The sequence below is a fragment of the Centroberyx affinis genome, unplaced genomic scaffold, assembly GCF_046629955.1.
Source record: "Centroberyx affinis isolate AG114_WGS23_722 - 3 ecotype Tasmania unplaced genomic scaffold, CSIRO-AGI_Caff_v1 ptg001544l_1, whole genome shotgun sequence".
Taxonomy (NCBI): domain Eukaryota; kingdom Metazoa; phylum Chordata; class Actinopteri; order Beryciformes; family Berycidae; genus Centroberyx; species Centroberyx affinis.
This window is the reverse complement of record NW_027280000.1, coordinates 193554-265355: the sequence shown is the minus strand read 5'-3', so window position 1 is coordinate 265355 and position 71802 is coordinate 193554. Positions and strand designations below refer to the sequence as shown.

Below are 71802 nucleotides of genomic sequence, written 5' to 3'. Positions count from 1 at the left end.
TCATTATGTTGTCAGTGTTTGGCAACCTGATTTTTATGGACGTTGCCAGAACAAAACCCTCTTTTCAACATTGCCAGTTGTCTCAGTTTGTTATGTTCAATGGGACACTCACAGTAAATAGAACACTGCGGTGACTCACTAGTGGCCTGCTGTTTCCAAACAGGGAAGTTCAGGTTCTGAGACAGTCTGCAAGAGACTGGCTATACCTTTCTCAGGAAACTGGCAGTGGGACAACTTGTGAAAGGATGTTTTCTTTACTACACCCAGTGTTTGTCAGGTCTGAGGAGGGAAGGTGGGCTATGTTGGGGCCGAAGGAGGGCTTGGATGAATCGTAATTTCTATTTCAGTCTCTTTGAGGGAGGGAGTCCCTCCCCTGGGGGTCTTTGGTCTGTCTGTTACCTTTGACCAAGTGACATCAGAGAGAAGAGGGGCATCAGAGCAGGCCAGGAGGAGAAGAAAGGAAGTTTCATCCTTGTGATGTCATAATGTCATCGCTGATTCTTTGTACCTTGATCTTTGCCTAAAATCTGTGAAAACACATATTAACCAGACTGTTAAAAATTTTCCTCATGCTAATTCCCTCTTAAAATGTACCATTTGTTTTTGACACATTTATCAACCCCTGTTCTTAACATCCTTGTCATAATTTGTCATGTTTGTGACATGATATTTATCCAAAATGACTGTGTCACCACATTCACCAACACACCACCCGTAATTTACTTTGTAGTACAGAAACAAACAACAGTGTCTCTCAGAAGGACTGCAATGCCTTGAACCTAATGATGATCTGGGAACTCCATCAAGAAGCGTGAAGTGAGCCCATAAACACAATGGAGGGCCAGAGTCAAAGAGTCAGGCACGATGAAAGCATTTCCCGTCCATTGACCTCATGTCATTCCAAGCCTGCCGTGTTATGGAGTGAGATCAAAACAAACCCTTTGTAATCTGATCCGCATTCAGCATCAAACAACCACTACCAACAAAACAACAAACGATGAGGTAAAAGGGCACAAAAATAGTTGAGGAAAGGGCTAACACAATGCCATTGTAACTGTAGAGAGAGACATGGGAGACTGGCATTTTGTCTCTTCTCAGTTGGACACACCTTTCTATTGGCAATGCTGAATTAATTGTATAAGATCTCTATACATAGGTTGGCTTGGGTATGACCATGGCAGTATCCAAATAGACCACAAATCTGCATGATAAATAAAATAAAATCATAACGCATGAAATGACAGGCAAGAGACAGCGATACAAGGAAATTACCAAATTTCCTCATCAGTACAGAAATCATCATCAACATCTTACGCCTGAGAAACAAACACCTAAGAGAACCAACAATTAACACAGTCTATCACGTTTCAAGAAAGCTAGAGAGTATGACTTTTGGATTAGCGGAAATTCCTTGCAGAACATAACCTTTTTTAAAGCAGCGTAGGTGTTGCAAACTATGTAAGAGTGTTGTGAGCAGAATACCTCAGGCTCTAAAGGGTTTCTTTCTAGATTTTCCTTCAAGGAAAACATATGTTATTATAATTCTGTCAGAAATATTTGTTGATTTAACTTGTTTTCAAAGTAAAAATTTTCACTGACATAAACACTAGATTTTTGGAAGTTGAATCTACCTTACCTGTAACCAATCACAATGGGTGAACCCAGCAAGCAGCACTCCCTAAGAGTGGAAAGATGTGTTGTTCATTCAGAAAACCACAAACAAAATATGAATCACCATGACGCATATGGTCTACTTTAGAAAAAGAGACTTCAAAAATCCTCAATGACTTCCCTTAATAAGAAAACCTTTATTAAAGAACAATGGGAAAGGGAGGTGTTTTAGAGACATATAGGAAGAGATTATCAGAATAATATGAGCTTTGGAAATGCATAATATTGAATAGAAGTGCACTACTGCTATCATATAACAACAGGTAGTATTATCTGCTGTGCATTGTTACTTCTGTCGTGGAGGATAAGAGGCACTTTAACCATTACTAGTCATATCTGTGACCTCACTGATGACACATGATACAACACAGTGCCTGTATCTCCGAAACAATAAACATGGAATACCTTAACAGATGATCTTTCTGTGCACAACAAACCTGGCTGGCGCCACGTCACTTGGCCCATTATAGCTGTTTTAACATGTGTCATTAGGTGGATGCTTTTGTCCTACGCACATTACAGTTGCACGAATACATACAGTACATTTTTAGCATGCGAGTAAGAACTGAACTCTGGCAGTGTCAAAGCCATACTCTAGGGAAGTAGTTGCAGAGGGGGGAGGGTTACAGGCAAATTTACACCAGGGAGTTGCCCAGTACTGAGTATAATACTAACATATAGTGTGTGGGTCACATGTCAGCTTGGGACATGACTTTTATGAATGGCAGTATCTTAGTCAGTCTTCAGAGAAAATAGATGCATTCAGTGCTACCATGAAAATAAAAGTGTATCAAACTGTAACTAGTATTATATACCAAGAGGTTTGTACTGCCCTAACAAATGCATACCACCCTGTTTATGGGCTTATTGGCTTGCTATGTTGGATTTGTTTTGAATGCTACCTTAGTACTGCAAGCATTTCCACACACAAGTAGCTGCCAAGAAAAACAGACATGTAAGCAAACCATTTATAGTATGTACAGTAGGTTGGAAATGTTCCCATCAATATGATGTTTGTAATTGCACAGCATTGGTGTCTATGTTATAAATGCTCTTTGGAAATTTGTATCATTCCTACTGTAGGAAATGAAGAATTTTATGTTTTATTACTGTTTTTGAATACAAAGCTGAATACATGCTGCTGAGCAACCACTCTTGGTTGAATTGAAAATATATGTAGTTATCTGTAGTTATGAATACCTTTCTCATTATGATTTTCCTGGCAGAGGTTGAAAATAGTCAATGCACCCTTGTCGCATATATTAAATATACTAAATCTTGGGAGAACTTCTGGCAATGTCTCACATAATATATGTATGTCAGTAAGTAAAATTAAAGCTGTCTAGCGTCCTGCACACAGATATGCTTTCAGCGGTGACAGTAAAATAGTTCCTTCATAATAGCAGCTTTACTTGTAATGAAAGCTGTCAGTTGGGGTGAGGCCCGTATCTAAACAATCTGAGAAGAAGCAGTGAGGCACACATATACAAACAGCCCTGAAATTCCTCGGTATTATTCTTCTGGGATTTTGAAGCTTACTTAATAAGGTAGCTGATGAGTAAGACACAAAGTAAAGACACAAACAGTGTCCACAGTAAACACTAATGACTAATGTCTCTGTGGAAGGGAATTCTATGCTTAGGGATTGGTGTTGACATGGGTGACTCCCGTCTGGCACGCAATGTGGGCTGAGGGACATAAACAAACCTGTGTCTGGCTCCGCCCAAGGCTGGCATGCCCAATTTTTCTGTGATACAGGATCGCAATGTCCCACCATGTCCAGATAAAGACTGGTGTCCCCTCATAGCCCATACTACAGCCGAGATGCACCCCAGATCCTTCGCATAGAGGGATTGTACAGATAATCCTCCTGACAGAGATTACAGAGATTACATCTTCTAATTACCTTTTTTAAAAGATATGATAAAACAGTACTGAGAGTGACAGATAAAGAGCAATAAGAAAACTTAGGTTCCAAGGAAAAATTATCCTTCCAGAACATATTATAGGTAAAAAAAGGCTTTCATGTAGTCTGCTGCCTCTGCTTGGAACTCATAATTAAAACTTAAAGAGATGGTCGCTTCTGTTAAATTTAAAACGATTAAGAGGGATTTTGAGGTGTACTCCACAGGGAACAGTCTATGCTTTGTTTAGCCAATATCATTTTCAGTTTTGGCTCCTAGTTCTTCTGATCTGCTTTTGGACTACTCCCTTTTGTACAGTCATGTAGTGACATTTGACTTTGTACTTACCTTTTATGTCATTTTGATTGTTTTTTATCTTATGTACATTGTTGCATGTCTTTGGCTGCAATTTGTTGGTCTGATGACACATTTTAGGGTTTGTTGTCAGTAATTTGTAACCTAAGAAGCTGAAATCCTTGTGTTGTGAGAGCTCACACTTTGTTTATTGTGTCAATGAGGTCAAGACCCTGAATGAGCACCTGTAGACTGAATCTGAATAGAAAATCAACAGGCTGTCTAGCCCAGTGGATTACGTAGCTTGTTCTAAGTTTTCACAGGACACCCAAGATAAGGTGACAGGTCAATGATACAAAGTATATAATTGTTTTTTTCCTCCCTTTCTTTCTCTAACTCTCCTTTTTGATAATGTCAGGCGGCCTGCACTACACTGTTTTAATGGCTTGATTTATGGGCCGTGCCATGGTTAAACTTTACCAGATTCAAACTGTTGAAGTGTGTATTCTGTTGATACAGTCGGTAGACAATACGGAGTAATCTAGGACTCATTTTACTCTTTGGAACAATGAAGGGTGATTGAATATCCCCTTTACGGCCCATATGATGTAACCTTAACCAGGGATATGGCATGTTTAAACGCTCAGTATTATGTAAAAGATGTCTCCTATTCCCAAAGAGAACGGAGATGACCCCTTGTCAATAAAGACAATGTGTTTTTCAAGTTTAGGAAGATGGTGCGCTGTGTGGTGACCGCAAAAATACTACAGTATATCTATATTTTTCACACATTTCAAGAATGCATTTGAATTTTAGGACTGCCAATCTAACAAATCACTAATACCTACCTGTTTGGAGAACAGCTGCAGTATTGCCATCGATTTTGCATTAATAGAATTATAGAAAGTTTGACCTGTGATCAGGAAGAAGCATTCTACTATTAATGTGTGACTGTTGACCTTGTATAGATAAGCAAATGCGATGTACTAAAGCTTATCAGACACAATGAGATCAGCTCTCTCTCTCAGTACAGTGGCTAATATTATATTTACATTTATGCTTTATGCTGTTTTAGTTTGGCTACTGAAATGTTTTGATATTTATAACACTTGCTTTAGTGCTGTGTTGTTACCTACTGATAAAGAAATAAATAAAATAATGAGTTCCGGATGTAGATTGTGTTCCTTGTAATTTTTTTTTATAGTTTTATCACCAGCAATTTATCTCTTGCAAAATAATGTTCTACAGAGTTCTTTGGGATTTAGACACAATAATCTGACGTAAAACTATCAGGATTTTTGAATCAACAGATACAAGTCACAAGGTGCAATATAGCAATAAATCTTTCTGCTGTGTGTGTGTGTGTGTGTGGGTGTGTGAGGGGCTTCTTGTTAACTGTTTTCACAGCTGAGAGCAGCAGAGAGGCCTTTCCACACCTCTTGACAGCTGTGTTCTGCCCAGTCAGGCCACAGAGGCACAGCAGTGTTCTCCACCTCCTGCAACAGAGCCCTCTAGAGTTGAAATTACAAATAAAGAGTTTCACTCTCAAATGAGACAGTCATCAATTGAAAAAGTGACCCCTACTCTTAGAAAACCGTTGCTGATATCAAAGTAGGACTCGGTATGGAATATGAGTTATCAGGCAACTGAAATCCTTTGCCTAAAAATCATCTTGTCTTTTTTAAATATTAAGTCACAGATTTTGGTAGTTTGTTGTCCAAATGCAATGAAATCCTTCAAATCCACTCACTATTTTTTGCCCTCAATACTTTTCTCTCTTCATTCTGTGTGCAATTTACCAAACACAGTAGCTTTATTCCCTGTTTTGTTTTTTCTTTTCAGTTATAGCCCTTAGCACAAGCACCTTAAGCAGTACTAATTGGGTAATAACTTCCATATTAGAATGGTATCTTGATGGGCAGAGCTCTGAATTATAGCTATTACAATCATATCAAGGCAATCAGTGCATGAGTGGCACTCCCACTTTCTACACAGTGCATTTGTTAGCGTGACTAAATGCTTCCTGGTTGAAGCTAAAGCTGTTCTATTGTCCCAAAATGATAGCAGCAGTTACATGATAAATGATTAACAATCAGTAATTAATCATTGTATTGAGCAAGTTCTTGTTTATTTTATCATAGCACTCTGAAAGAAAAAGAGAGAGAGAGATAGAGAGAGAGCAAGATTTTGAAGGTTGCAGAGAGACCTTGAAGTTGAATTTGGTAATTTAAATCAAATGTAAAATACTAAATTAAATGCAAAAATATAATCCAAATTCCCGCCGCAAGCTGTTTCACCCTACTTACTCTACCTTTATTAAGCGAGACAGTAACAGTAAGAAACCCCACATGGGTGAACCTCATATGACCTTGTTTTGACAGTTTTGCTGGATATCAAAAGAGAAGAGGCAAGGTGTGCATTAAACTCAACCGCAGAGATACGTCTTCCCGAGTCACTTTGTTGACTATTCAGAGTAGGTGTTGATGGAGAAGTGGCTGCCATTGCCAACGGGGATAGAAAGACATGAAATCAGATTACAATCAACAATCAAATATACATGTAGAGGACGTCAACTAGAGGTAACTGTAGACAGGGTTGAAAGTGGAAAATCAAATACATAATTCAACCTGACCAATTCAAATCAACACCTGCGTGCCTGTGTGTGCGTGAGCATCTCTCTCTCTTTTCTCTCTCTCTCTCTTTCTCTCTCTCTCTCTCTCTCTCTCTCTCTCTCTCTCTCTCTCTCTGTCACTCTCTCTCTCTCTCTGGAATGTGTACTACCTTGGGCTCCGCAATGAGTTCAGTGTTCTAACAACAAACTAATATACTATAGGATCTAACTACTACCACAAGTAAATGCCTAGAATGTAGGTATGGCTACTTACACATGCATTTGTTAAAATGTGGAATGTTTTTTTTTTTTGGTCAACCTTAATGATCAATTATTGAACTAATCACCTACTAGACTGTAGCCCTAGAGACTTATAAAGCATTCATACAAGGTTTATGAACACAGTTATACAAGGTTAATACCTAATAGACAATATCTATATCACATTGTTATGACTCACCATCAAGCAATGATATAGCAGTTTATAATACCAGATTATTCACTGTATTTAGATCTCTACTTAATTTTAAAATAGTACGTCAGCTGCACTGTGAAAGTTGTGTTATGGTCAGTGAATCACTTACAGCACTAGTTGCATAGCTTTATATTTTCAGGCAAGCTTCATCATGACATAATGTTTAAGTGCTTTAGTCAGTTAGACTCCTCAACCCTATGGTTTGGCAATATTTTTCTGTCTATTTGTCTGAGGTTTGGAAGACTTATTGAGTTAAATTGTGTTTTTTATTATTTCATCTTGGTGTACACAACTTGAGTGGTGCAGCCATTATGAACATCGAGTGTGAATGTCTTAAACAACTTGAGTATGAAGTTTGATGAACATTCAGTCAAAAAAAAATTTTTATTTAAGTCACTTCAAGTTGGTTTATAAGGTGTCACCAGGTTCACAGACTATAAAGCATTAGGGACGTTAATGAGAGTAAGACCATGTGTGAGAGCATGTCAGGGATAAAGAGAAATATGGAGACAGGCAGAGAGAGAGAGGGAGAGAAGGAGAGAAAAAGAAAGAAAGACAGAGAATATGAGAGAGAGAGAGAGAGAGACAGATGGGTGAGTGTGGTGGTGAGTAAGCTCATGCACTCTAGGGTGAATTTGTGGCTTCCTGGGGAAAGACTGAGTCATCTCATTGCATTAGAGAGATACTTCAGGAGAAAAACACCTAAATTAGGGCTTAAGGTGAAACCAAAACATTTGCACATCACCTCATACCTTATGGGGAGGGATAGCCACTGAAAAGCATTCAGTAAATGAAGAGGTGTTGATGAAAACTACTGTAACGAGGACAAAAAGACTGTGGGCATTGGATGATAGATGCTATAAACACAGTCCAGGTTATTGTGACTTGTGAAAGAACTATATTTCCAGTAGCTTGCTACATTACACCCCTTGAAGTGTCTAGTCAAATTTTTCCTGATGCCTTTAGACAGAGAAATATTCATGTGTGCTCCACCCCAGAGGCTTATTCTGAACCTTTGCTTAGACTCAGATCTGAGCAAGCTGAGCTGTAAGTAGGAGGCAAGCTTCTTGCGGAAAATCCCGTGGAGAGCATTTGAATAATGATAGAGTTGGAGGAAGCATTTTATACACATGGAAAAATAGACAAACAATGCAAATGAGTTTGCAAGGTCATGTCTGATTGTCCAGTCCATGTAAATGAGTGGTTATTGTCAAAGGAGGGAGCGGCTATATGGCACTAGTGGGAAGTAGGTGAGCATATCTGTGACAGGGCAAGGCAGACGGACAGTGGGAGGATCAAAGTTCTTGTGCTGTCCAAACTGAAATGCCATTGTAGTACCAATCACAGGGATAAAGGCCACACACACACACACACACACACACACACACACACACACACACAGGTGTAGTGGAACAGAAGTGGGTGGGTAACGTGTGGAAAGACAGCTCATTCAAATCAACTGCTGGAATTAACATATTGTAATTCAGGTTGTCTTTTGACACTGCTAGATTGTATTGGCAGGATGAACATCATCGCAGTGTTATTCATTTATTTATGTCGCACATGGCTCTCATATTTCTGCTACTTCCGGCCCACCTAGATTATTGTTTGATGCATGTGGTATTAGATATGCAATTCAAAGTTGTATTATTTCCTTTTGCTCATGGGATCCAAGATTGAAACTGCACCTTCCGCTTTCAGACATCTTTTTCAACTTAAATCTAACCCACCAATACAAAATGAGCTGTCAAAGTCTACTTTGCTTATAGAAGAAGCTACCTTAAGTTATGCAAGTAGTCATCTGAATGTCAATACATGGAAATGTCCTCACCTTTTCAGTTGTATTAGTAAAATATTGTCACCTCTCATTTAAATAGTGGTGCAGAAGTATGTTCAAACACGCCCCCTACTGGGCATAAGAAACAGAGTGGTTCAGTGCATCTCGGCTGAACGGTGTAAAGGTAACAGGCTTATTTGTCCAGTTTAAGTGCTTAGATACAGTTAGAGAGAGTAATATGATTGTGCTGTACAAATAAAGAGCAGGGTATATGTACTGGTGATGTGGTGCTTACTATGAACTACAACATCATCAGTGTGTGTGTGTGTGTGTGTGTGTGTATTAACCAGTGACCAATATTGTATTTATGCAGTGCTTTGAGGGGTAGATGAAGTAAAAACAGAGAAAGCCAACAATGAAAGTCAAAATTGTTGTTCTTCAAAAATGTTGAAACTAATTCTTAAGGATATGCCATGGCTAATACTGATACTGATGCAATATGCATATGATATTGCCCTACTGAGGGAAGTTAAGATCCAAATAAATGCTGGATAATTTGATAATAGATTTGACATTGAATAGGCGCCTTCTAGAGAACTGGTCACAACACAAGTACACTGCACATTTTGATCATCTGAAAGATTCTGCTGCGAGAACTGCTGTCCAGTCCACTTAGTGAACGTAATACTTACCCAGCTATGAGACAAAGTCACGACTTAGACTGGATTGACTTAAGCAATACAAATAGCCTTGCACACAAGAGCACTATTCATGTTGAATGACAGACAGATTTGTAGCTAATCGTCTTGATTATCACACTGCAAATAATTATACTGTAGGCAAATACACTGTAATGTTGATATAATAATAACCATATGTTAACAGTGGTTTATGGTTAGTTCCCACTGATGTTCAGCAGGTCCACTTAAACCAGGACCAGGCTCTTTCCCGTACTATACCAGTCCCCACCTTGTTGTTCTAACCGGGGTTGTTAAAACCACCATGTTGCTGTTAAAAATACGCTCCCAGAGGGCTTGTGGTGGTCTTAACGCTGAAGCAGGACAGAGGCTGTAAGTCTCAGTTAATGGAAGGTCAATATTAGTGCAAAGTTCGCAGTGTGTCTTTTTCATTTTTACACCTCGAAGAACGCAGTTGCAGAGGTGCACTTTAGTATTAATGCTACCTTGTTATGTTTTGCTACATTCTGAATCCAGTCTGGCAGTCTGTGTACTGAACTGTCTGACACATGTAGGGAGTGAGACGTATGGCTTGATGGGCTCTGCTCCATCTAACTGGTTGCTACATCAGTTGGTGCATATCCAGGCTTGGCTGTCAAGAGGCTCAAATTATCAAAAGCTGTGATCATAAGATGTTTTTCTGTGTATTCATCAGTGACCATTCACAGGCATCTGATGTGGGTATCCTCCTCACCTCCATGGCTAATTATTATCCTCCTTATCCTGTTTATTTTAACCTTTTCTGACTCAGGGGTTCAGTAATATCAGTCATAGCATTATAGCACAATCATAGCACCAGTCATACTCATACCAAATGCATCAATCAATTGCATCCTATTTTCTTTTTTCTTTCCTATAAAATGGTCAATCGTGGTTTTTCACATTTGTAAAGAAGCAAAGAAAGTGCTATACAAATATACTGATCATCTTTTTTTTCATATTTATTTTTTCGGGAGCGATGTCAGTCAAACATTAACACAATCTAGATACAAATTTGGCATCAACAGCAGTGTTGGGGTAAGCATAGTAACAAAAAGTATCTCACATTTAGTGATGTACATGCAAACAATAGGACAGTTGACTTTGAGAGCAGGGCACACAGGCAAGTTAAGGTCTTGTAGATTGTTTAGAAAATGTTCCACATCTGAAAATCATAGGGCAATCCCAAAACATATGTAGGTAAATTCCAACTGAATCAAAATTGCACTTGTTGCATATGGGAGTCTGATACTTTAGGCTGGAAACAGCAACATGGAGTAAAGTAAAACCTCTGTAGAACCGTACAATGAATTAACTGATGTGAAAAATTCTTAGAGGAGATATAAACATTATTCCATATCATTTGCCAGTGGGGCTGTGTATCACAGACCTTCAATTCTCTATCCAATATAAATGTTACTGGTAGATTCGCTGTACATGCTGAGATATGTTTAGAATATATAGCAGACACCCAGCCAGAGGATTTGGAAGGAGTTAATAGAGTAAGAAGAACTGGACAGATTTTAATTGGTGAATCCCAGGGAACAGCATACGTTTTCAGAGCTGCCCGGAGTCCTCGATATAGAAAATATAATCAAAAATGTCACTCAGGGTATATACTGTATATATTTCTGCTAGACCACTGAGGGAAGACAAAGGATTTAGAACCTGTTAATATGAAATTATATATTATATATATATTACTATATATTATAGTTATACCAAATTGGGGAATGCAAGCAAAGAGTGATTGAAATGTCAAAATGTTTGTTGACCTCTTTCCAGACTTGTAATGCATTAATTATTATAGGCCCAATGTTATGAGTAAAGATTTTGTTTTACATCCTGAAAACAGCAAAACTTATAGCCAAAACAAAACTTTGATAAAAAAAATGCATTCTATTTATTGATTATTCAATGGAAAAGGACAATATTGCAGCAAATAGTCCATAATCTGTTACTATCATGAGATGTTGGTCAAGCCCTCATTTGAGTGACAACCCCTAGCTTTAGAAACCTTCTCAAAATGAGCTGCCAATGTCTGTGTGTTTACATTGTGGTCATGCAGCTCAGACTCGAGGCAAAAGAGGGCTCCCGAGCCCTGTGTTTATACTGTCTGTTTCCTGTGTGGCTGTTTGGGAGCCTGCGAGGGAAGAGACACTGCAGTCAGAGACCAATCAAACATAAACACTGAACAATGGACAACGGAGTGAGGAGGATTTGCTCCAAAGCCACACTGCTGGCGTATCAATGTCAGTGCCATCCAGACTGGACACGACACCATCATGTAAAGTTTCTAGAAATACTCTGCATACATACATAGAGAACAATTCATTACCTCCGTACCCTTTCCTCAGGCTTTGCTTATATAAAGTGTGATTTATAGTCATTAAGGAATATGGTAACATCCTCAGCAGCCATATCTGAAGTGAAAGTGACTTTCATGACAGAGCTCTTTGACTCTCTGGGGTAATTACGCTAAGTTGTGTGTTTATGTTAACTAATAGGCCCCATGATGCTTGACTCCCGACCACAGCTGAGGCAGGCACCGAGAGGCACATTAGCTCGAGCGGGTGAGTGCCAGGCAAGTCTATCAGACTTTGATCCAGCAGCTATCAGGCAAACCTTGCTACACCATTAAAGCACTATCTCTCCCTGGAGAGGGCTTGTCTTTCCTATCAAAACAAGGACCCTGCCTCTGCCTCACACAACTGGACCCCAGCTCCTGGGTGGTCTCCGAGCTCAGCTGCGTAATAGTGGTGCCGTGCTGTTCCCAGAACTAGTGCAATACAGTGAGAATGCCTCATTTCAACCAGATCGGAATAGCCTGATAACCTAGATGGAACTGATAAGGCAAGCTAGTGTAATGAAGTAGATGAAATGTCTGCAAGGCAGAAACATGTGGACAGGCTGCCAATTAAATCCTCTGTATTACCAAAGTAATCAAGTCGTTTTAGAATCACATGCATGTGTTAAGTCTTTTCAAGCCCACGACAGGATTTTTTGACTCGAAGAGAATGATTGTTAAATCCATTTTGTAACTGTTTGTTGTACTTGAGAATGTCATACACAAAAGGAAGCTTGTGTGAATCCATTTGAGTTCCATGTTTTAGAATTGAGAGGTGTGGAGGGGAGGGGCATAGAGTGGGGTTGGCAGGGAGGGTGTAACGAGGATTGAGGGGGGCAAAGGGCCTAGACTGGGGTGCTGCAGGCTGTGCTACCCACTGTGTCGCCTGCCACTGTCCCATGTCCCTGACCCAGACCCTTTTCAGGGATGGGGGATAGAAAAGGGGGTGTGGTCTGTTCTTCTCTACCCCATTTCCTGCCTTCCACACCAGCTCTAATTGGAAATTTGGGTGGCCCTGTTTATTTACATGGTTGAAATGCGCCGAGGTTGTATTTATATTTTCATGGCGCGTTCTCAGCAGTACTGCATTACATAGTCTTCCCCTGAGATCGCTGTGGGAGAGGGGTGTAGACTAGGTCTATGGTTGAGTGTGTGTGTGTGTGTGTGTGTGTGTGTGTGTGTGTGTGTGTGTGTGCGCAAGGGGGAAGGGCTTGTATGTTGTATGAGGTATAATTTATTTATTTAATTATTTATGTTTTGCTTTGTTTTTTCGTTTCGTTTTTTTGCGAATCCATACTTAATGATATTAAGGTAAAACTTTTTAATTCTCTCTGTTTCCTTGGTTGTTTCCATTGGCTTAGTTTGCAGACTAAATTGTGAGGAATAGGATACTGGCAAAAACAAAACTCAAATGGCAGATGATAATTCACTTACACTGAAAAAATAAGCTTCATGCTAAATTGAGCTGTCTTCATTTTGAATATCGGATTTCCCAAAAGAATTAGAATTACTTGATTACACAATAGTTCCAAGTCCTTAGTCAGGCACAATGTACCTACTTTCCGCATTGACACAGAATTTATGCTTGTCTAATTTATATTAAGCAAAGACATGAACGAAAGAGAAAATGTGGTCAGCTATCAAATTATGCTCAATGCAGAATGTGGCCAGTATGTCCATGAATATGCTCATAGGTAAGATTAATGAACTGTGTTAATTTATATTACAGTCCTGTTATGAAAAGCTATAGTACAACTACACTACATAAGGCCATAGTTTCAGAAGACACATACTGGCTTAAGGCCTCAGCCTAAAGGTCCCTTAGGTCCCATAAGTATACATGGATAAAAATTATCCTTAGATGAGCCATGTCAGACTGGTGGCAGTGTGTGTTTATCTTTCAGACCGGGGCTGCTGAGTGGCGGAAGGCAGGGCTTTCTAGTCAAGCCGTGGCTACAGAGAGCCTGGACCTGACTCTGGATAAAGTAAACACATGAGCAGACACACACACATACACACACACACACACACACACACAGGGCTCTCCCGTCCTCCTCCCTGCCCGTCAGCTGGAGACCACACACCCAGACCACACAGAGTCTGAGAAAAGCCCGAGTCACTCTCACGCAACACGGCCTACGAGCTGTCACTCTAACCACCTTCCAGTCCGTCCGTCTCTCTGTCAGCACGGTTCTGCATGTCTCTTAACCAAAAAAATAACCCATCTCTGTTTACAAAGATAAATAAATGAAAACCCCAAGTCCTACTTCTGATAGGACACAATTTGCTGTGATTCCAGAAAGCATGATTTGACAATATTAACGTCCCCAAATTACTTTGAGGAAACAAGTTACTGAAAAGTCTGTGAGTGTGTGCGCACAGGCATACAGTACGCGCGCGCGCGCGTGTGTGTGTGTGTGTGTGCGTGCATGTATGTGTGTTTGTCTTAGAGGCGGGGGTGTTAGTTGAGTCAGGTCCTTGGGCTATTAGTGGTGATCAAAGGCTGTGCAAATGCACCGATCGCTGCACTCCAGCAGTCCCAATGTGCGTACATCATGGTTATTTTGTGTGAGGGAGATTCATATTTTCACTCTCTCCAGCTCCACACAGACAGTGACCAACTAATGATACATCACTCCCTGCTGGTGGTTTATTATACTGCACCCATCAATGCACAGTGGCTTTTTCCTAGTTGGCTGAGAACTCTTGCCAGCTTTGGTAATATAGAAATCTTGTTCTGTGTCTGTTCTGTGTCTCTTTGGATAAAATCTGGAGTTAGGTGAAATTGCAGCTTGTCCTACTTGTCTTGTCACCCAACCCCAATGACGTTTTAGCGAAACATCCTCTAGCTCCAAAACCCCCATAAGTTCCTTCCAGCCAAACTAAACAGGCAGTCCAGCCCTTGCACCACTGCCAGGTAGCCTACCATATTGTCCCGCTTATCAAACCCATCTGTTTACACTCATGTCCCAAGTCATCTGCGTGTTTTCCATTAGTTTGCTGTTCCCTTATCATCCGACAACTGTTATTGCTTTCCTGCCATCGCAATGTATTGGTTCAAGTACATTGTTATCTGAAGACTCTCAAATAAACACAGATGTCTACAAAACAATTCAAGTAGATTAATTGTGTCGATAAAGTTTTTATTTACCGATGATGGGGAGCAATTCTCATGCCTCTTGTAGGTCATTATCTGAGAATTATTATATTATTAGTGGGTAATGGAGAATAAGTGTAAGTGTATATGAGGAGTTACACCTACAGTCAGTTTTATTGTCAAGTGTGCTGCAATTACAAAAAAAACAAAATTTGACAATGTTATCTGCAAACAATTTTTGGTTGCTCCCATCAGCCATTGCTTCATGACAGCATAGCATCAGCGATGGGCTGGCGGGTGATGATTGGTAGATTTGCAGTATCAGCTTGAGGTGTCAAAGATCGTGAAAAGGAAAATGAGGTCAACACCCTGCTAACCCTCAGGTCAACAAGCGGGATCAGCCAGACTGGACTGGGGTTAAACAGGACTGTCAGCAAATCCTGGGCAGGGGTCTCACCTCTCCCTGACCCTAAACACACTGGGGTCACTGACTCTGAGTCAAGTGTAGAATTACCACAGATATGAGGTTTTCAAAAATAAAGGCATTCAGGCATTCATTAGAATTTGCAAACTGAGTAGTGAACACTTATATTCTGTATTTGATTATGATTTTAACTTTTTTCTTCTACTGTTTCTATATTGCTTTTTTTTTATATTACTCTTTTTATTGGTTTATATTGTCTTTTAACAAAGTACACAAGCAACCACTAAGTTAAATTCCTTGTACATGCAAATATACTTGGCCAATAAAACTATACTGATTCTGATTCTGAATTCAAAGGACAAGCAAGTTATTTTGGATGCCTCTGTATTTTTCGAATAATCTGTACAGACAGTTTGACAGCCTTCACCCCAGCAAGGGGACCAGAGTTGTTTTCCTGCCCCCCCCCCCCCCCCCCCACACACACACACACACACACACACACCCTTTTCTCTCCAGCACCATATGGCAGCTATAGCTGGTTAAAAAGTATCCCATGCCTGCAGTTTGCCAAGTGTTTCAATGCTGCTGCGACCACACATGGTATGTATGAAACTGATACTTTGACCACCTAGGAAGGCATTATTATTATTATTATTTTTATTATTGTTGTTGTTGTTGTTACTGTTATTATCAATATTGTAATTATTAATTGTATTAATATTATTGTTGTTGTTATTATACACATATTTCTACATGTAAGATCTGAAAGAGCTGACATTTTTGGAAAAATTGCTACAACATTCAAACCTTAAATTTCTTCATAGGTTTGACTGAAGGACCAGCAGATGTCAGCAAAACATTGTTCAGGTTTCTTCTAGGCACTGGCTCTATTTATTGGCTCACAGCCTTGATGTGTAATGAAAAAAATAAATTCTATCGGTGCTTCTTATGACACTTCCGATTATGTTGCTCAGATTCTTCATGATTATTATCAGAAAATCTCAATTTAAAGGGGAAACACAGTGACAAGACAAAGTTTGTCAAGTTGAATCAACATCAATAGCGCTGTATTCGTTACCCAAATAGATAAGAAAAAAAAAGAAAAAATCATGAATGTGTGAAGGGCAGTAAGGGGCAAAATACCAGCAACAGGAAAGATGATTCATGCAAGATGATTCTGTTGTGATTTATTAAGACAATTTTTTATTATTTTTTGTGGAATTGTGGAATTGGAGTGAGACTTTATTGTACTGTATTGTAATGTGTCTCAGTATAATAATATGTAATAGTGTTAATGAGGGATCAGATTGTGTTGTTTCTATTAGCTCATATCAACAGACTGATTCAAGATGGAAACCTCAGAAACACTTTCCCTTGACACTCTTGATACACTGATAGTTTCATTTCTCTGTAAAGCCTATTTTGGTGATGTTTGAGGCAGTAGTTGACTAAACTGTCCGCTCCAAGGCTTTGCCTGGAGGGGTGAGGATGATGTGACTCGAGGTAACGGCTCACATGGGCGGAAAAACTGAAGCCTGACTACAAATAATGTGGCTTCCTGCAGAGGGGGAAACACCATGGCAAATGGTGTGAATGGCTTTTTGTTCTTTTTCTTTCCAAATCTGACTCTCTTTTTCTCTCATTGTTTTCTAATCACAAAGAGTTGTAACTTATAGATCAAACAGCGCAGCAGACTAGAGGACAGATGATATTAACTCCAGATTGTAGATCATTCAGATGCTGTATTTGTATGGCCTTTTGATATGACATTTGTATGTATTTCAATCAAGCATCCTGTTGTCCATGTCATATTATTGAGGGACTTTATACAAAAACTACGGAACAGAGCTTTATACTTTGTGATTGATTGCTTGATTGATTGGTACAGAGCTCTTTTCTTCAATATGCCCACTTACAAGTTACTTTGTATGTCCCTCTGTAGCATGCTATGAATGGGGCAGTTTTACTGTAATTGTGAAATGTGATTTGAAGTGGTTGTGAGTCACTGACGTAACCGGGTTATTATCAGATGTGGTAGGTGGGGGAGTCACATGTTTTATCCTGATTCCATAAATGTCAAGTCCCTATAACAGTAATAGTGTGACAGTGTGACAGTCACATGCACACACAAACACACACACACACACACACACACTTAGTGTAATATACATATATATGTATAATAACCCTGGGACTTTTCACTGTCATGATTTGAATTTGTGGTCAAATGTCTGACTGGGTAGTCATGCAAACATTTTTTTTTATTATTTTTTTGCCAGCTGAGACTGAGACTGAGGAGACTGATTAGATGTTTTGAGGGGAACAGGATTCATGCTTCACAAAAAAAAAAACATTCCTGAGTTTGATTTTGGTCAGACTATTGAAGCCATTGTGAAAGTAATGTGGTTTAGGTGTGAGGGAAGTAAATGCAGAGATCGAAACTCTGGACCACAGAAGAAAAACAAAACAGAGCCTTCATCCCTCCTCCCACAAAACTGTGTCAGACTTTAGGACTTCAACAGCATAATAATAATAATAATAATAATAATAATAGCATTTTATTATTGTATACAATTTCCTGTGGTGTTTACATAACAATAGAAAATTTCCTCCAGCCTGATATTTTGTTGGGGTCTTGCAACAGGTTTGGTGCGGACTTTACATCCAGTGCGTGAGCCTCTCTCTCAGGCTTGGGAACCAGAGAGCTCCTCCCTGGTTGGCCCTACACAGAGACCACATAGGTAGTTTTCCTTCCCATTTGTGAGGCCACTGGTTTCAGCTCAAGCGGAACAGGTTTGGTTTCCCTGCATGTTACGGGATGAGTATGATTTTTCCATTCCACTTACTGTCCAGTCACCCTGTGCAGACAGTAAACGGGGCCCATTGTTGCTGGTGTTATTTGGGAAAAAAAGGCCTCAAGCCCCAAAGCTGCCCTGGGGTTCTGCATTAGGCGATCCTTTCTGTATGTATGTTTAGTGTGTGTATGTGTGTGTGTTTGTGAGAGAGAGGGAGAGAGAGAGAGAGAGAGAGTGAAAGAGAAAAGAAAGTGACATTTTGCAGGTTACTGAAAGACCCTCAAAGGTGTTGATATGACTTGGTCATGTAAACTTGTTTCACTCCACTTACTCCATATTCATTTCAGCTTGAAGCTTAAGCAAGAAATGTCTTAGAATAGGCCACAGGCTATTCTAAGACGTTTTGATAGTTTTGCTCCACATGATTTGCGTTGTAGGCAATCCTGTACTCTCGCCTTTCTGTAAATGTGTTGAGAGTGTTTTTGTGTGTGTGTGTGTGTGTGTGTGTGAGAGAGAGAGGAGAGAGAGAGAGAGAGAGAGAACAAGATTTCCCTAAACAGGGACATTAGATTAAACCTACAGCATTGCCTGTTCATTCAGTCAAGGATTGGGGATATCTTACAATTCAAGCATTTTATTTTCAAAACATTAACTTCTTTGAAATTCCTGTAGGGATAATTATTAAAGATACAGAATTTATTTATAATACGAGGGCTTGAGGCCAGAAGGGTGTAAGTAGGTTTTGGCAAACTTTACAGAAGTGGCAAACAAAAAAGTGGACTAAATTTGATCAACTATTGTAAATATCTTTTGATACTGATAATGTCATCACTTAAATATCCAAATAGATACTTACACCAATAAATAGATGTCCTCAAGAGCTTTTACCTGATATATACTGTAGATTTAATTTTCTCCTAAAATGCCAGTTGCATCCTCCTGGCTCTAAGCCCTCAATGTTTTCTTGAAGAGTCTGGCTTATACTAGGTGGGAAATAAACTTTCTGTCCCCATCATAACTCAAAAAAACAGGTTTGTTTTATAATGCTAACAACCATTGCATACATATATAACCAAAACGTCTACAGACTCAAAATACTAGCAAAACTCAAAACAAAATATTAAGCTCTCACAAACTGTAATTCTTCATATCAAAAGCTCAGTCAATAAAGTTCAGCTTGTAAATATAATCTTCAATCTAATAAATCACCATGAAAACAAACCACACTGCAGTTATAGCTTTGGCCTTTAAGTCTTTATGCGCATTGCAAGCAAAATAGTTAATTTATTTAGCCAATACAAGCTAATGTTTCATTTTGTTTTTCATATATTTGACATAATTTAAAGGAATTTCGTTCTAATTATGTTGAAGTCAAAGCAGACCAGAGTTAATAGGAATAGATTTTCGTAGATACGGCCTGCAATACATCCAGCAGCCAAGGGGGAAACAATTTATGATAACAGCTTCCTCCACTGCACCACCAGACCAGCGATAACATCGATTTCTCTCACATTCCAGCTGTGAATTACATGCAGCTACGTTTTTTTACGGGCACTGAAACCCAGAATCGAAGTATATAGTGGACTAGGTGTTGATATAGTCGACTGTTCTCTGGATAGCCAAAGCTTACATTATCATTTTGCACATTTAGGGGATAGAACACAAAGATTTTGAACCACTAATGGAATTGCTTCACGTTTATAAACACATGGAGTTTAATCTTAAGTGGAAGAGTTCATGTTTGTCTTTAGTGTCACATTTTCAGTGTATATGCTGTTTTCATTGCTAAGTGTGTGTGCAACTGTTATGTGAAAAAATGATATAGGACGCTATTCATCTATATTCCTTCATCTTATCTTATCCCTTTGACGTATCAGTGTTTCTCTTAGGGGCCATTCTTCCTGTGCACCTGTGCTAGTACTTCCTGTCTCTGTCGCCCTCCGCTCCCCTCATCTCCCCCCCCCCCCCCCCCCCCCCACTACCCCCAAACCGCATCCTTCACACTGTCACAATACTACATGCAGATAGAAACATATATCACTATATGCCACAGTCACAGCAGACACAAAGACTCAGACACATAGGTGTGTGAGTGAGTGAAAAAAGCAGGGTATTCCCCTTCTTCACCCCTCAGCACTACAGCAGGTTCTACCATCTAGCCCACACTGCCATCACGGGGCCTTGTGGATTCTCACCTGTGGGCTTTGAGTGATTTCCCATCAGCACCCACAGATGTCACAGGAAAAAGAAAAACACATATATGCACACAAGAGATAAAAAAGATGGCCAAACCTCTGAAGCAGTAAAGCAGATCAATTTCATCATCTATAACAACCTTAGAGCGGATATTTCATACACATACTCATTTTTATATTTCTGAAACAATAATCACATACAAATAAAAGGCATCTAATGTCACTATATCTATAGAATCGCACAGACACATCTCTACTGATTAGAAACTGGATATGAGGCCCAGATCTTTTCACATTCTTTATTTGGAAAACATAATTTGGAGAACATTGTATACAAAAAATATATGCAATACTATACATACAAAATACAGTGGGACTGTTATTGGATTCTTATTTAAAAGAGAAATGGAAGAAAAGTAGAGAAAATAATGTTTTGAAGTCCAGCAAATGACTGCCATAGATTCTGTTTTGCGGTGACGACCTGATAAAAAGCAAATATATGCAATACTATACATACAAAATACAGTGGGACTGTTATTGGCTTCTTATTTAAAAGAGAAATGGAAGAAAAGTAGAGAAAAGAATGTTCTGAAGTCCAGCAAATGACTGACAGATTCTGTTTTGTGGTGACGACCTGATAAAAAGCTCAATAGTCTACATTCACATCCATGTCGTCCTGTGTGTGTGTGTGTGTGTGTGTGTGTGTGTATGTGTGTCACTCCTGAATGTGCTGTAGAGGTCTCTGGGCAGGATAGTTGACTGTTGGAGAGGTTTCCTGTTCCTGAATGTGATCATAACCCCGCAGGTAGTGGCCACTGTTCTGCTGGTAATAGTACACCAGCTTTCTGGCAAACATCGGCTCCACCTGAAAGGAACGGACCTCTATGTATGAATGTTGAATCACAAGGTCTCTCATTTCTAGAAAAGGCTGTTAAGGTGATAAATTATACTGATAACTATATTTTTACCACCAGCAAAGGTAATAGTGCATACACCTTTCAAGGAATACACTCAATTACTAAGTAAATTGTGGAAGTTTAGGTATACCTGTGCTGTGATCATCTTCCTTTGGCGCTGTGGGTCGGGATACTCATCTCCGAAACACAGCACCACCTGGTGTGTAGGTATGCGTCGGCCATGATGGACAAAATCCTGAAGCTCTGGAGAGAGAAAGAGAGCAAGGAAAGAAAGGGGATACTGTGAGACAATCATGTTACCCACAACAAACCCACTACCCACTACTGCAAACCCACAGTTCAGTATATTACATTAAAAAAACAAAACATTAAAACCCCCTAACTTAGCTCATACTTTTGATATTCTTCCTAATCGTGCTTAGAGGAGCATCTGTGATCAGGGAAATTTTTCTGGAAATTACTGGTGAAGATGATGGAAATTACAGTGTAATAAAATGGCACAGACAAACAGCAGTGTGGACTAGCTTGTCAGACTTCAGTGTGTGGTGGACCACAGGAGGTGGGTGGGGACTCCACACACTCTGGCCCCCTGCTGAGAATGTGACAGCTTTCTTATCCATCGTTTATATGTGAGGTTACCTCAACACTGAGAGGGACTTGCCCAGCTAAAGCACCTGCACCCTCTCCTTCATTATCATCATCTACATCAACATCACCATCATCACCACGGTCAACATCATAACCATGTCATGAACAGCAAACGTGGCGTATTCATGATTACTTTCTAATTACTGTAATCATTGAAGATAGACATTATGAGAGACAGTAAAAGTATCCTGATTCAAAGAAAAGGGTATCTGCACCACAAGATGCAAAATCATGGGGTTGCATGGTTGGACTGAAGAGGCAGTATGTTTTTTTTGGGGGGGGTTTCTCCTATGAGTGTTGGATTTTTTTTTTTTACCTTGAGGCAAAATACTTGTAATTTGAGTTACAATTTGACTGGAAAGTTGTGAAAAGCACATTTTCTGTACCTTTTCAGAATCTAAGCACATTAATAATTTTATATACACTACCAGTCAAACGTTTGGACACGCCTGATTGAATGTACTGTTTTTCATGATCTTAAAGCCATTCTGATCTAAAGGCTTATGATTAAATGCTTGAAATTTGTTTCTTAGACAAATATAAATAGTGAAGTTGATGCCTATGTATGAAGGTCTTTGCCTTTTCATCAAGGCAAAGGGTGGCTACTTTAAAAAATCTGAAATGTAAGATAGTTTTGATTTGTTTTTTGGTCACTGCATAATTCCATTTGTGTTATTTCACTGTCTTTACTATTAGAAAAATTTGTGTGTCCAAACGTTTGACTGGTAGTGTACTTACTGTAAAAATAGTGGTTTTGTTTAATCACTGTTGTCATAATGTTGCACTCATATCGCTCTGAACACTATGGCAGCATATCAGTGCTCACCTATGAGGAACTGCTGGGTGTCAAACAGTTTGATTGTCTGCTCCTTCTCCAGCTTGTTGGGTTTATCCATGTATGGCGCCAGAGGTCCTTCCCAGTACACTCGTCCCTGGCACAGACGCTTAGCGTACAGGCCGTCATGTGCCATCCACAGCAGCACCCCCCTCTCCAGTACATTGGGAAGCATCTCGGCACCCTGCCTCTGAGACTCGGGGTAAGGGAACGGGAAGAGGATGATTTCCGCCCCGCTGTACAGCCTGTCCTCCGGGCAGGGGGAGGAAGAGGAGGAGGAGGAAGGCGAAGAGGAGGGAGAGGAGGTGATCCGACAGCCTTCTGGACTGGTGGTGGTAACCTCCCTCACCAAAGACTCTCTGTAGAATAGGGACACGTGCAGGCTGAAGTCTGGAAGAAAGAGAAGAGCCTTTAGCAGAAATATCATAGAGGGCGATTTCATCAAGATTATAAGTTGAGGTCTTGGACAGAAAAGCATATCAATAAAAAGATTTATATTTGTAGCAATCTAAGCATGCAGATTTCTCCTTCAATTATTCAGTTCTCTTATCTTTTCAAGCACCTTTTAAAACTCCCCTGATCATGTGATGGATCTACAAAAAACCACCTCACTATTTACTATCATGGCCTGCTGCCCTGAGTTTGAGAATAGGGAAGTAAGTTGTGCAAAGTGTTTGTAGTTTCTTTTCTGTAAATGCAATTGCGTTTGTAAATTTGAAACCAAGAGTGTAAGTGAACATTAGTGTATGTCTGTGTTTGTGAGATGATTCTTTACCAGATATGGCACTGTTGTGGTCCACTGTAAACACTGCTGGTTGGGACTCTGAGGAGTAGGTACAGAAGGGCCTGGTCACCTGAAAACCTGCGTAGAATAAATCAAAGGACTATTGATCATAATGACATCATTATTACTATTTAGCTAAGATTGACAAATGTGCAAAGGCATCATGACACTTCCCTTATGGATTACTGGATACAAAAATATGCAGGGATATGGGGGGAATTTTTTTTTTTATAAAAGTCTAATATGGAACCACTGCAAGTCTGTCTGAGGAATGTGTTAAGAATGTCCATAAATATTCAACATAACATACATATTCAAATGATCTGAAAATGTATTGGTTTGTTTTGTTTTGTTTTGTTTTGTTTTTGTTTGGTTGTCCATTATTAGTTTAATTAACTGGACAATGAGCAACTAATCATAGCTGATTAGGCACAGGACTAGCTCAGCAGCATTTATTGCAAGCCAATAAAAATGAACATAGCAATTAGTAAATATGAAAAGTGGCACTGTTCTGCTGTTATCTGGTCCCTAGCATCTTTAATACAATAACTCACAATGGCTTAAATCATATTAATAATTGCAGTCTTGGGGTCTTTTTACACCTCAGGGGAGCCTGACTGATAAATGTTAAGTGAAGTTCTAATTGATGCTTATCACCAAAAGACCTCTGCAGGACCTGTGTGTGTGTGTGTGTGTGTGTGTGTGTATGTGTGTGTGTGTGTGTGTGTGTGTGTGTGTGCGCGCGCATGTGCGTGTGTGTGTGTGATTTACATTTTTACATTGAGATGTGTTGTAACAAAAGAATTCTGAGAAAGCCTTTGAACACATGGGCGTCAGGTGTGGCAAAATTGAGCTCAGATTTTATGTTTATGTTTATTTATGTTTTTATCATTACTAGTGCAGTGCCCGTTCAAAATGCCTGTTCAGAACGGGCCGATTGCTTGGCCTCCGGTATTGCTGCTTGCTTTGAGCCCCGCTGCTGCACAGAGCGCTGTTCGCTTGTTTATTCAAAGTTTATTAATTAATATTTAATCTGACACTGCACGTCCTTGGGTCCCCAGCAATACACCCGCCAAGTGTGAAGTAGATCGGACGAACAAGATATGCAAAGGACACACATACAGACAGAGATTCCTTGCTATTATTATTATTATTAGTTTTTGTTACAAACAAAAACTGTGACAAATCTAAAACAAATTGACATCAGTGGAGCAGTCTGCAATGTTTCCTCTATAAGCTGTGTGTGTCTGTGCAAGGCTAGTTCGATGATCTACATCTAAAAATTCATCCCATTGACTAAATTACAATAATAATAATATCTTGTCAGTCAACAGATATTGCCCTACATGTCCAGATAGTCGATGCAGTTTTGGTGTCACAGTGATATCAGATGCAGGAACTTTGCTGTTCCTTAGGATGTAGTGAATTGACGCCCCTGTTTGAACAATCATGATATCTGGTCCAACTCACCATATGCAGGGTATTCATATGCACACTGAAGTCAAGCTCAGCTTGCTTTGTTCTTTGTCAAGATCAAATGAATGCTTTTCATTCTACAGGGCAGGAATAATGTGTAACTGCTGGATTATAATATTACTATAGTTTCAAGTTATTTGTTTGTAAATTACACAGTAACAGATGGCATGTAAAATTACTAAATAATTTGAATGGAATTAACGTAATATGATAAGCATAAGGCATTTAATAATCCTACATATCCTTAGTTGATCTTTTAATTACTTAATTAAATATTGCAGGTCATGTGTTCATACCAGCACCTAATCCTTTCACAAAAATGCTGTATAAACATCCAATTAATATAATATAACATTTATATTTTAATATTCCTGCAATGATTAACTTCTTATATTTCATTTGAATCTACTTCCACTTCGATGCTTCCCCATTGCCTTGTCAGTTTTTGTTTATTCTCGACTGAAGCCGCAGGCTTTTTCTGGGTTTAATACACACAGAGCACACACCTAACATTTTTGCTAGAACTCTAATGTTTTTGTTTCATAAAAACTTTTGTGATTTATTGCTATTTAATACACTGAGCGGCGCCTTCATGGAGGAGGTCAATGGTTCCACTGTGAAACTATATGGGAACGACTACTGAGATTTCAACAAGCTTGACAAAGGCATAAGCTACCTACAAATCAGAGACAACTAGTACCTTTAACTTAAAGCCTCAGTCTATATCAGCTCCCCATGGTGAAACAGATTAGCCCCACATGGCTTTCTTTATGCTTTGTGTCATTACATGGATGACATTTTCTCTCAAATTGAGTGACTTCACATTGGATACAATGATGGACAGTATGTAATATCTAAATAATTTTTTAATTCATTCTGTGGTTGGAAAAGAATTGGTTACTTTGATCATTTTTGTAAAATTATGGAAAAATTCAGAAAAACAGACTTATATATTTAGTTATTTTTGTAGTTAATAAAATAAACGTTTTAAACATCTTTGTGGACATGCCTAGAAGTTATTTGGCCAAATTAATTCGGGACTTGGGCGTTAAATGTTATTTCTGCTCTGTATTATAAAGAGCTAATGTTCAAAGTATAGTATCACTGCTGTCAGGTGAAATCTTATATCTCCAAAATGCCAACTTTTCACAAACTAAGAAAAACAGCCTTGTTTTAGCTTGACCACCATGCATTTTTGAGTTTAATTGGTTATGAAAAGGGTTTCATAAATCCAAGGGTTGTAGCACTTGCTCAACCCATGGAGGATAGAGGACCATGTGATCCTGCAATTGAAGTTAAAACCTGACAATCACCAAAATTGGAGTTATGAAGTTTTCACCCGACAGCGACCATATGCATATAGTCTTATAAACCTGAGCAGCTCTTAATATGGTGTCCATAATATGTGTAAGGCTGCCCTACCGTTTTCAGTGTGTGCCCCAGGCCAGGGCCGGCTGAGCGGGGAGGGGTAGTGGCACTGGCTGTACTGCAGCTCAGCATGCGGTCCATGGTGATGTGGAGGAGGAAGCGGTGGCTGTTCTGGTGCTGTGTAATCCCTCCAGTCCCTCCTCTCCTGAGAAACCATATAGCTGGGCGCCTGGGAAAGAGGCAAAGGGATGATCATTTAGGGAAATGGATCATTAGACAATAATAATCTGCAATAAATTGTTGTAACAGCAATGCTGCAGTATTTTTGAAGTTATACAGTCTTTTTATAAAATGTTAAATTTATCAGCCATAAAGCCAATCTTCTGACCTGGTTGTGTAGAGATGTATATTGAGGAATGTAGGCAAGAGGATTTACATGTGATGATGTCTCCTCCATATTACTCATCTTGATTCCTGTAATGTACAATACAGAGTCAAATGTGCTATTAATGATAATACCAGATAAAAGACAGGACCAGAAATGCGTTTTTCAGTTTATTTCAATTTTCAGATTACTAACAACAATGACTATGCTTTGATGTGAAGACAGTTTAAACACAATAAAACTCCTCCCATCCCCAAAAAGTGAATGAATGGAGCTAACAGCTAACACATAATCCAGGATTATGTCATAGTTCTATTGTACAGATTAGTAGAAACTGAAGGTATGTGAGGAACAATATTCTGTGAACCTTCTGTTTCACTAGCATCTTAAAAAGTCATTTGGACAGACTGTTCAAACTGTGTTACTGTGTCAAAGTTATGTGCACTTGTAAGTGCTATTTTCATCCGAGTGACAGGGTGAATTGCAATGTGCTAATGACGCTTGAGGGAAATGCCAATCTAAATCCTGCTGCAGTTTTCTAGAATGATCTGAGAGCCCAAATTGAAAGTGCTGTTTTGGTGTGAGAAAAATTGTTACACGATGGTAGAGCCTTGGTTATGCAAGGCTGGAGGTCGTCTGGCTGTGTTATGTGCACCCTGCACTTGGTAACCGAAGCCCTCTAAAAAAAGCACTCCGGCCTTTTTGGTACATGCATTGGCTTCCTTTGTGCTTCCTGCCTCATCAGAATCAAGTGCAGTGTTGCCTATGCATGTGTAGGTATAATTGCCGATAGTTTATAAACCATGTGAGTGCAAGATTTGTTTGTGAAATGCAGCAGCAGGTGCACATAAAGCATTGCTATGATGTACCTTTAGATTTTACTAAAATCCTACAACAATCAAACCATAAATTTTAAAATATTTTTCCACCTAACAACCCACGTTGTTTCCATCTTCTAATAGATACAGGAGTAGCTGATGTGAAAGCAATCCTCTCAAAGTTGTTTTGTTGTCAGCTTGTCAACTCCAGTTTTTGACAAACTTTGCAGGGACAATTTTGAAATGCACTTACCTTTTTTTGCTCCCTCTGGAATGATTCTGTAGACTTTGTAGGGCTCTGAGATGTCCAGCTGGCTTTTCTCCACTAACTCATCAAAGTCATTGCTTTTATTCAGAGCACATCGTAGTCTGGTTTTCCATGTAGGGGGATCTGGCTTGTCCACACCTTCCTTGTATTTCCCCTTGAAGAGTGCCCATGCCTGAAACAGCATTGAATAGATCAATTTACACTTCCTCGTTATTCACTTCAATGTACCAAGCATTTATAAAGACTATGATTTTGAAGAATAAACTAAGGTGTGAGCATTTCTGTCACTTTTTTTGGTAGTTAGCTTTCGTCAACAAGTCTTGTCAACTCATGGCAACACATTATAAATGAAAACAAAGGATATTACACCTCTGTAATATAAATTAAAGAGGTAAAGAACAACTTAATTTGCTTGTCAACTTCATTCCCTTTTTTGGTAATTAATCTGCAATATTCAAAATTATATATAGAGGACCAGCAGTTCATGCAACATGAGTCAAGTGCTTCAGGTGGCAGTGGCAGATGGGAGGTTCTGACCTTGAAGAGCGCAGCATCCTCGTCTCTGTTGTAGTCCTGTTTGCCCGCATGTTTCCACGGAATCCTAAAAATGGATTTCTCGTCATTTTCCCAAACCAGTCCGGGGTACCCGCTGCTGTCAATCTGATCGATCAGCCACTGTCTAAGTTTGCCGTTGCCGCAACTGACTGACAAGTTGCTGTCCTCCTCCAAGTTCATCTCTGCCAAAAAAACACGCATGCCACAGAAGGGCGGGCAAGACAAAGTGATGAGGTTGTGGAGTTGTAACATGCTGAGATGAATGTTGAGATGAAACGTTATTTCCTGATGACCATGATTGTCATTACTGGGCATAACTGATAAATTAAAAGTTACAATCAAAGAAGCTTTTTGGCATGATGGTGAAAATACTGTCATGCATGTTAAGTGGAGCAGTCTCTTACCTTTGATCATGTGAGGTCCTCCGATGAAATCTGTCTTGAAACTTTCGAGGTCCTATTCTTAAATGTTGTCACATCTTGATTTGTTACGATAGGAGGAGCTTCTGAGGAACCCAGCCTATTGAAGTTCAACAGGAGATGCGCACCACGCGCTCATTTCTGTGAAACTCGGCGGCCCACGCAGCCTGCGGTGGGGAATCCCTCTAGTGACACCCGGCACTGTACAGACACCCGGTTTGGAATGGAACAATTACCTGTTCTCCGCGTCAGGACGAAATGTTTCCCCACACCTATTTTCATTTTTCTCAATAACAAATTCTACACCTATATTTTGCCATGACCTGGCAATGTTTACTTCTATAGTCTTGTTTCTGAGTCTTTCTGCTTGAAACTGATGGCATGTGAGGAACCGCTGTCAGAGGGGGAGATATGATTTAATTCAAACTACAGTATATTTTACTTTGGTTGTATGACTGCCCTCCAGTGGCTATCAATGCACACACCCAGCTTTCTACAGTGTTCAGTAGCCTATCTCATAGTCAGGTGATTTTAATGGAAATGTTGTATATCAAGACAATAAATCAGAAAGGTAAATTATTAGGCTAAAGAGCATAGGACTGATGAAAGGATATGATCTTGCTGTTTTTGATGCCGTCATGCAAGACCTCTCTTGCACATCAGACAAACAGGAAGAGAACCAGGAAACAGAGAGGTAAACAGAGCAGAGAATGTCTTTCATCACCCTGAATGTGACAGCCCACCTACAACTGACAACTTCATAAAACACTTGACTTTAATCCTTTTTATTATTTCACAAATTGCAGTCATTATGATATACAGTAGAAAAAACAACAACACTGTACATGACATTCATAAATTAGAGAAAACAGCACCAGAAATCAATCAATCACTATAAAGACTCATGTACATATCACTTGTCTCTTCCAGTGTTCCCGTCCGTGATCATTACACTCGTTCCAGCAGAGACGAACATCACGACAGCAATCTGCTCCGAAGCAGAGCAGACGGAGACTTCCCAATACGACCGGAACGGCACCGTCCGGTAGCGCAAACCTCCAGGCCGAGCTGTGCGGGATCTCAAGTACCTCCAGGTGGGGACAAGGCCTGTTTCTCCACCACCTCATCGCTGGCTTTAGCGGCCCTAGCAAGCAAGATGCGGATATCAGCCTCGTCATTGAAGGGGTTGTCTTTGTACTCCTTCCGCAGCCACTCTCTGAACTACGGGAAAAGGAAAAGTAGTTTGTCTTTTGATGCCAGTGTGAAGAATTTGAAAAAATGATTGAGGTTGCATCCACTCCCTTCTTGCGGTATCTAAGTCTAATGCAGTGGCATCTTTGCTCACTCCCTCCACCACATCTACCCTGTACTCAGTTCTCAGTACTGACCTGATCAGCCTGAGTAGCCTCGAACTCCTGGAGTTGCCGCTGGAAGCCCAAGTTGGGGCCGGCGCAGGGCCGGGCCACCTTCACCGCAGCCAGCACCTCCTGCCAGCCCAGTCCTGTCACTGTCATGATGTAAGCGACCACCAGGGTGACGCTGCGGGACACACCTGCCAGACTACAGAGAGATAGGGATGGACAGAGAGCGTGGTACAGAAATGGGATTGTAGAAAGAAATGATGTATTAAGATGAAAACTGGGAATTAAAGCAAACATGAGATGTCATCTTTACTTCCTTGATTTGATGCATTTCCTATTGAAACAGATGATGTTGGGGCGGGACATAACGCAGTGCGGTATCATTCAAAAGTGTAAACCAATGGAATATGGGTTTTTATTGGTTATAGGATTTCCAGTAATGGGAGTTCATTTCATGGGGACTTTAAAAGGTTAGACAACATGATCAGCATCATTTTGTCCCAAGCTTTGTCTAGATCGTTCCTCCAAATAATTTGACTTGTGGGTAGAGGAGGCTTTCCATTTAAATAGGGAATACATGATAGAGGTCAATACGATCTAACCTGCCAGGACTGGAGAAGTTGCAGAAATAATCCAAAGATTCCTAGTAATATACGTCAGTTATCAAGGTGACACTATGGAACATGCCTGCCAGACTACAGAAAGATAGGGATGGACAGAGAGTGTGATACAGAAGTTGGGTGGTAAAAATTAAACTTTATAATGATTAAACTTTATAAACCCACATCTTTGAAATAGTCTAGAGATTTATAGATTTATAGAGCTTATAAATACCCACATGTTCCCTTCCATTTCTGAGAAGACCCTCTGCCTCATCAGATACAGCCGACCCCAGTGAGTATACGGTCAGCTACCCACTACACAAACACAATATGTTCAGACGAGGCTTGTTATGTTTTGGGAAGTTCAAGAATAGTCTTCTGCTTATCTATTAATCTCCTCTGTGCAGCAGAGTTACACATGGCTTCACTTGTGTGTCCTTGGCTGAGCAGATTTTTTTTTGTCAGCTCTACATCAACTGTATATTTTTCTTCAACATTTCTATGGATGTATTGTAAGAGTGATGGAGGAAATCTATCTAGTTCAGTTACTTAAGCAGCATCTCTTCTCAGGTTTCAATAGCCTGTGGGAGTGGACCTTGATTCTAGCAATGAGGTAGAGATCCAGCATGCAGTCTGTCTCTTACCAGTGAACAAGGCAGCCTTCTCCTTTCAGGCGGGACTCGTGCATGAACATTATGCTTTGTTTAAAGTGCTGAGTCCTGTGGAGCATAAAAATGCTTGTTATAATAGGTCATGGCCAGATTGTACCATTGTGAGAAGGCAGTGAGAACTACTGTGAAACAAATACACTGTAACTGTGTGCAGATATTCTGTCGTCACTGACAAAGACTCAAAGTTCTCATATGGCTCTCAAGTGGAGCATTAGGTTAGGTGTGTGTGTGTGTGTGTGTGTGTGTGCGTGTGCACGTGCATACGGATGTGTGTATGTAATACTTGACTTGTCAAACGCATCCATTGCTTATCCTGGCAGGACCAGGATGAGGGTGTGTTCATCTCAAGTTTGAGAGAGCAGGTTTCATATTTCACATGCAGGTTTCTCACACCACTCTGAACTGAAGAGGCATGAGGCGACCAGGGTGATAAGGGTGACAGGGGCATCTCAGTGTACGTGTGTGTGTGTGTGTGTGTGTGTATGCGTTTGGGGGGGGGGGGGTAGACTGTAAAAATAGAGGCACAGCACCAACCATCATGCTAAAACTGCAGAGCTGAGCTGCGAGACTTCCTTCCTGCTCAAAGTCGAGACCGCCTGCAATGTGAATTTGGCCACAAAATACTTTTGTGTGGGTGGGTGTGTGTGTGTGTGTGTGTGTGTGTGTGCGTGTGTGTGTGTGTGTGTGTGTGTGTGTGTGTGTGTGTGTGTGTGTGTGAAAACCAGGAGATCCCAGAGTGGCACATATAAAATGCATTGCCTCTGTTAGTAGGGATGCTAAAGGGAGAGATACAGTTAGGGAAATGATTTTTCTCCCCTCATCTCCCTTGTTACATAAAAAAAAAAACATTAATTTGCATTGTGCACATGCATGTGTTTGTGCATATAAGTTTCATATCCAAAAACAAACATGCACCAAGAGCTGAATCCTACAGTCTACTGTTATCTATCCAGTGATTAGGTTCACAGTAAAATAGTGAGCTTGTGAAAGCATATGATTTTCACGTTAGCTTGAAGAAAATGAACCTCAGACGCCCACACAGCACAGCCTCAAATGAATCTGGTACTCTCTCTGTTCAGCCTTTCATTGTTCTGCTCTGTGTTGCTGTGCTGCAGATCTGGGTACTTACAGGTTTTGTGTGGGCAGGTCAGCTGCTGAAATGCACAGATAGGTCATCTCCTATGGGACAAAGTATAGTAGTTACCTGTTGGCAATCGCATGCATTGATGCATATCACACACCATTAAACCACTGTTATGGGCAGGCAGGTAATACCATTGCATATCAACATACTTAAGGTTTTACAATGTTTTCAAAAGGCATGCATGTGTTGCCAATGGTGAAGATAGACCATGCTATGTGGAGCAGCAATGAAAATTATGAGCTGATTTGTGGTCAGATTTGTTTGTGTCACATTTTAAACATTTTCAGGAATTTGGGAACAAATGCTGCTCTTGGATTTGGATCAGCTATTAGAGAAACTTCACACCAGAATCAATACAAATAACATTTGCAGTCCACAGTGACCATAGCAAGAGCAACCGCCTACTCCCAAACCCACACAAGAACACAATCCAGCACACTGACCATACCAACTGTTGATTGGCATTTTTTAGGGTACACTAGAAACACGTGAATAAGAAACACCTCTCTCTGCTTGTTGTATCCTCATTCAGGAGTGACAACTGTTTGTGTTAGCAAACACTAAGGCAGCTCTCCCTGAATTACCAGACAGACTGGTCCAAGGACTTTATCAGAGCTGGTGATGTCATGTGTACTGCACTACTACACTTACAGCGCCTGAGACAATCAGATGCTACTGTACTCTGTTAGACCATTTCTTCTTTGTATATAGATTCATGAAAAAACTGAAGTTGTACACTGCATGAGGGCAAAGACGTTAGGTATAACAAGAGGACACAAAGAGCTTCTTACCTGGAGAATAGGAGCTGCGCTGTCGTGAATGGACAGGATGTGTGTGATGTTGTTTCTTGCCAACTGCTCTCGATCTCTTGCATCTGACATTCAAATACCATTACACAATGACCATGAATACTTGCATCCATAAGGATCCAGAAGAACCAAATCAAATTGACAAAGAAAGAAACATAGACCCACCTTTGAAATTTCCCAAGTACAAGTCAGGCAGGACCTATAGGAAGGTGCACAGAGACACTACTGAGAGAAAATAATGCAACACACATGGACCCAGAGACATGGACAAAGCATCCTTGCTGAAATAGCGAAGTGGTATATTTAGCAGGGCACCACATACAACAGCTGAGAGAGCTCAGACAACTGACTCAAGTTGTCACGCTGAAAATATAGAGCGATAATAAGAAATCACAATGGTTCCATTCTGATAGCAGGGCTCATGTGCCTGTGACTGTGTGTGTGTGTGTGTGTGTGTGTGTGTGAGTGTATGTGTGTGTCCACTTAAAGCATCTTTTTTTAAAACTAGGTTTTAACAGTAGGTGGCAGCCATAGTTTAAAGATGCTTTATGCCTGACTGCTAAATAGCAAGAATGATTTGGTAATTGATGACAATAAAGTTGTAGGTTAACTATTCACGATTAGACTAAAGTGAATCACTTTTATTATTTATCATTTTGGCCTATACTGAAACGTGTACAACTAGTACAGATACGCTACTGTACTTTTTATTTTGATGAACAATACAAAGATGATAAGCGTGAGTAACTATCCTTTGCTCAACACATACAGCTACAGTTAGTTTACACCCAAAACACCGAGGACCACCCGTGTGTGAACTTCACTTTTGAAGACACTAAAGCGCATGCATAAACGGATGAAAATCATACCTTATTGATACCATTACCCATGCTGAACGCTGTCGCCTTAGAAGGCTAATGGAAAGATGGACTACAGTGAAGTCCCACGTTGTTAAAAATAATTATCCAGCGGCTTGACGGCTTTCCAAACCTGCTGTAGAGGCTCGTAAGCAGCTCCGCATCCGACCGCAGCAGTGCTGAGCTGCCAAAGCTCCCGGTGTTGCATGTTGGGAATTGTAGTTCGCTCATGTGAGGACACGCGCTTTCACAGAGATCTCAAAAAGCAGCGCGCGCACACAGGTGTCCTTCCACCTCTCTTTTATGGTCAAGCCAGAGAAAACTGATTATAGTAGCCTAATGTTATAATAAACTTGGTATTATGGGCTACAGGCGTATTATAAGACAGCACAATTATGTAAGTAGGCTACTTATAAGAATAGTATAGGATTAGGCTACTATGGTGATACCATAGGAGATAAATAAATATCAAGCCTGACGTCACTATAAACTTACTGGTGAGTGATACAATGAGTCCCTATATTAAAGCCTAGTTCTATTGTAGTGATTTTTCGTTAGGAATAGGTTACAGGTCAATAGACGGTGTTGTTTTTTCAATAGGGGGAAATGTTTTATTTCGGTGCAAACTACATGGAAATTAAAGGGTTATACCACATGATGGGAATTGTCTAGATCCTTCCTCTAAAGACGTTTGTTTGTGGGTAGAGAGTGGTCTCCATTTAAATTTGGCAACACTTAGGGCCTAGTTGTTGTTTTTGAGCTATTATGAGCTCAATGAACTGCAACCTGTCAGAGCTGGAGAGTTTACAGAAATAACCCAAAGATTCCTATAGCAATAACCGTGAATTAGGCTATAGCTTGTCAAAAACAAGCAAACAGGCAAAACAATATGACAGGTAATGATGATATTGCTTTGTTGTGGCTTTAGAGTGTGTGGGAGGAATTGTCTTGTAGTGTGGGCGTTCACCCAAAATGTAGGCCTATATGTCATAGTAACACCCACACTGTCGGAGGCTACAATTCAGGTGGTTTCCCGTCCTAGTTTCACAGAAACGCTTGTTTTTATCAATGGATATAGGCTACCGTTAGGCCTATTTGTTTATTTATGTATTTATTTTAGCTGTGCTGCTCTGCCAGTGAAACTGAAAGGCCTACACACTACCACTTACTACTAATAGGCTACTTCCAACATAGGCATAGTGACGCGCGGGTCAATCCGAAACCCGCGGGTTAGGGTCGACTGAGAACGGGTCGGGCGGGTGCAGGTCAAATGGGCTACACACACACACAGTATACACACACTGGCTACGCATTCTACAACCGAACTCACTCCCTGAAAATTTAGGTAGGCTTGACTACCGAATTTGAGTCCGAGTAGTGTGCAAGGAAACTATAGTTTCCTTGGTAGTGTGTACCAGAACCGGACTGGACAACAGGTTGTTACGTTACGTACGGCGCGACACTCATAACATTATCACTGTTATTTTGAAAGAGACGGAGGTAGGCTAAGTGTTGAGATATTCTCAAATTTTCTATCCAGTTTCCTCAACATTGCGGTTGTTCCTACCAGTTCTGCTGTCTCGGCCCGGCCCAAAGTTACTGGTGTCAAGTAAACTGAAAATACAGGCAATGGCAGCCGCCATATTGGTCTGAAGTAAACGTTACTATGGTTACAGACATTCTTTACAACCATCGCGAGATCGGAGGAGTGGAGTGACTCCTGTTACCACACAGTCCTCGAATTTTATTTTTGAATAAAATTGAAAAAAACGGTTTGAAAAAAAACCTGACCCGTGCATCATTATAGGCATACTACTAAGAGTCTCCTTCTCAGGTCTAATCTTATGAATTATTTTAGCTTCAGTAACAACATAGCCTACTGACATGCAGATGGAATTTCTAACAAATAATAATAATAATAATATAATCTACCACCATCAAGTGGAAAATCCCATGTTTGATATCGGCTTCAGTGAGGAATGGGCTTGGCTATAGTTTCCCTCCTGCTCAGCCCTGTACAGCACCCAGCTAATTAATAAAATCATCATGCTGTGTGAGAAGGTTAGCTAAGCAGTTATTATTTTATCATTAGGCTATTTTACCAGTAGGTGGAGACAATGCTACACCTATAATATTTCTGAGCTTCCCAGTGGTCGTATTTCTGAGGAACTTCGTGTCCATTTAATACCAAAGACAATAGTTGAGATAAACACTAAAGATAGAAAGGAACTAGAATCTATAAAACTGTATTGAATAAGATAAATAAAATTGATGGATATTTGTAGGCCTAGTCTACGGCGGACATATTTATCTGTCCATAGGCTATTTATGTCTGTTCCCGATATTTGTTTCGTTGTAGGCTCTAATTCTATTTCTTAAAACAATCACACAAGCAAAAAAAAATGCCTTTTGAACCACATCACCCATAAGCAACTGTGTTAGATCTATCACGTCTTCATCTGCTCTGATCTGCAATCGACTTGTAGGACTTTTTGTAGTTTTTACGTCTGGTTTCACTTTTCGACGACGACGGCGAGGAAAATCCCGGAACTAGTATCAAAGTGCCTCTGCTGTGGAGATGATTGTTTATCGCACTTTTTGGTAACATTTTTACTCCAATTGTGTTAATATTTACAGCGTAGCCTACTTATACAATGTTATGTTTCGTTTCGTATTGTGTGTCTACGTTTAAGACCCGAGTTTACTTTGTTGCTGAAAGTTATGGGACAACAACTTGAGAGTCTGTCAAACTTCGCATGTCTTTTTTTCATTTTTGTCACTGAATCACTGTCACAGATTGTCATCCACGTTGTCACCTCAACTTGTTAGGTTTAGATTTGCTGTATTTGGAAGCATACTGGCTTAGGCTACTGTGTTATGGCTTTATTTAAAGTGTTGTCTTCTGTCTCGTTTAGATCTCCACGGGCTTCAGAGCAGGATGGCCACCGCGCCACAGTCATTTCATATGAGGTCGGACGACCTTATCAAAAGGGAGCCGATGGACTACGGAGGATTTGGTGAAGTGTACCTGTGCTACCATAAAACCCTGGGCCAGGTGGTGTTGAAGACTGTGTACACGGGCCCTCTTCGCAATGAGTGAGTCCTGTCTGCCTGTCTGTCTGTCTGTTCAGTGGAGGAACCGGGGTATTCCCCTTTTCCTATATGGGTGACTTGCATCACGGAGGGCCCGGTGTGGCAGGACGCAAATGAATTTCAAATGAATTTAGATAAATATAAAATTGACTTGAACACCCTGATGAATCATTGTGTCACGTCTTAGGTTATGGGATTGGTCTTACATGCAAACATTTTAGAACTAGAGTGATATCAATGTTCCAAATAACCATGAATGGAAACATGATTTATTTAGTACTACAGATGACAACCTTCAAAAGTACTCTGCCTTATTAATAATCAACTTTTTCCTCGTTATGGGTAAATACCACACTCATACCAGCAAGTTTTCTAATTGTAGCAGGTGGTAACCTAGCTACTTTGGTCTTAAAATAACCCTGAACTGTTGTATACATGCTATAAAAAAGTAATCACCCCCAAAGCTTTAAACACCCATCTAGCCTTTGCCACTTTTAGTATCTCTTGATATTTTTCCAGAGCCTATTCTATATTGGATTCTCACTATTGTTAAATTGTTGTTGTTTCTGCTTTGTTTTGTATGATTTTAGTCATGAATATTTAATGCATTCATATACCTATCTATATATGACTATAAAAACTGTAAAAAAACAAAAACAAAACTCAACTCAAACACAACTCAATGAGACCCAGTTTGGATGCTTTTTAATGCTTAGCCAGCAAGCTCTGGATTTGACTGAATATGGACAGTGGAACATTACTGTAGAATGTACAATTTGAAAAGTCACTATATTTGAAGGTTTTGGCAAAATAATGTTGACTGTGTCTGGTAATATTTTGTTATGTTGGCATTTTAATGACAATGTGTGAATTAAACAAAAGGCTGGGCTGCTCACTTTGAAAAAGCCCATGCTGCTTACTCAGTAACCAACACTTCCTTTTTACAGACACAGTAGAGATAAAATGCGGATGTAGGTTGTACAGAATAATTTTCCACTGATGTCTCTTTGAACACTGATTGAACTCCTCTCTTGCCACACTGCCACATTAGCAGCCTTTCCCCCTTCTAAGAAAGCCTGCATTTTCATCTAATCTGATCTTTTCAGTGCTGGCTAAACATGCAAATGGGGTCCCATGGAGTTGAAAGTCAGAGTTCCTCATCTCCCATTAAGTGTCCTCTCCCTTAATGCCACTATAGGGCCTGACATCATGCAAGTTTTTAATATATACGCTACCTCATCTGACCTTTCCCAGGGGCAATAAGAAGACACTGCTGGAGGAGGGGAGCCTAATGACGAGACTGAACCATGAGCGGGTGGTGAAGTTGCTGGGTGTCATCATGGAGGAAGGAGACTGCTCTCTAGTCATGGAACTCATCCCCAGAGGCAACCTGTTGGTCATGCTAGAGCAGGTCAGCAGGCTTAATATTTGGCTGCTCTCGCACTGAAAAGGGTTACTTTAATATCCTCTGTCATTTCCGTAACATCTGCTGCAGTAGTTCCACTGAAAGCTGGTTGCCATTATTTTTCATCCATATTTTACATCATTTTCTGGATAAATAATAACTCGAATAGGTGTTCTTTCTATATAAACCAAAGGACTGAAGTGCCAAATTGTCCCCGTTTTCAGGTTGATGTGCCACTATCCATCAAGGGTAGAATCATTGTAGAGATTTTGGAGGGGATGGTGTACCTTACAGAGAACCATGTCATACACAAGGACTTGAAGCCAGAAAACATTTTAGTGGATAAGGATTTTCACATCAAGGTATGTTGCACCTTTAAATCCTTGACTCATGTATGATCCTCACATAGGTTTTTTTTTTACAGCATGCATGTGTGATGTAGGCAAATACATGCATTTGCTCCCATGGTTACTAGATTGCAGACCTTGGCCTGGCCACCTGTCAGACATGGAGCAAACTCACAAAGGAGGAGTCTCGCAGGATGAGCCGGATGGGGCGCACAGTTGGTGCGAGAGGTGCTGGCACACTGAGCTACATGGCTCCGGAGCACCTGGAGAGTATCCACACACCCTCCACAGAGAAGTCTGATGTCTACAGCTTTGGGATTGTGGTTTGGGTCATCCTCACAGGCCAAGAGCCTTACGAGTGTGAGTTGGGATGTCAAAATTTTTTAAGGATTTTACCAGTGAAATGGACTATACTCATAACTTCTATCAAGATGGCAGAAAGTTAGGTAAACCTCATGCATATGACCGGAGTAATTGTCTTTTCTATGTCCAGATGCCAGGAGTGAGGACCATATTAGCCAGTGCGTCCGTAACGGTGACCGACCTGCAGATAATCTCATCCCAGAAGACACACCTGTAGAGATCATTCAACTGATGAAGAGATGCTGGGAGCATGATCCACAGCAACGACCAACATTTAAAGGTATGCTTTTTGTGTGTGTGTGTGTGGCGCGCGTTTGTGTGTACTATATTTGAACAATATATGGTTCATTCCATATCAGTGGTCCATTAATGGAGCCAGACATAATGAGAGGGATAACATTCAAGCTTTTCACGGTTTTTATTTCTAACATTCAAGGTTTGATTCAATTTATATCTAAGTTCTGATAGTTATTCAGCAGCTGCAGCTCACCATTGTTCAAATCTACACCTTGAACCTTTCAGTAATATTCAAACGCTACTATACCATTAATGGCAGTTGAATGATGTTGGATAAAAACCTCAAATCTTCAAAATCTCTATTTGTCACAATTTAAGAAATACATGATTATTTTTTACATTCATGACCATATATTTCTGAAAATATACAATGGGTATTGGAGGGATTATATAATTCCATTAATCAATAATAATTCCATAATCTTGAGACTGATAAAATTTTCTGAACTCGTCGAGAAATATGTCATTCTTGAATTCCAATAAAAACAGCAGTAATCTCCGAAATTGAAGTCACAGTGTTACAAGTTACAGTGTGGTGCCTCTGCTGTCAGCCTTCTGGTGTTGTTGTGACTGTGGTGTACAGGCATATACAATGGCTCTTGTGTAACTTGCGTGAATGTTTCAGGCTAAGTCATATGACCCCTGCAATTTCATTATGTCTGTTTTCATCCTCTCCCTCCTTTTTTTCCCCCTTTTTTTGCAGAGGGCTACGACTCCTTCTTGCCTTTCTACATGGAAAGGTTTGAATCATCTGTAGAGAGAGACTCACACGGTCTGAGGGCAAGTATATTTGTTTTTTTTATGCGTAATGACAAACACACAGCACTAGTTTTTGAAGTGAAAATGAATGGGGGAGGGGCTCTAATGCTTATTCTAATTAATCAATAAACAGTATATTGTATCTTGATTTCTCATCTGATTGGTATGCAGAACTCGTATGAGGGTCCAGAAGTCCTTGTTGAGAAGATTAAGTCATTATCAATGACCCATGAAAGTTTTTCAGCAGGTGAGTGCTGTTGGCATTCTTGATGGCTTAATGTACCGCCCTTCCCTGCTGTGTTACACTTGTTAACTTGAGACATTTACAGGATCCTGATCAATTTTCATCATATCAAATCAGTACTCTGTATTAGTGAGAAAAACTATATCGCTCCCATCTTCATCCTGCAGATTCCCCAGCTCCTTTGGTGAGCTCAGAGAGAAATGTGTCTGTCCCAGTTGAAGCCAGTATTGAGGACCTGCATTTCACCCCATGTGAGCCCTGTATGGCATCTACGGAGCCTTCCATCCAGACAGATGCAAAGGCAGTCAGTGGCCCCTCAGCCTTGGAACACAAACTGGATCTGGAGCTGAAGTACCACAAAAACGGTAGCTACACCTGTGTGGACCAGCCTGACTCTGCCAACCACCACAGCTACCCGAATGTCTTCCCCCCACAGCGCTCGACCTCTTCAGATCCCACAGCTAGGCAACCAGCACAGGACAGGCCCCCTCTGGGCTCCTCTGTCCAGTCCTGGACAAAAGCTGAGCCAGTCCAGCCTAGCAGTCAGGAGGATGTTTACTATCATCCCACTGCTGGTCTGTATGAGTCCATGACCTCTTCAGGATCCACACCTACTGCATGCCACATGCCCATGTCTGCCAGCTCCCCATCTCTAGCACAGCTTCCCCAGCAGCATCCATACTTCCACTATGACCGCCAGCAGTCCTGGCCAGCTTACTCAGTGTCTGATACGGCCCCCCATGACCTCGCTGCTGGGCAACACTTGAGCTCTAACAAGATGGCATCGGCACACGATCCAGGTACTTGTAAATTCCACTTGGGTAAACGTTTCCAATGCAAATTCCAAATCTGGATGTCTAGGATGTTCACAGCTGCTTCCACCACCTTTTGATTTACCTGCATAAGTCAGAATGTGTGTGTGTTTGTGTGTCTGTGTGTTTGCTCTAGGAAGTCTTTACATTCACAATGCCAGCGGGATCCAGATTGGCCACAACAACACACTGAGTATTAGGAATCCCGACTCCGTGAATAGCTTATCATCTTCTCTACTGTGCAACAGCTCAACTAACTCTCCCCTCCAAGAGGCCATTAAGAAATATGGTAAGCCATGGCAATATTTCTTCCATGTAGCAGATATATGATATTATGCCTATGTATTTTTGCTGTTGCTCATCTGTCAACGTGATTGGTCCTTGGTAAAGATGTGCTGTAGTTATGCACATACAGTAACATATTCAAAGGCGGGTTATGCACAAGGCAATTTTTGGGGCCATGTAGATGAGCAGTGCTCCCAGAAGCTGACGACAAAAGGAGACACAGCATCAGAAACCTATTCAGATATTTCATGGCAACAATGTTTTCCAATTGTATTAAAGAAAGAGTTGGCCAAATAGTTGTCTCATCTATTGGAGACATATTTATACTCACTGTCACATTTAGAGGACCATGCGGTGACTGAGGAGCACCTGGATCTGCTGGGGGACAACATCGGCGCTAACTGGAAGCGTTGCGCGCGACGCCTCGGTCTGACCAGTGTGGAGGTGGAAACCATCGAGCATGACTGCAGCCGCGACGGCCTGCCAGAGATGGTGCACCAGATGCTGGAGCGCTGGAGAATGAAGGAGGGCAGTGTGGGCTGCACCATGGGGAAGCTGTGCCGAGCTCTGGACCGCCTTATCAAGGTAGACCTCATCCAGAAACTACTGGACACCTGCAGAAACAGTTCCTCCTTCTACACTTGATAGACCTGATCTCATGCCAGATTTGCCACATTCCCCTTAAATGGCCTTCTGACTGTGGCGGCCACCTTTTCTGTTGTAAACTGTTTATTGTAGTATTTTAGATCTAAAATGTCTGTTTCTCCTATCACCATTCTCAAGCAATACTTCATTTGAACATTTATTTGTACTGACTGAACACTGACTGTTATTCTGTCCCACCAAACGACCACTTGGACTTGATTGCTACTGTGACCATTTAAAAGCTCAATTTACAATTTAGTTTAAAAGTAAAACACAAATTTTGAGTTGTGGTACTACATGATTTTGTCCAACTCTTTTATCTTTATATGCACCAAAGATAAACAGGATCGGGGTTCAGTGGTAATTGAAAATGGTATTTTCCAAACCTGAACATTCTTTGAGAACTGACATATATTCAAGAAGTTCTGGAAATGTCATGGAAATGTCATGGAAATGTGTACATAATCTTTTTTCTTTTCTTTTTTTCGACCTGTCTGTGGATTTCTAGCTTGTTTCTCAGTAAATTTACTTTTGAAGGAATAATGACCTAAATCATACTTTTCCTCGTTTATGTCCCAATTGATTGGTATAGCAAGCCAACACAAGTCCTGTGATCAGGTATTTAACACAAAAGTTAACATATATGACATATTTGTTCCAGCCCACCACAAACATAATTACTCCAATCACAGATCAGGTAAGGTCAATGAATCATTCAAGTAGATGAAAACATTTGTATGGTTAGAATCCAAATGAAATGCAGATTGTTCAACCAACAGGAGAAAAAGTGTCATGTTCTACCAATACACACATATTAATGCTGTTATCCCTCCGTCCTTTGGGGGGCAGTAGATATTCTATTCATGAATGTAAGCTTGGTCAAAGAGGTCAAACTCTTTATCCCCATACATCTGAATGCTGGGGTGTCCTGGTGGTTCAGTCATTTAAGGCACATACCGTGTACCTGCGATGTGCTTTCAACTGTCTAATAAAGGAAAAAAAAATTCTGAAAGCTGCTGTAGTTTATGTGCCGCCATGAACAGTGTTTCCCCAACATGATGGTAAAAGCAACACGTGTACATAAACTACCAAAACTTTTTGTTTGAGTGTTAAATATGTGTGCTTCAGAAACTAATCAGATTATCTCCAGGCTTATGAACTGTTGCAGTATATCAGGCATTTGCATTATACTTTTATCTGCACCCGCGGATAGTCTGGTCCACACACATTTATTGTTGGGACGTGTTCATGTGCTTGTTTTGTCAGGTTTCACTGTAGAATTCACCATCATTTTGGGTGTGAGTACTGTATGTTTCTTTGAGAGAACAAGAGAGAGAGTGAGACTGATGTTAGAGCTTACTGTATTTTTTATAAATGGTTGCAATAGGGTAAAACACATGTAATAATCAACCCTGTTTATTGTCCATGGCCAATAAATAACACTTTGCAGACTAAAACCCCAATCTAGACTGTATGCTCTGCATATGAAAGAAAAGAATATACTCTGAATGCACAGAAACATTTTCATGACAGTATTACATATTAGATTTCCCTGTACTGTTTAAATCACATCTTAATGGATTACAGACGCAATGATAGTATCTACACAGGTCTAAAGACATGGAATTTTGCACTTTTCAAGCATTTGCAAATCAAACAGTTACCACTGTTATCAAGATTTTTTGCCTGGTGAGTTTATTAATCTCTTTACTGAACACAAGAAAATAAATCCCTGCATGCCATGAATGACTTATGATAAGATCCAGGGATACAAATGTGGACAGGCATTACAGTTTCATAACAGTAATTACATCCATTTTCTATCAGATTTAAGGATGTCTTTAAAAGGGCACCCAGTTGCCCAAAAGATTAAATCTAATTAAGTATCTTTGTTTGTCTTGCCAAAACAAAAGTAATCTACCTTGCATCATTAGACCTCCAACAGGACAACAGGAACAAGTAATTAAAGGAATCGGCTAAACAACAAGATTTCAATGAAATGAGTTCGGGCTGCAGGCCTGTGGGACCAGGGGAAGAATGACTTAATTGAAATCGGCAGCTTGAGATGGTGTCAAAGGTGGATTTGCTCCTGCGTGACGGCGAAAAGTCCCATGACTGCCATGTATATTTTACTCATGAGTTTACACACAATAACAAAGAGTCAATTTCAGACAACACAAACCTAATAGTCTTTTTTCCACCTGTGAATTTATCTACAGCTGCATGATTTGGGTTGTATTGGTTTGCTTTGCTGTCTTTCTCTCCCTATTGTATTTAAATGGAGGTATACACATAAAACATCTTGTTGGACAATAAAGTAAAGAAATATTCTATGTTAATTGTACAGCTATTACAGAATGACTTGGCTAATTCTCATAATACAGCTAAACAAACAGACAATATTGATTAGTGTCATAATTTGGGTATTATGCAGTGAAATGGTATACCAAACAATTTATCTACATAATTGGTCAAGCACCCATGTAAACTATATACCTGCAGTCGTCAAGTGTAAACAATAGTTGAGCTGGGACAGTAAAAGAAGTGGAACAGCTTTTTAAAGTCAGTCGTTATTTAGGAGTATTGCTATGATAAACAACCAAAAGGGATTCCTGACTTTGAGGCCTGACCATTGAAATCCAATACCAGTGTGAATCTCTCAAAATGCACCACCATGTAAGACAACAGTGCTGTGTTCCACTTTGTTCCCAGCCAGTGTGATTCCCTGAGGTCAAACTCAGGCTTTACTAAGTTAATTCCAGCAGCAAATGACTGCTTATTAAAAATATTAATAAACACTCAGCAAGATCCACAAGTATTTGCACAGCACTTCGCTGTGTTGTTTTGGCCTCATACTCTTATGTTATTTTGGATATAAAATGATACAATGACTTTATTGAAAGTGTAGAAGGCCAGCTTTCCTTTTAGGGTTAAGTATATATTCAATAGAATATGACTTTTTAGTGAGTGGTCAAAGTCCTTACTGTGCAACGATTTCCATAAGTCAGAAACAGAGAAATACCACTAGGGTCTCTTTCTATCCTTTTTGCATTTCACCGGATCTCTACAAGTGTTACAGCCCCAATTTAAAATGAATTATATTAGGATTACTTTGTCATTGATGTACACACAAATACCCATAATGTCAAAGTGGATTTTTAAATAGATTTAAGGTGCATCCAAGTTACTTTGTATGTCCTTGATTGGAGTCAACCTGTGGCAAATTCAGACATAAGGTCCCACAGATGACAGTGCATGTCAGAGCAGAAACTCTAACGTAAAGTCCAAGGAACTGTCTGTAATTCAAAGACAGAAATGTGAGGAGGCATAGATCTGGGGCAGGAAGTATTTTTTATAGCTTGGAGTTCAAAGGAGCACAGTAGGCTCCACCATTAGGAAATGGAAAAAAGGGGAACTACCCTCTTCATAGAGCTGGACGTCTAACCAAACTGAGTAACCAAGCAAGAAGGACCTTGGTCAGGGAGGTGACCGAGAAACTGAGGGCCACTCTGACGGACTACAGAGCTGTTGGCTGCGATGGGAGACCTTGCTGGAAGGAAAACAGTCAGGGCAGAACTCTGCAAACCTGGGCTGTATGGCAGAGTGGCCAGAAGGAAGCCTCTCCTGGGAAAAAAAGGCACATGACAACACACCTGGAGTTTGCAAAAAGGCACGCGAAAGCATGAGGCAAAGGTATTCTGTGGTGAAATGAAAATTTAACTCTTGAGCTGTAATGCAAAGCGCTATGTCTGGCGGAAACCAAGCACAGCTCATGACCCAACGCCATCCCTACCATGAAGCATGGTGGTGGCTGCATCATTCTGTGGGAGGCTTTTCAGAGGGTGTTGCAGGGACTGCAAGACTTGTAAGGATAGAGGGAACAATGAATGGAGCCAAATGCAGGCAAATTCTTGAAGAGCCTGTTTCAGAGTGGCAAAGACCTTTGACTGGGGTGACGATTTAAGTTCCAAGAGGACAGTAAGCATACAGCCAAATCAACTTGAATGGCTTCAGAACAAGAGTGTGAAAGTCATTGAGTGGCCCAGCCAAAGTCCAGACTTTGGCTGGGCCACTTGAATCCCATAGAAAATCTGTGGAATAATTTGAAGATAGCTGTTCAGAGATTCTCCCCATCCAATTTGACCATGCTTGTGCAAATCTGCAAGGAAGAATGTGAGAACATCCCTAGATCCAGACGTGCCAAGCTGACAGACATAACCATGCCAACATACTGCTCACGGCCTCAGAGAAATCAAAAATGACAAAAAGTCCAAAATTAATTTGCATAGAGATGCATTCAGTGCAAACAAAAACTACAAAGGCAACATGACGGTAAGTAAGTCTTGTAATGTTTCTGGGTTGTAAAAGTTATTGCACCGTAGGAATGTTTGACAACTATTTAGTCTAATCTTTTTAGTGTATCCAAATGCTTTTAGGGATCCTGAAATCTGGGACATGAACAAAAATGAATCTAGCTGAAAATACCTGTAAATTAAAGCTGTCTGCAATTAACCTGAAAGCCATTGTGTCATTTCATAGCCTGAATAATGCATAGGGGGCCAGAAGAAGGTGACTGCTGCCCAAATACTTAGGGAGCCTGTGGTATATTCCTGAACATGATTCCTGAAAATACAAATAAAGTAATTGCACAGCCTAGAGAACATCAGCTGCAAAATATATCCAGAGATATATTGTAAACAATATAAAGGGAGGGAAATTTCAGGGCCAAGCCACTTTGGCATGTCCTGGTACCATCTCTAGATTGATCTGGGGGTTGTCTATCTCTTTAGTCCTTTTTCCACACATGGTGGCCCGTAGAGATTTTTTGTCACACGCACTGTGTGTCTTTTGCTCATTTGTTTGGGCCTCTGGAATTGGAGTTAGTTGATCTTTAGATGTGTTGCCACTAGCTGCGGGGTTAGTGACGCGGCACACTCGAGGATAGTGTCTGAAGCATTCAAAAGTATCCTTGCACTTCTCACAGCCACTACTGCCCTTCAAGGCTACCATATGAGGCTGGGCAGAGGAGTTGGTTGAGCAGGATTGGTTGGTCTGTCTGCGGATGGTGCGAAGGCTGACCCTGATCATTGGCTTGGAGCGGCACTTCCCCGGGCCCTGGGAGCAGAGGCAGCCCTTCAGACAGGCGCGGCGCAGAGTGCCCAGGTCCCTGCACATTACCTTGCGGAAGTTGGGCCTTAGCATTAGATAGATGATCGGGTTGTAGATGGTGGAGGATTTGGCAAACATGGCTGGCATGGCGAATGCCAGAGGAGGGATGTTCTCAATGTGTCCAAAAGCAGCCCACATAGATACTCCATGCCGCAAAGAAACCAATGCAGACAGCAACACTTAGCTGGTGAAGAGTAGAGCACAGAAAAGCAGAGAAAGAGTAATTGATATACTTTTGAAAACAGTTAAAATATCGACTACCTGATCAGCCTGTGGTGCATTCCACTGAACTCTTAAAATGAAGAGATAAAAGCCGAACAATGACTGGCTACTAAGGCTGACTGAACCTGGGCATTTAGATTCTTTGCAGCATGAAAGATTTATTGAACAATATCTTAGCCTCAGTCTGTCAGTTGATTACATGGGCAGAAAGACATTTTGGTGAACCATTCTTGTATGGATCAGAGATATTCTTATGGAGAGGGATATATGATGATGACCATTTATCAGCAATAGCAGCAGCATTGGTGTCTGGCTTCTCATCCATCACAATGTATGTCTGGCTTCTCATCCATCACAATGTATTCCCGTAACCAGAGCCAATTGCTGCTAATGAGAAGCTCCATCACTGGAGGATCTATTGAGGTCACTGCCAATTTCTTCAAGAAATGGAGGAGAGAGGAAATCTACAGAGGACACTTGTCTCTAAGGAGGCACTTTGATATTCACCCTCCACCCCCACCCTAACCCCCTTTTTGATGGCCATTAGATTATCTCCTGCATAACCATGCTGTGTCAGTCTGGTTCTGTAAAATTTGTTTATTCTGACCCATGGGTAATTCTCTCATGCATTTGTATTAGAGATGAGTCACAGATCGATTGGATGGTGTACCAATAATAAGATTTGCACCAGTATTCAGAGGTATGAGCAGGGGAAGCTAGCCCGGAGGTAGGTTTCAGGCTTATCACTGCTTTTTTGTCAGTGAGAATGCACAACCCTGCATGTAGCGGAAAGAGTGAATGGTAGAATAATGCATCTCTGGGCTGCAATTATACAGGGACACACAGTAATGACGAGGGCAAGAAGAATGTAAGGGTGGAAAGAGAAAAGAGATTGAGAGAGCGAAAGAGAGAGAAGAAGCAATAAAGAACGGCTTAAGATGTAACAGACCTCATTCTTAATAGTCAGTAGTCAATTCCATAGAGCATTATTTTATTTCTTAGTCAATAATTGACATTCAGTGATGATGTCTTTTCCTACGGTATGTAAATCCAATTATGACCGCATGGAGGATACCCAATATTAAACCTGAATGCAGCAGAGTATGATGGAAGTAATCATTTGTATTTGTTTATCAGACTTTCCTCTCACCTTAACAATTATTGTCTGGATGCTGCTCATATGTGTCTGTCTGGATGCATGCTGCTCCATGGTCTTGCGGGACGCACGCACCGTGACCAGAATGCCTGTGTAGGACACTACAATAACACAGCATGGTAGGATGTAGCAGAAAACAAATAGTGCCACAGTGTAGGTGCGTGCCTTGGTGTGTTGATTGGATAGGCGCCAGTCAATGCAACAGGCAGTGCCATAAGGCTCCGGTCCGTACTCCCCCCAGTGAACCAGTGGGGAGCAGGCGAACAGCAGGGCATAGGCCCAAACACAGGCAATCAGCAGACGGCCATGGACTGAGTTAAACCTGTTTCCTGGGGACACAGATTAAATTAGCATTAATACTACATTACTAAAGTAGATCAATAACCAAAGATTCTGGGCACACTGATGAGTTGTTGATCTGAGCAAAACTTGAATGACACAATATATTAGATTTTGGAAAACATACAGTGTTTGTAGTAAGGCCATGTTTCAAAAGAAAAGCTGCAATGAGAGAGTAAGTGGTTCATGAATAACTAACTTTACATAAACTGTGTTCTTGAGATCTATGCTAGAATATCCAATTGAGAGTTCTGCATATAAACTCTTTTGTCCCGTTTCCTGGGAAAACACAATTTTTAGAGGTCAGATAGAATGCCTTGTTGCACTGCAATAGCCAACATCCCAAGCAATACTTATTGACTGCAGCTCCTGCACTTGTCAGTCATCAAAGAAAGGCTAATGTGCAATGCTTCACTGAGGGATTATCGTTTCATTTCCTTCCACAGATAAATCAACAATCAGCCACTTAGGGATGTGATGGTTAATCCTGTGTCATTTCAATGGGCAAAAATAGCTTCTTTGAAGACTTACCATAGAGCGGATAACATACTTTAACAAAACACACCATGCTCAGCAAGGTTAGATTGGTCAGACTGCAGATGCCAAACAACATGCCACAAAAAGCGTATATGTAGCACACTGTTTTCCCGTACAGCCACCTGCGTAGGAGGGCAAGGGGGTGTGAGAAAGACAGAGGAGGACATCGCAATACAAGAAGGAGAGGAAAAAAAGATCAATGAGAGAGAAAGTGAGAAAGGGAAAAGAGAGAGAATAATAATGAGCATCACACTCCATATCTGTGAACTCACAGGCAATCATATAGCTAACCAACCATATAGTTAAATGAACCATGAAATTTGAAGGGGGGTCTCATACAAAAGCAACACCTACACCAATCTCCCCTACAGCACACATATGTTTCACATGAAAGCGTCCCATTCGCAATACTACACTTCCCCTAATCTCTGGTGGTGAGAACAATCAAGCAGAGACATGTTTTCTCTTTGATACCTGTTGTTGTCGCGAGGTGCTGGGAGCAGTACCTGTGGTAGAAGCTGGAAGTTATCGCCATAGGGTAGAGAGACAGGGTCAGGCCCATGTCACTGATGGCTAGGTTGATGATGAAGAACTCAGCAGGCTTCAACAGGTGTTTCTTCTTGTAAGAAACATATAGCAACGTGCTGTTGCCAAATAGAGAACAGACTCCTGCAGGAAAATAGACCCCCACCCCCGACTGTGAGAGTCATAACCACAAGTATGCAGCGCTGCTAATGTCAGAGAATAGGATTTCAATTTCCAGCAAATGTGCCGAAAACAAGCAACACATATTGTTGGACACAGACTGCCAGTTTAATCTGAGAATCCTTAAATATGTAAACATCTCCATTGTTTCTTTGTTGGACATTAGGTATCAATTAGGTTGCTTGTTGTCAAACACATAAATCAACATGCTTACCTGTCCAACACAAAGATATGGGTGGTTTGAGATTTGTTTACACCTTGATGTTTCATTTATTTTTACATTTTAAATAATACACTATAAATAAACAATACTACAGCTATATTTGCATAAGTAAAGGCCAAGTAGACATGTCAACATTCTTTGGAACAATGGTGCTCTACTCAAGTGTGGTTTGACATAAACATACAGTACATGCAACAGAACACCTGTAACGCGGCCATGGGATGACATTTTCTTTGATCTGGGGGATCATGCAAAATCACAGCTGTCATGACTCCCTTGATAGCGTGGATCTGAAATCCGTTTCTACAGGCTCATACAAACACCTGCTCACAGGCCCTGCTCTATCCCACTTAATGTCAGGAATTTTACAAACACATTGGTAGGGGGAATTGAGTGAGTAGCATCAGTACAAGATATTCTCAAGTATGGGATTGAATGAGAGTACTTGAGATGCTTCAGAAAATAAGCATCTCTTCCATTTTAAAATCCACATTCAATCAGGGGGAGGGATCTTGTTACGCTGACTGGAAAATGGAGGGATTTCCTTCAGGAGGCATGAGCAACAATCAACTCTAGATGTTTTATTCCCTTTGTCTTTGAGCATGCACACACACACACACACAATGTACACAAAAGCTTCAAGTTATTTTCAGTGTGTTTAATCAGCAATGTTCTGTGGGAACAAAGCAGTGAGGCCGTTTGGCTTCCTTCCATCAGTGTGCAGCGTAAGTCTACATTAAATATAAGAATTCTCCAGTAATGCTGCCAAGATCAAAGACTATGATGAAAGTTAATCTGGGCACATTTATCATCAGAAGCCCCCTCAGCGTTGTCCTTATCTGTGTATGTCTCTAATGCAGAACAGACTAAAACATGTACATATGGTGTATAGATGGAGTTGGAATATGTATCACTTACTTGCACAGACACAAGTCAGAGACAGACAAAAGCACACATGCTTGCATGGCTTCACAGTGTGCTGTCTTGTATCATGCTGTTACTAATCTCAGCTGGAGCAGTAGTAGAAAAATCACTGACAGTGTGGATTCATTTTATTAGTCGTTCACCTGTATGGGATTGAATTTTGGAGTATTTTACTCACCAAATATAGTGTAGACGACAGCCACTGTTATATCCACTGCTACAGGTATGTTGGAGTGGAATGCAATGTCATCATCAAACAGCACCATCTGAAAACATTAATTTCATGAGAAATGTTGGGGCTGGTTCTTCAAACTACGGTAATTGATAATACATTACTTTTCAGTCAGTGTAACAAGACAAAATATAACAATATTAATGCTGGTGGAGATAAATAATTTACCTATTACTTATGAGGTCACACAAAGACAGTCATCCCTCTTGCCAAGGACACATGCTGCATCAACCACAACAACCTCCAAATAATTTATTTTACCCCACAATCAACTAAGTAATGTGTATGTTTTGATTTCCACAAGTGACATCACAACAAGTAATGCAAGTGAGACTAAACTGGGGTCATGAACTCAAAGCTCACTTGTGTTTTCTGTCTTGCATTAAATCACTTTTTTCTTTTCTTGAAACTTTCTATTAGGTCTCCACAGTTTATTTACATTTCAAGACTATACATGAAAGTAAAGTATTACATCTCAGCAAGTTAGGGCAATCTACCCATGCATTAAAAAAACACTTTAACCAAATGATTCTAACAAAGTGAACTTTAACTCAAAATAGATTGCTTTAATGAAGAAAAATATTTAGTTTTCCATGGGGGGAAAAACATTGTACAGAGGGAAATAATGTAAAAAAGACATGTGATTGTCTACAAAGCAGAAGAGTCACACATGGAGGAAAAATCATGCTATACATGTGAAAGATGGACTCATGTTGCAATTTGGCTTCAATGTGGAATTCAAGTTTAGATGAAGATGACATTACTTGTATTATCAATCGAAATTGTTGTATTCATGTGAACCCTGAGTTTAATGTGTGGATGGAGTTTCAACTGTTAACAAAGGACATGTGCCTCTCTTGTTTTCATTTGTCAAATATTTAGTTCAGGCAAAAAAGGCATGAAAAATTGAAGGTTTCCTCAAACTCATATTATCTGTGTAAAGTATATCTTACATATCTTACTTATCATATCTTACATGTGTAAAGTTGTTTCCACATGTGAAATTACAAGTTCATGTGTCAATGGGAAAACATGCTATTTTTATACAATGTAGTCAAATAGTTTGATAGAAAATGTAATGTGGAATTTTTGTAATAAAATGGAAAATTCAGCAAATGTACAACTGCAAATTTTAGATGACTTTTGTGAGACCAAAAAAATGACATGCACAGGCTACAATTTAACAGTCTTAATAAGCTAGTGTCAGAGGGCAGTCATATTATTGAATTTGGTGTATGAGTAGATTAACCGTGTCAATATCCTCAACTGAATGTAATTTACATGTGCCTGATATATTAACATTCCCTTAAGCCACCACATCAATAACATTGTCTCTTTGAACGAGTTCATTTTGATTCAGATGATGACTGACATAAATCAATGGACAACACAAGGCGCAATAAACTACAGAGAATGGAGAAATACACCTCAAACACATCATGTCTTTAGGGGTTATAGCACTTTTCTTGTGGTCAGCTGCATTAAATAATTAATTTCCTCAAATCCAATAGAGGGGGCAAATCAAATTTTGCCAACTCAACTGATTTTTACAGCCAGCCGTGCAACCTATGGCATAGTGTGTAAATGAATCAAGGACTGTAATAATAATACCAATGATAGCAATTTTCTCGTCAATACATCAATTGACTAAAATGTTTTCATCATTCAGGCCTGCTGGATCATGTAGGCTATAAGGACAAATGTATTCTATCATGTCACGTCATGATAAGCATGTTAGATTGCATCCAAACCTGTGTGAGATTCCAGCAGCTTAAAAATGGCATTTTGTGCTTGTTTGTGATGTTAGTGAAAGTTTAGAATAGTGATATTTTGCTGTGTTGCACTTGCTTCTTTGGTTTGTCTGTTTATTTCAATTAAATTGTAAAGTGGAAAAAATATGCTCCTGGCGTTTTAAGACATGTAATGATTATTTATTTATTTATTTACTATATTAATTATGAATAAGTATGAATTATGAATAAAAATGCTTTAATGGTTCAATCTTGCAAAAACGATGCAGCCGCGAAGGGGATTATGCATTGTAACTCAACTTAAGAGTTCAAATGGCTCTGGATGGCCACATAACTAACTGTAAAATAAAAAATCGAAGAAAATAAACATGCAACAAGCATATCATCTTGCACTCTTAAAATAGCATGTCAGTGGGAATTTAGTCATGATACAAATTTTGCAGTTAACTTGGTTTAAAGGGGAACCACGGTGGGGCAGCCCACACTAGAGGCAGGAAAATTATTCCGAACTTACTGTAAAGTATCAGCAGCATGAAGCTTTATCACACTGCAACCAGCTGTTGCCACTGGGCTTTACGCAATCATCCAAACTGTCCGGTTTCATGAAGCGCAGCTAAGCGTTGCCGGTGCCTCAGTGCATTGGCACAATATGGATATCAATTTGGTAGGGCCGGGTATGGAATTCACCCTACCTATAGCGTACGTGAGTTAAATTATTATCTAGTAGCTTTTATCAATATTATGGACAGCATAGATCCAGCAGGAATCTCCAGAGATTAAATTGGAAACGATATCTACCAAAATAAATCAGGAAAGCATTGAGGACCAATGTTCCCACTGCTTTGTGCATCTGTGCAAGATAGTTTGGTGATCTACGTCCAATAATACAACACATTGACCAAATAATATTATCTTGTCAGTCATCAGTTATTGCTTCATTTCCCCCATACATTTAGTCTATATAACTGGTTTGTAAGAAATCACCTTACCTCGGTGGATAGATCCTGGAAATCCAGGTAACCTGAGTCCCGTGATGATATTGAGGTCCGATAAGTTTCCAAAAAATGTTGTATCAGTATAAACTTCGCAACATCCTCCCCATTGGCAGGCTCGCTCATAAAGTCAAGTCAGATTGAGTGTCAGAAATGTGCACTCATAACATCACCACAGCCAACAGAAGGATGAAAGGATATGGGCTGCAAGGCACCAAGAGAGCGCACCACTCTGACAGGTTTCAATGTCTGTGTGTTTTAATCATGAGACTCTCCTCTTCCACTGCGCTGGAGCGCCAGATCCACTAAACTGAACTGTTGGTGCTTTGATCAGTTGATGACGTCAGTTACAACTGTTTTACGCACACACGCGCACCCTCACATGCACGTTCGTACACACACACACACACACACATGGAGTGATTAACATCTGAGGTGTATCATTTTCATAAACTTCATGTATTGTATGCATGTACAGTAGCCTTTTTCTTCACAGTACTGACATGTTAAGTGACACGTTAAGCAGAATATTTGCTTTGAATATAGTGGAGCAAACATAGCAAGTTGTCTCAAAAATTGAAATGCACAAGTACCTAAAAGTGTGTTTTTACTTGAGTTACTCTGCTATTTTATTTAACAAATTATGTCTGATGGCTTTGCATTGCTCATGATGTTGGAGCATGTAACCTCAAAGTGATGATATTTTGACAATGTAACCAGCTGGAAATCCATAGGCCTTTTTTAGCTTACCTGGAATCCCAGTTTTGGAAAATGACAGTAGGTTATAGAAAATTGTAATTGCTGACTTTGAAAATTTGCTGTTATTACCAATGTTTGCTTCCAAGAGGGTTTGCTTCCAAAAGTGTATGAACAGTATTTTTTGTACAAATGCCACCATTTTCAATTAAAACATAAATAATTTTTGACTACATTGGAATGAGAACTTTATTGAATAAAATCTGTCCAACTACTTTATAACCGTCCCATATTATTTGCTTTGAATTATTATTATTTTTTTAAATGTACTTGAATATAGTGAAGTTAATAGAGTATTTATCGAGTTTGAAAAATTCATTCTCACACAGAACATTTGTCACAATGCTGAACCATGGCTGGCAAACTGTACCAGCACCTGCAAAGAAAGATGCAGAAGTGTTGAGCGGAGATATTCCAGAAGAATGAAGTTCAAATCAAGACCATAGTTGTTATGCATAAACTGTAGATAAACAGAAATTTTGTGTAAAAATTAATGGATTTTTGAAAATGTAATAAACCTAATTGTAAATGCCCTCTGAAATTAATTTCACATAAAAAATAGTGGTAGTATGGAGCCAAAACCTTGTTGTGGTACTGTTAAAATAATTACTTTTTTTTTTCTTTATGGTATGGCTGTCAGTTTCAGTCCCCCAAAACATAATTTTTAATGTTATGAGTTATCCATTGTTTCTAAAATGGCTATGCTACTTTTAATTACAACCAGGTACTGCATGTCTTCCATATAATGATAAATGAAATCAATTGGAGTAAGTCAAAGGCACATATGGTAGCACTTGAGAATTAATTTAGAATTTGTCTCAGAAAATGCAAAAGGGAAACGTTTGTCATACCTTGAAAGCTGAGATAAATTATCTTCAAAAGAATTGCACACACTGTGAAAATATTACCTTGCATGCCACTTGCTCTCCTTCCTCCTTACATGTGTGAATACACATTCACACACACACTAATACACAGATAGAGGCTTTGACAGATGGTGCCAATGCTAAAGATGAAGGCTGCATCCAAGGTGTAATGGTGTTGTCAAAGAATTAATTGTGATGGCCACAGAGGGTAGAATGAAATGAATGTTCACGATAAGATAAAACACAGCATGGACATCAAAGTGGTCTGCTAGGAATACAGAATAACCAATTTAACACAAACTTTACCACACAAGGAAAAACAGCAGCTGCTTGTAGATTAGTCATAGCTACAGAGAATGGGGCAGAATATTAATTATACTTTTTACTCAAATTGAAAGTTTTTACTGGTAACAATGCGCTACAATGACTCCTCGGGGGGTCTTATTTATCAAATTCTGGGCGCATAGTACATTTTCTTTAGGAATTTAGAGTAAGTATTTGTACCATTGCATATCCTCCTGGGACAATTAATATATGTATGTATTTCATCTGAGAGGTCAGACTGCAGGGTCAGCAGGTAGAAGCATGAAACAGCCAACTGTCTCACTTTTGACAGTGATGTTGTGGGTCAAAACTGTATCCGTCTTGAACTAAAACTGAAAATTATTTCTGAATTGTAAACAGAAACTAGACACTCAGAGATTGCTAAATCTGTGAAGGGGGAGTGTATAAGAAACACAACAACTACCGTCAAAGTACCCTTGAGCAAGGCACTGAACCCCCAGATACTCACTATAGCCAAGAGTATAGGGCTGTCGTACTGGGCAGCAAAATGGGAGTGCATGTGTAAAACTGTGTGTATGTGAAGCAGGTTGGTGCCTGAAAAACATTTGGCTTTGGTGAACTGTGGTCATTCCTCCTGCTATACATGTACTTCCTTATATAGAAAGTGAACGTAATGTTGTCACCTGTTGGTCATGGTGGATGCAATTAAAGGTGTTATTATGTCCATTCAGGATCTTCAAGTTTCATCACAACTGGGCCAGTATATTCTGGGATGCAGCCAGTGAACAAGTATAGAATGATCCATCCTAGTTGTCATTGTCTGGCCTGTGGGAAAATGAAATCCAACAGCAGCCCCTTTGATATGTGAAAGTAGGAATAAGGCCAGCATCAGTGTCTCTATCACTGATATCTCTATTTCATATAATAGTTACAGCAATGTTATGCATGTTACCATGTTCCAAATTATGTAACAATTCAAATTAAGAACCATACGAACATTACATCAAGAGTGTGGCACCCTGCAGAGTTCTCCTTGTGTGTATTTCAGCAATTTTGTCTTCCTGTTTTTTCTTTTCCCCAGAGCCATTTTTCATGATAAAACCCATGCATTTACTGTAAAACGCTCTCCCTCACACTGCCATGCGCTGACCAAAACAGCCATGGGCAGATCTGCTGAAATAACCAGGGCTTTTTGAGGAATGCTGCTGATATACAGGGGGATTGAATGGATCGGGAGCCGTTAATGTCTCTCCGTTCAGTGGTTCCTCGCTCAAATGATGGAGTGTTTTAAGTACAATCTGTCTTTTGTAGAAGGAGGCCCTCTTTGTCTCCCCAAGAAAATCTCATTCTCTCATTAGCTGGGCAAACTAAGTCCTCAATGGCTTTGAAGCTCAAAACGTGCTAAAGTGAAGATGAATATTATATTCCCCATATAATCCCCAGATCGACCCAGTGTATATTACTTTGTACAGCTTTGTGCGTGTTTATGCATTTAATTATTTATAATTTGTAAACTAGATTACATGAGCTGTTGGCATCACTCTGGCCATCTTTGTGTCTTTTTTTGATTTTCTCCAAAGAGTGTGGAAGCATCAAAGAGACAATCAGCGACCCCACTAAAAAACAAATTGAACAGAAGTAGAGGAAGATGTTGCATCACCATGAGGCAATCTTTGGAAAGACATTGGCATCAGTGCAAATATAATTACAGGGAGTTTGTAAGGAAAATGCATAATGTCGAACAGTATAGGCAAATGAGCTGAGAATGATCAAAGATCATTTTTAATAAGGAACATTAGAAATTAAAATCACAGCATATGGAACAATGACAAATATAACTACATTTAGAAAAGACAGTGTTTCAAAAATCAACTGAAAGAATGTGTTTGCTCTAAACAAGAGATCAGGAGAGGAAAGCTTTTCTCCCTTTGTAATAAAGGAAAGGAATTCCACAGCAGCACATTCTTATATTGTCATTGTTATGATAAGTTCTTGTAAGATTCCCATTTCGACAAGAGCCACTAGTCTAATATTTATTTATTTATTTATTTTGTTATTTTTGGTCCAAGCCCCATAAATGCTTTTCTTGTTTATGTGGGCTGTATCTGTAAATATGCTGTAATGTGGTAGTCTGCTCAGTCTGCTAAGTGGGCTACTGCCCATCTTGAAGAACCAGTTTATAGTCTAAAGAACCTTAGTGGGCTCCGAAAGACCCATTCACTCAAGTCAATGGTTCTTTAGATGGTGAAAGTTCTTCCTGGAACCTTTGAGCCTCGTGAAGAACCATTAAAGAACCATTCTTGTGTTCTGTGTACCAACTACTTTACAGGCTGGTATTTTGCCAAATTTGTTGCTGATATGCATCAAGATGCTGCCTTTGTATAAACTTAGCCACAGAAGGTTTTGTGTCTTTACTCTTATTTAATTTTTTTTTTTCCAGTGTGTAGCAGTAATTATAATAATCATTCTGTGTCTGCACTCATTCTAGTACATTTTCACAGCTTCTACCATAAATGTTTAATGCACTGAAGGTCATGGCCATGATGTGCATCATACCATCTTTAGATCTCTTCCTAAGATTACTTCAAACGATGGCTCAGATCACTCTTGTTGAACTAAGAAATGCATGAATGTCTGTCTGTTCAAAGGAGGAGGTACTGGAAATATGTTTATACGGCTTATTTTTTTCCCATTGTCACATGCTCAGTGTGTCATAGTGTCATGGTGTGGTTTATCATGGTTATTTCCGGGATTTGTTTGCATAAAAAAAAAACCACATTTATCTTCTGAGCTCAGCTGGCGGCAAAAAACAGTGCTTTTATATTACTAACAATATCAATGGCAATTTGGCTTGAAGAAGTTTGCATAGTGTGTTTTTAAATCTCAGATTTCATTGTTTAACACTTGCTGCCTACAGTAAGCAATTCACCAAAGAAAATCAATATGTTTTTTCAATGCTGCTTAGGACCTGCTTTCATTTGTATGCCTAGCACCATTGATTTTCAATCGCAGTCAACTCCATGAGTGTTAGTGAGGGCCTTTGAGAGAATTGCCATTCAGGAGTATGTAATTAATTCAAGAGCCAGATATCATGAAAATGCTATTTTTTTTTTTTCAAAAGCTTTATGTTGTATTGTGGTTAAGGTAATTTTTTAATTTCCAGCCGCTTAGATAATCATTTGCTCTGACTTCAAGACATGTATATTATTCCTTTGTGATTGAACCTTGGAAAGATTACAAGGCTTCTTGACACTAAACAGTATTCATTTGCTATGTGTAGCCATCCTTGATAAAGCATAAACCAATCATCTTTATTTAATAGAGGAAAGACACACAACAGCAAACTCTCATTCTCAATTGGCCCTGAGAACAGAGGGGAACAGTGTTGTATGAAAGTAATTCATTCAGAATAAGAAATAATAATAATAATGAACACTAGTGTTTGGAAGATACACACATAAATCTGTAGGTACATGCAGGCAATTTATATGTGTGCCCCCCCCCCCCCCCCCCCAATGAATGGTTAGAAAAAAAACGATTCTAAAGATAGATTTCAAATATTTTTACCTTTTTCACTGGAGTCATCCTTTCCCATCTGCTCAAAATGAAGGTGACTGGCTGTGGATTGCAGACAGCTGTGTTGCTCTATATTGATCATGTAATTGGGTGGTGATTGCTTGGTGATTGATGTGGAGGCTTGTTGCTATTGGCAGGTTTTGGAGGAGCCTGTCCGAAGATTGGTTAAATTATTGAGGACACTGAGGGGTTTGAACTCGACAAAGATGGCTACACCAACAGGCCTTCTATTCACAAGACTTCACTGGGAACAGTTTTGTTGGTGCTTGATAGAACAATGAATATATGCGCTAAAAAGTATATCAGCCTGTTGTTAGTATTTTTATTGTCTATCAATTTTCAAATCAATCAATTTTAATGGTTAAAACCATGTATAGTGGATGAACATTAATTTAAAATAGGAAACTTCTTCAGTGCAGCAAAATCCATACTCCCATTGTAGAAACACAGAAAGAATAAATCAGAGGTGTGCTTTTTTCTGATAAATTTGACAGCCATAATCCATTTCTAGAGCATCTGTCACATGACTACTGAAGCACTTAATGAAGTACTTTGCTTTGGCCATACCTTCCTTTGCATGGACCTCATGCCTCTTTACCTTAGCGCCCCTGTGGGCACAACTCTCCAGGTGTATTAAAGGTGCTAGCCGAAAAAAGGCACGAATATCAATACCGGACCATATTTCAATTCTCCCACTTCGAAGTTATGGCCTGAGGACGTTCTAGTTGTTTTCTAAAGTGCTTTTTTGCCACAGCAAAATATTATGTATTTGTACTTGCTATCAAAGCTGTTTTTGCTGACTGTGCTTTATCTATTCAACTGTATTTATGGCTGAAGAGTTGTCAAAGAGTCAACATGTGTGAAACTAGACACAAATCCCATTAATGATTCCCATAAGCAGTTTAATGACCAATTCCACATTCAAACCTATAGGCCAGAATATTCAGGATAAACAGCTAGATAACAAATTTCCCAGGAAATGTTTGATGTCACACCACAAAGATTTTAATATAAATGTAAATATGGGGAAAAAAACACATGAATGTCAAAGAAACATGGTCTAGAGATACATGTATCCTCTGATCATGACATCAATGAAAGAGTGAACATGTGATCAATGCAGTGATGGAAGGAATGAAGCCTTGCTGGGCTGAGACCACTCACAGCAGGATTGACCATCTGTGAGAGAAGAGCTGGTATTACTAAACATGTATTCACTGTCAATCCTGGGAATATAGATGTGCAGATCATATGGTTTTTTTTAAACTGCAAATGAATATGACACTATTGGGCTGGGAATAAGTAAGACTGCAGGGATTGGATGTGTGCATGAGGAGTTTTTTTTGTGGGGGGGGGGGGGGGGGTCTGTAACAAGAATTGTAAGCGGTAATATTATACATACAATATATGAAATATAATATAATACAGTTAATGTGACCTGGTTGTATGTGGTATATGTGTAATGTGGAGTTACATTTTGGGCAACAGTGGAAATAATGGCTTTGCATTTGATTTTTCTCATGGAAATGATCTCACATTCATGGCATGTCTCATCTAGTGTATGGTGAGTAATGCATCTTCAATTTAGAAAAGTAGGCTACATTAGGGAATTCGAGTCTTACCTGTGCACACGTGCCAGCTTAATTAACTGTGACAGAGGATTGGCATGCTAAAACATTTGATGATTTCCACACCTCTTACAGCAGAAATGAAAGTGAATTTGTATGCAAGGAATGCCAAACACAAACGCACCTTTTTCATTCCAGCCAAACACAAGCTGCTTGGAACGGATGATATCAGCATCACATAATAAATACTTGAATCTGACAGATTTTAAGAAAATTCTAATTAAACTACCTGTAAAAGTTATTTAATTAAATCACAGAGAATAATTATAGGTTTGGGTTTTATTAAAGTTAAGGTTAAGATCTACTTTATTGTCTCCCCATGGAAAAATGTGTTTGTCCATATGTATTTCATCTGTATCTGTACCTTTATCTGTTGTTTTCATTTGCAATTTCTGTGAGGTCCCATCGATTTTGTGCATCATTTGGGAAGTCAGTAGTATCTGTAATGTCACTATGGAGACAAGATGCAACATCAAGTTAAATTCCTTATACATCTTAAAAGCTTAGAGATAAAGGCAAATCGAAGAATGTATTTTAAAACAACTCATGGAAAACGAGATGAATTAATACTAGATTCCAAATTCTTAAAACTGAATTGCAATCAAAAGAGTGGTTGCACTAGAAGATATCTGTCTGCTTCAGTATCATACTGGAAAGTCGCCATGATCCACACCTGCAATATCCAGCCATCGCTACACTGTTGATGAACAAAACCATTTTACGATTCACTTGGTTCAGAAATCCATGATATCCTCACTCGCAGACTTCACAGGTGGCTTTTCTTCCAGTTTCAAGAATAACACGGAGGACACTTTAAATGGCTGGGGGGGAGGAGGGCTTTCATTTGACCTTGTTGAAAGTCCTTCATGTGTTCACCCCATGACCACTGTTGTTGCTGTGGGAGTTGCTCTCTGTTGTCTGAGGTCAACCAGCCACAGGTGTGTTCAATCAGCCAAGTCCCTGAGCTCCCATCATTAGGAGCAGCAGCCACTGTTCTGTTTGCTCCGTCTACCTGTCCAGCTCCCTTTGCTCTTCTTTTATGTGTGTCTAAAGTGAGTATTCAGTCTATTCATTCATTTTTAGATTGATTTATTATTCTATGCCTTATTAATTTATAGGAATTGTTGATTTTGATAATATTTCGTGCTTGAAAAGTTTGGTCCATGGTCAAGTACAGTGCTTGATTGATATATTGTTACATAATCGAGCAAACTGATTAATGGAATTTAATACATTGAATTGTTTCTATTACTGTCATATGGAATCTTTCTGTTTGTATAATTTATACAGAAACCACCACTTGATGAAGATAAAAAGGAATGTGCAAGCTGGAAAAAAAATGTCTTGTTGTGGAAATAAATTTATTTTTTGTGGAATTTACCTCAGCTTCACTCTGCCTAATTCCAGTGACTCTGATGTTATGAATGCTCATGTCTCTGGTACATGCACTCGCAGCTGACCTCCAGCTCGACTTTGGCACACCTGAGTCAGTTGGGGTGTCATGACAACAGGTGTGGCCCTATCAGGTGTGCAAAAGTCGAGCTGGAGGCAGCCGATGGCAGCAGCGAGTGTATTTCTCGGAAGCGCAGTAGGGGCAGCGGGGAGGTCACGGCGTCTGGTTGATTCAAGAATTGAAATGATGATTCAGAATGGAAATATTGGGCATAGGCCACTACTACGTTTTAAAGGTTATTTGTGCATAGAAGATGGTTACACTAACCCTAGAAGTAGACAAGTGAAGGATTACATCAGGTTGGGTAAATGAAATAATTGTTTTCATTATAGAGCTCTCCAACTTTAGTAGGGAGAATTCTTCATGGAGCAGGACGGGACCCTTTGGGAGAGACAGCAACCAATACGACCAAAGGGTCCTGTATCAGGGCTACAGATGTCACCCATCAGGGCCAAGAACTTCAGACATATGTTTTCAGTATAAGAAAAGTTTATACTGTAAAAGTCAATAGGTATTAGTGTGAACCATCAAAACAATCATATATAAAAATATCCTTCATCAAATGCTGTGCAAAATGTCACAGATTAAATATTGTAAAATACAGGCCCCTGTTTTATCCACTGACCACAACACCATTCACTTAATCCCAATGTACAAACTGCTTAAACGAAGCAAGCCACAGGTTAAAAAAAAGTGACTGTTTGGTCAGAGGATGGCATAGAAACACTGAAAGGTTGCTTCCTGTGCACTGACTGGGAGATTTTTCATAAAATGGACGTTGATGAGGCCACTGAGACAATAAGTGGTTACATAAATTTCTGTATGGACAACATACTTACCAAAAAGGACATGACTGTGTACCTGAACAATAAACCACACATTACTAAAGAGGTAAAGAACTACATTAATAGGAAAAAAGCAGCATTCAGAAATCATGACAGAGATCAGCTAAAAACAATACAAAAGGAACTTTATCAGCTGTTAAAGGAGGCCAGGAGGTGACAAAAGGACATTATCGAGCAACATTTCACCACAATGAACACTAAAAAACTGGGGGATTCCATGAAAGCCATTACTAACATGGAACCAAGCAAAAGGTACATTACTCCTACAGATGGATCTACAGAAAGCTAATGAACTGAATGATTTCTACCTCAGCTTCCAAACCCAAGATTTCACTGTACAGTGCAACACTGTTTTAGACTCTTTCAAGTGACTCTGACATGAGGCTTGTGGTGGACAGACATAAGGTTCAGTCACTGTTAAGCACTAAAAAGTCTACTGGTCCTAATGGTGTTTCTGCCCTTCTGCTGAAAACCTGTGGAGAGGAGCTGACTCCAGCTTGGTGTCCTGTTTTTCAGCACTCACTGGACTCACACACTGTCCCTGCACTCTGGAAAAAGTCCCGAAGAAGCCTTGCCCAGTTGATGATAATGGTTACAGGCCGGCAGCTTTAACCTCAATTGTTATGAAATGTGTTGAAAAATACATTGTGTCCTTACTTAAAACTGAGGTCAATTCAGTGTTAGACCATTTGCATATAGACAAGGAAGAGCACTGATGATACAGTTAATAGTATCACGCATCTTATCCTCAGGCATTTGGAGGACACATTTGGAGGAGGACTTTTCTTTTTAACTAATTCGGTTCAACACACACACACACACACACACGCACGCATGGTATGGTGACCTTTCTGTACAGTTAAAATCTAAGCAAACTTGTCTTGTACAGACTGCTATGAAGGTTATAGGGAGGAAAGAACGCCATTCTCTTTAATCCATATATGAGAAGTCTGAGTTTAGAGAGGCACAGAAAATATTGAATGACCCATTTCACATCCTCCACTCTGAATACAAGCTTTTACCTTCTGGCCGACGGTTAAGAGTGCCAAAATGTAAACTAAAAGGTTATAAAATCTCATTTGTTCCATCTTCCATTAAGATAAATAACAGCAGGAACACTATTGTCACAAATAACTTTATAATACAAAAGGGTTTACACTAGCATGTGCAATATTCAACACAATGTAATAGGTGTGTTTAAGTGATAATTCTGACTAGTGGCATTTCCTGAATCTGCCAGAGAAAATAATCACCACTTTTAGTGCGGTGACACATGTCCTTTAGGGTTCTATCCCATTAGCATTTTGTATTTGGTCTCTATTTTACACAAAATCTACAGTAGTGTTCCACAGACTGGTATCATGTCTCAGGACTGCTTGTGGTCAGTCACACAGACCATGGCCAGAGCCTGAACTGCATCAGTTCAGCTCCATTAGCTCCATCTATTCTAAGAACCCATCTCTTAAGTAATATAAAGCAGAGACCAAGAAATATCAATAACTAATCACCAAAGCCTAAAAGATGACAACACCAAACCACTCAGAGATTGCATTAAGGTGACAGCTTTGTTTGATTGTTTTCTTCTACTTTGTCCTAGTTCCACTTATAATCAAGGATACAATGGACTGCAGCTTCATAGACAAAAGCTTATACAGTATCAGAATCAACTCCTTAATGATTAATTAAAAGGCCAAGCATGCTCAACAAACACAGAAGTATCAACAAGACTTAATTTGCAATGAATGTGGCCTAAATCCACCACATTAAGATTCCAGTGATGGATCATCACCCTTAAACTTCTCTAAGGTTATGAGGAAGAAAACAGGAATATCTAACAATTAACTCCTATAAGCAATTCCATTTGGTCTATTCAATACTGGGGTCATGCGTCTTTTAGGAATGTGTTGCCAGTATCTATTACTGATATTACTGATATTACTGGTATTGGAATGTGAGTGTGAACTTTATTTCATTTAATTTCATTGCCATTCTTAAGTGTAGATGAATTTTACAAATGAGGTAGCATAAAGGGGAAGCCTGAAGGGTGATAGTCACCAGAATGAATCTCCACACTGACAAAAATGTAGGGAAAAAATTAAGAGGTGCATTCACTTCCCTCAACTATCAGATTCAGAGAAAGTCTTACTGGCATGAATCAAGTAGTGTTGCAAAGCACAATAGTACAGGGTAAAATGAGGTACAATACAGATGAATACAGTACAATAGATAAAGATAGGCAAATTCAGTAATTATAGGAACTACTTTTTCATCTCTTCATGATAAATATGTTATACAATGTAATAGACAATTCATAGATTCATATGCAATGCATTCTAGACAATTTAGACAGTTATTATCATCCCTGAGATTACAACACAATGAAATACATTGGGCAGCAAGTAACATTGTTTTCTCTTCCCTCCTGATAACCACTGGGAGTTTGAATTAATTAAGGAGAGAATAGAGATAATCTGCCATTAAAGGGTCCTTGAATAATAGCTGGAGTTTCTTAGTAAACTTCCCTGGCTGGAAATGGTTGGAAAAGTAAGGATTTTCTGATTTTTTGTTTGTTTGTTTGTTTGTTTGTTTGTTTGTTTTTTCATTTTTAGCTCAAGAGTGGACATAACATTCAGGATCAGGGATCTACTTCTGTCCCTACTGCCACCTGCAGGACATTACAAACATGGCACGGGTCAAAGATCATGCAGACACAAACTAAGGACAGAAAAATCCAACAGTAAAGAGATACCTTGACTCGTCTTCTGTGATCTTTTAGCTCTGGAAAATCTAGCTGCAGACCTGTTGTATCCAGGAGTAGGATCAGCCGGGAAGGGATGTTTATAACCCTGAGAGAAAACACAAAGACTTGCTTGACAAATGAATTCACTTTCAAATTAATAGCCTTGAATATGCAGGCTGCAGTATGTGAATGCATGTTGTATGTAGACAATACCACCAATAACCTTGTCATGGCCCAAACACCAGTGTCCTGTTGCGCCATGTTGGTTTGTCCATCTGCCTTTTTGTTCTATTGTGGCTTTCTGGACTACAGTGAATAGGGCACCTAGTTCGAGATTACCAAGGATATAGACACTGTATCTCATTAACAGCTACAATAAAAATACCATCCCGCTATTATCCAATTTCTTATCTGAAATCTTTTCATTGATAGTATACACACAGATTTGTTTCTCTTTTGTTTATGAAATAATTAACAGAACATTGAAGGACATATTACAAACTCCTGCTAAATCAGATATCCCATGTATTAATCTCTGTTTATTAAAACTTTTAAAACATTTATGAACTGGGTAGCAGCTGTAGGAAAGAGTTGTGTGTTTAAAAGTCATGTACATGTTGAGATGTCTAAGTATACCATATGGGTCTTGGAAATACAGAAAGGGATGATGGGTTAAAACCTTCAAATATGCATGTCTTTACATGCCAGTCAGGTAGGTAGAGTAAATGGTTGCCCCCTGGCTTGCTGTTGGGTTCTCATCTGCAGCTACTCTGCATAGCCTACATGTGTAAAGATTTGTTGTAAGATAGCAAGAGTATATATAAGTTGCTTTATAGCTCAGACCCTTTACAGCTCTGTCAATTATTGCCTGGTGATCACGTGTACTTTATTCTTTCCCCTCTAATTTCATCTTTTCCAAGTCTCCCTCAGTGCACAGTACGAGTGACTTCAAGTGTCCCGTGCAGAGGGACATTTTAGGACACAACCATGGGGCAACAAAAACCTACAAATGTACTTATCTTTCACATTGTATGCCTCTTATGTGACACTATCCTCTGCTTGGTAAGAAATTGGATTATTTTGTGGACATACTGTAGTATAATTTGTGCTAACTAGAAAAATATGTATTTTTAATACAGCATGTATGTACCTATTTGAGTGGACTAACTGTTGCAAGTCAATAACATTTACGTTTTATTTCTCTTGCTTAGCCTACATCAAAAGTATTAGGTAAGTGTTTTTGTAACCGAGATACAGAATACATGAAAAACTAATAGCCATTTATTACTCTCCTTTATTTGTCTTCACTTTCATCATTTTCCTTGATGTTTGATGAAACATTTAACATGAGATTTTATGAATGTTTATTTTCAAATCTACTCCACAGAATATGATGTGGATGGTGGGCGGGACCTTGACATTTTTGACATCAATGAAGGTTTGCAAAAAAAAAAAAAAAAAAAAGTTTCTCCTTTATGTATGCAAATTATTATTCAGTAACAATCTTAAACTGGATTTCTTTGTTCTTGGTCTCCATAGAAGCAGGGTTGAATCTTGTAGAAGGAGATATTGTGCTTGATGAGGTATGTTAACAGGTTTTAATGTTCACTTGCATAATAGCATGTGATAAAATAGCTTAACCTTGGCTGATAATATTCTTACTACCCTTTTGATTGCCTTTAATGACCGCTGCAGAGACAAGTTCGAAATTCCATAATAGGTGATGAATACAGGTGGCCAAAGACGATTCCATACTACATGGAAGATGACTTGGGTAAGAGTGCTCTATTAAAACATTTGAGAAATAGTATCAGTAACCTTCCAAGAACAATTTAGATTCACCTGAACTGAGAGAATGTTTCTGCATGCATGTACAGTTTTAAAGAAATACCATTCAATTTATATTGTATATTCACATACATTAGTCCTGTGCTCTAGACAGTAGTTCTCAACCTTTTCATCTCACAACCCTCCTAAAAAGAAGAAATGCCTACATGCAACCCCCTGGTGAGGGTGTCAACAAACAAAATTGTGAAATTTGTCAGCAAAGATTTCTTTATAGATTTGTAGATTTTTATTTTTACTTGTCAGGTTATTGTCCTTGATTAATTATTGGAAGAAGCAGAGATGATGCAGATATTTGTTAACTCTCAAGAAGGAGGACATTCATCACTGAAAACATACTGATGATCTTGTAATTTTGAAACCTAGGTTTTCATATTGCATTAGTCATCTCACAGCACCCCCACAATCACCTCACAGCCTGCAGTTTGAGAACGACGGGTCTAGGACAGTCTACTTAATATTTGCCAACATGAACAACTCTCTCCCAATGCCAAGAAAACAGAACGAATGAATCACATTTCTGTGGATCCACAAAATCCACAGTCACAGATTCCAGTCTTAGTTCTCTGGTTTCTGGCTTGAAAGAGTCCATATTCAGAAACATTGGACATTGGACTTAAAGACCGTTGGAGCAACATACATGTAAAATAATATACATTGTTAATGGGTATTCCCTTTTGATATTTGTCCACTCATACCCAAGGCAGAAAGTCATTTAAGTGAGCCTTGTGGGAGTGGACAAAACCAAATTTGGACCTTGAACAAGCTTAAATAATTAAACACAGGTCTTCTGTTAATGTACACAGTGTTATGGTCAACCATAAAATGGTCCATTGGGTTTTTGAAGGCTATTTTTAATCTTTAAAAGAATATGTTTTATCGTCTCTGCAGAGATCAATGCAAAAGGTGTGATTCTGAAGGCCTTTGAACAGTACCGACTCAAGACCTGTATTGACTTCAAGCCTTGGACTGGAGAGTCAAACTACATTTCCATCTTTAAAGGGGGCGGGTAAGGCAAAAGATTTTTTTCATGCTGTTATGCTCTGATTTAGACGACAAGATGTGCTTTCAAAGGGAATTACTACATTATATAATATTACCGTTAAAACAAAAGTCCTTGAGAAATGAGATGGTGGATTCTATGTGATGTTCATAAAAGCCTTATTTCATCCAAAGCTGTTTCTCCTCTGTGGGTAACCGGCGAGTTGGGAAGCAGAGGTTGTCCATAGGGAGCAACTGTGACCGCATTGCAACCATTGAGCATGAGTTCCTTCATGCTCTGGGTTTCTGGCACGAGCAGTCCAGGTCAGATCGCGATGATTATGTCACCATCATGTGGGACCGGATCTCAGAGGGTATTGAACCTCTCATTCCTAGTCTGCCAACTAAACTATAATGAATTTATTCACTACCCCTACATGATTCTCCGCATAGCTTCTCCCTTTACCACTTTCCTATTTCACTGTGGCTTCTATTTGTATGTTTTTAGCATACTGATTCCCATCATGTCACTTTGGACATGCATGTGCATAATGTGGCTTTCATACCATACATTTTTACTAATTCTTCACAAAACAAACACTCTAAAGTAGATAAATTACCACATTCTTCTCCCACAACCATGTTCAAGAAGCTTGTCATGTATGACCTGAAGGAAAGCACTTATACTGAACAGCCCTAACATTGTTCATATGCCACAGTCCATTTCTTCTTGTCTCTCAATTGCTTTTATGACATTAAGATAAGCCTGCGCATGCATTGTTTTATAACAATATTGTATCATTGTATCATAACAATATTGAACTATGCCCATCAAATCATTAATAAATCAAGCCATTAATTCCTTTTATCTGAAATGATTAAAGTACAGAGTACTTTGGCATGTCAGCAAGCTTTCCTGAGTTGTTTGAACACCCATCTGCTGTAGATACATAACCTTGTGCACCCTCTTCATAAGCGATCCTAATAGACATCTTTGAAATCCTCTCCCACATTATGGAAGGAGCAGTTCTGATTGTTAATGAAAGAAAGCTAATGCCTGTGTTTATTTCTGGTCCACAGGTAGAGAACACAACTTTAACACCTACAATGACACAACCTCCAGCTCGTTGGGTGTACCCTATGACTACGGTTCCATGATGCACTACAGTAAGAACGCCTTCCGCAACGGCACTGAACCCACCATCGTCACCAAGATCCCTGCTTTCAGTGATGTCATCGGCCAGCGTATGGAATTCAGTGACAGTGACCTGCTCAAGCTCAGCCGCCTCTACAACTGCAGTAAGAGACTGGCCCCAACACCCAAGTTTTAAAAAGTGGGATGAAGCTCAATCAAATTGTCTGTGATAGACATATTGGATCTGTGCAAGTTGTCAACCTTAACCTTATATTCAATATAAAGTGTTGCAAAGATTTTTTTTTCCACATTCCACACTGTTGGTTTGTTTCATTCCAGGTTTTAGTAGCCCTTGTACGTATTTTCTAGTTGGTAAAGTCAATGCAATGCAGTTGTTGATTAAATAGTTAATGTCCTAACTGCTTGCTTCATGTGTATTTAATGAGTTTACAGCAAGTCAAAGTTCTTTTACACCAGCTGTTTAGCAGTGCTGAAATATGTGTATGTGTTTATGCACCTTCTTCTAGCCAAAGCCTCCACATTCCTGGATTCATGTGACTTTGAGCGTGAGAACATCTGTGGTATGATCCAGGGCCCAGGGGACCAGGCTGATTGGACCAGGGTAACCCAAGCTGCTGGAGGGCCCAGCACTGACTATTCCAACATGGGCAAATGCTCTGGTGAGAATCCCCTCACAACAGCAACGTGCACACATACATAATCCTTGGCACAACTACACAGCTGTGCCATTATCACTGGCCTATATCAACTCCCCTCTTATCATCAACTGTACAAAGTGCGTTCCAGTGGGTGTCATTAACTTGGAAGAAACGCTCATGTGTTGAAATTAATGGAGTGATATTTGGATCTGCAGGCTCAGGGTACTTCATGCACTTCAGCACTGGCACAGGCAACGTCGGGGACACGGCTATGCTTGAGAGCAGGCTGCTCTACCCCAAGCGAGGTTAC

The 71802-nt window shown here is 39.7% G+C and overlaps 5 protein-coding genes across 9 annotated transcripts in view; 2 read left to right on the top strand and 3 right to left on the bottom strand.

The window, feature by feature from the left end:
- Window positions 1–20613: 20613 nt before the first annotated feature.
- irf4a (interferon regulatory factor 4a) lies at window positions 20614–28840 on the bottom strand. Of its 3 annotated transcripts, XM_071527528.1 has the most exons (9): window positions 28765–28840; window positions 28343–28542; window positions 27791–27977; window positions 26723–26808; window positions 26389–26563; window positions 23482–23568; window positions 22698–23096; window positions 21354–21466; window positions 20614–21171 (listed from the first exon to the last, which is right to left on the bottom strand). In XM_071527528.1, the coding sequence occupies exons 1-9, from the start codon at window positions 28772–28774 to the stop codon at window positions 21022–21024; spliced, it is 1407 nt and encodes a 468-aa protein (XP_071383629.1). In that variant the 5' UTR covers window positions 28775–28840; the 3' UTR covers window positions 20614–21021. The 3 variants fall into 3 exon arrangements, with proteins under 3 accessions (XP_071383629.1, XP_071383628.1, XP_071383630.1); XM_071527527.1 differs by lacking the exon at window positions 28765–28840 and having other exon boundaries at window positions 28343–28561; XM_071527529.1 differs by lacking the exon at window positions 28765–28840 and having other exon boundaries at window positions 26771–26808; window positions 28343–28561.
- A 716-nt stretch (window positions 28841–29556) lies between these two features.
- Window positions 29557–34391, bottom strand: dusp22b (dual specificity phosphatase 22b). 3 transcript variants are annotated; one of them, XM_071527530.1, is made up of 7 exons: window positions 34236–34391; window positions 33532–33565; window positions 33349–33431; window positions 32543–32592; window positions 31387–31461; window positions 30168–30339; window positions 29557–30000 (listed from the first exon to the last, which is right to left on the bottom strand). In XM_071527530.1, the coding sequence occupies exons 1-7, from the start codon at window positions 34254–34256 to the stop codon at window positions 29860–29862; spliced, it is 576 nt and encodes a 191-aa protein (XP_071383631.1). In that variant the 5' UTR covers window positions 34257–34391; the 3' UTR covers window positions 29557–29859. The 3 variants fall into 3 exon arrangements, with proteins under 3 accessions (XP_071383631.1, XP_071383633.1, XP_071383632.1); XM_071527532.1 differs by having other exon boundaries at window positions 29557–29995; XM_071527531.1 differs by lacking the exon at window positions 31387–31461.
- Window positions 34392–36754: 2363 nt separating this feature from the next.
- Window positions 36755–44751, top strand: ripk1l (receptor (TNFRSF)-interacting serine-threonine kinase 1, like). Its single transcript, XM_071527540.1, has 11 exons — window positions 36755–36824; window positions 37139–37319; window positions 38571–38727; window positions 38946–39083; window positions 39197–39428; window positions 39562–39711; window positions 40432–40508; window positions 40659–40734; window positions 40899–41531; window positions 41680–41832; window positions 42172–44751. The coding sequence occupies exons 2-11, from the start codon at window positions 37162–37164 to the stop codon at window positions 42471–42473; spliced, it is 2076 nt and encodes a 691-aa protein (XP_071383641.1). The 5' UTR covers window positions 36755–36824; window positions 37139–37161; the 3' UTR covers window positions 42474–44751.
- Window positions 44752–47192: 2441 nt separating this feature from the next.
- Window positions 47193–52014, bottom strand: opn7a (opsin 7, group member a). The gene is given in 6 exon segments (XM_071527554.1): window positions 47193–47787; window positions 47789–47826; window positions 49015–49349; window positions 49891–50018; window positions 50403–50565; window positions 51927–52014. Coding segments are annotated over 6 exon segments (1347 nt in total).
- Window positions 52015–67859: 15845 nt separating this feature from the next.
- Window positions 67860–71802, top strand: part of mep1bb (meprin A subunit beta b) — a 6243-nt gene continuing 2300 nt past the window's right edge. Inside the window, exons 1-10 of the mRNA XM_071527534.1 lie at window positions 67860–67934; window positions 68084–68102; window positions 68260–68310; window positions 68412–68455; window positions 68568–68646; window positions 69609–69726; window positions 69894–70072; window positions 70779–70997; window positions 71361–71513; window positions 71708–71802. The exon at window positions 71708–71802 is cut by the window's right edge and continues 121 nt beyond it. Of these exons, the coding sequence (XP_071383635.1) occupies window positions 67860–67934; window positions 68084–68102; window positions 68260–68310; window positions 68412–68455; window positions 68568–68646; window positions 69609–69726; window positions 69894–70072; window positions 70779–70997; window positions 71361–71513; window positions 71708–71802 (1032 nt within the window). The remainder of the gene's footprint in view (window positions 67935–68083; window positions 68103–68259; window positions 68311–68411; window positions 68456–68567; window positions 68647–69608; window positions 69727–69893; window positions 70073–70778; window positions 70998–71360; window positions 71514–71707) is intronic.

Excerpts from the sequence above, each read along its gene's own strand:
- ripk1l (XM_071527540.1), top strand. The coding sequence starts at position 37,162 with ATGGCCACCGCGCCACAGTCATTTCATATGAGGTCGGACGACCTTATC. Across the intron at positions 39,084-39,196 it reads ATAAGGATTTTCACATCAAG|ATTGCAGACCTTGGCCTGGC; the intron begins GTATGTTGCACC and ends CATGGTTACTAG. Across the intron at positions 41,833-42,171 it reads AGAGGCCATTAAGAAATATG|AGGACCATGCGGTGACTGAG; the intron begins GTAAGCCATGGC and ends TGTCACATTTAG.
- dusp22b (XM_071527530.1), bottom strand. The coding sequence starts at position 34,256 with ATGGGTAATGGTATCAATAAG. Across the intron at positions 33,432-33,531 it reads GTACTTGGGAAATTTCAAAG|ATGCAAGAGATCGAGAGCAG; the intron begins GTGGGTCTATGT and ends TTTGAATGTCAG. Across the intron at positions 31,462-32,542 it reads GACCTGCCCACACAAAACCT|GACTCAGCACTTTAAACAAA; the intron begins GTAAGTACCCAG and ends TATGCTCCACAG.
- irf4a (XM_071527527.1), bottom strand. The coding sequence starts at position 28,561 with ATGCGTGTTTTTTTGGCAGAGATGAACTTGGAGGAGGACAGCAACTTG. Across the intron at positions 26,564-26,722 it reads ATACATCTCTACACAACCAG|GCGCCCAGCTATATGGTTTC; the intron begins GTCAGAAGATTG and ends CCTCTTTCCCAG. Across the intron at positions 23,097-23,481 it reads CCACAACAGTGCCATATCTG|ACTTCAGCCTGCACGTGTCC; the intron begins GTAAAGAATCAT and ends TCTTTCTTCCAG.